The sequence below is a fragment of the Lampetra planeri genome, chromosome 10, assembly GCF_965212315.1.
Source record: "Lampetra planeri chromosome 10, kcLamPlan1.2.h2, whole genome shotgun sequence".
Classification (NCBI taxonomy): domain Eukaryota; kingdom Metazoa; phylum Chordata; class Hyperoartia; order Petromyzontiformes; family Petromyzontidae; genus Lampetra; species Lampetra planeri.
In genome coordinates, this window is record NC_136116.1 from 6,150,810 (window position 1) to 6,204,169 (window position 53,360).

At 45.1% G+C, this 53,360-nt stretch overlaps 2 protein-coding genes across 5 annotated transcripts; one reads left to right on the top strand and one right to left on the bottom strand.

Annotated features, from left to right (window-relative positions):
- Positions 1-915: 915 nt before the first annotated feature.
- KIF9 (kinesin family member 9) lies at positions 916-12,892 on the bottom strand. 3 transcript variants are annotated; one of them, XM_078598078.1, is made up of 21 exons: positions 12,734-12,892; positions 10,462-10,551; positions 9,586-9,751; positions 9,167-9,273; positions 8,753-8,974; positions 8,448-8,531; positions 8,106-8,198; positions 7,738-7,885; positions 7,533-7,597; positions 7,261-7,338; positions 7,067-7,135; positions 6,583-6,687; positions 6,103-6,158; positions 5,755-5,845; positions 5,157-5,311; positions 4,533-4,655; positions 4,161-4,369; positions 3,660-3,839; positions 2,536-2,654; positions 2,233-2,337; positions 916-1,977 (listed from the first exon to the last, which is right to left on the bottom strand). In XM_078598078.1, the coding sequence occupies exons 2-21, from the start codon at positions 10,543-10,545 to the stop codon at positions 1,864-1,866; spliced, it is 2,373 nt and encodes a 790-aa protein (XP_078454204.1). In that variant the 5' UTR covers positions 10,546-10,551; positions 12,734-12,892; the 3' UTR covers positions 916-1,863. The 3 variants fall into 3 exon arrangements, with proteins under 3 accessions (XP_078454204.1, XP_078454203.1, XP_078454202.1); XM_078598077.1 differs by lacking the exon at positions 12,734-12,892 and adding an exon at positions 10,937-11,064 and having other exon boundaries at positions 4,533-4,649; XM_078598076.1 differs by lacking the exon at positions 12,734-12,892 and adding an exon at positions 10,937-11,064.
- Positions 12,893-13,614: 722 nt separating this feature from the next.
- Positions 13,615-53,132, top strand: ALS2CL (ALS2 C-terminal like). 2 transcript variants are annotated; one of them, XM_078598080.1, is made up of 33 exons: positions 13,615-13,767; positions 20,637-20,734; positions 22,231-22,376; positions 24,426-25,856; positions 26,850-27,033; positions 28,112-28,208; positions 28,553-28,630; positions 28,984-29,163; positions 29,769-29,943; positions 31,022-31,316; positions 32,405-32,467; positions 32,651-32,822; positions 32,942-33,073; positions 33,386-33,514; positions 34,083-34,153; positions 34,586-34,652; positions 35,465-35,844; positions 36,744-36,809; positions 37,377-37,475; positions 38,754-38,915; positions 39,422-39,533; positions 39,950-40,027; positions 40,530-40,660; positions 41,871-42,047; positions 43,217-43,340; positions 43,656-43,813; positions 44,224-44,310; positions 44,833-45,009; positions 45,489-45,531; positions 45,639-45,697; positions 46,652-46,801; positions 48,281-48,377; positions 49,720-53,132. In XM_078598080.1, exons 2-33 carry the CDS (start codon positions 20,709-20,711, stop codon positions 49,756-49,758), a joined length of 5,385 nt encoding a protein of 1,794 aa, XP_078454206.1. In that variant the 5' UTR covers positions 13,615-13,767; positions 20,637-20,708; the 3' UTR covers positions 49,759-53,132. The 2 variants fall into 2 exon arrangements, with proteins under 2 accessions (XP_078454206.1, XP_078454207.1); XM_078598081.1 differs by lacking the exon at positions 13,615-13,767 and adding an exon at positions 13,777-14,198.
- The last annotated feature ends 228 nt before the right edge of the window (positions 53,133-53,360 follow it).

The window sequence follows — 53,360 nt, forward strand, 5'->3', positions numbered from 1 at the left end:
TTTTAAAAAGTATTTTTAAATATTACTTTTTGTATTGCATGGCACGGGGCTATGGTTTTTCTGGTGTTGTCTGTAACGTTTTTCCGTATAGGCCAATTGTGCTGCTGAGTTGAACCCTGAAGGTTGTTCTGGGTTGAGCTTATTACACTAAACCAGGGGTCGGCAACCAAAATAACAAGAAGAGCCATTTCTTTCCAATTCGGTACAAAATTCAGTATTTCAAGAGCCGCAATGCATCTATGTACATATACTGTACATCGTACATATCGTCAAGAAGCAGCCCGTAAAGAGCCGCATGCGGCTCCGGAGCCGTAGGTTGCCGACCCATGCACTAAACCATGTGCTTTAGTCTCTGTGTTGTGCCGAGTTATTTCCATTGGACACTAGGAAATTTGGAGAAAAGTATGGGATATAGATTTGGCCAGATCCTCACTTATCATTGCAACAATATATTATCCTGGTAGTCATCAAAATTGTATTTAATCACCAAATGGTGATTATTTGATTTGGTTTTATATTTTCTGTGGTATCCAAAGGTGGCTGCATTATTTTCATGTTTACCATCGTGTCATTTAATTAATCGACAGAAACCTTTCCCTTCATTGTAGAGAGTTTTTAACATGTTATTTGTTGTCAACCAACCAGGATGAACAAGACAGACGGCTGCACTCGATAGAATGATCGATATGAGACATTACTCGCTTCTCAGGAGCCTTACTGCACCGGCCAAGCTCAAGGAGATTTATGAACAACTTAGGCTGCGGTGATCGCATGGTTTCTGGCATCTTACGTGTGTGTGTGTAGTGTATATGTAGCTCGGTAGATTATCCTGCGAAGTTAAACCTTGCTGGTTTTTCTGGTCTCTGTTTGCTGCACTAAATAATGAGCTTATGTATCTTGAGTTTTTCTGAGTTATTTCTTTGTTATATTTGTGTAGTGACATCACGGGATGTCACTGTGCTGTGTCGGCCCTAGTGCGATGTAACGACATCACGGACACCACTATGATGTGGGTGTAGTACCGGCCCTAGAGGGGCTCAGGGAGTGCCGGTTGATAGCGCTGGGTGGCACCACGCTTGGCGTGCAGTGCCAGCCCTACAGGATAGGGTGTGGGTGTGCCGGGGTTACTAAAGGCCATGGCACTCTGGTTGACCCGAGAGGACACGTGATCGGTTTAGTCTACAAAGGGGCCCCAAGTGGGGGCTAGGGGTGGTCACGTAGTAGGGGTCCAGATCCTGCCCGAAGATTCTGGAAGGTGGTCGTAGCCAAGGGCGGAGCCAGCCACGCCGCAGAGAATATAAGCCGGGTCCCCCGGAGGGACCGGCGGTTTTTATCTTGAAGAAGCCTTCATCTATGTCCTACGTTCTACCGAGTCTCCAACACGTGGACCTGGAGCCGAGCTGTTGGTCGCGGTCCGGAGTAGCAGTTACGGTGTAATTAGTGTAGCTAGCCTGGTGGTCACCACCATAGGTTGTTATTCTGTTAAGGGGCAGTTATTGGTGTTAAATGTGTGGCCTCCAAGAGGAAGTCTGCGACTCAGTTGAACTCACTACATTTGCATTAATTCATTTAATAATAATACAGCCCTGGTAGCTTTTTGAAGGTTTTCAATTGGACATGGTAACATTGCATGGCATAAAACACATTTCCGAGAATTGTGGCCAGGGCAAACATCAAGATGCACAGACACTTTATAAAAAATAACTTTGATTATACTTTGCTTTTACAGATCAATTGTATAAAGATATGTTTGCAAACATTGTACAATGTCATACTATTTATTTTGTGAAATTACTCCAAAATATGGAAAAATCATTGTTTTAATGTAAAGTAGTGCTGGAGAAATGCCTTGCATGGATATGACTAATATGGCACCATCATCTGTTTGGGCAGTCTATTTCCAACTGCACATGCGGGTATGTTGTCTTCCTTCATATTTTTTGTTTGATTTTGGGCAGCGGCTTTGGTATAATTGTGCTAGAGACCAAAGACAATGGCAATTAGCACATATACTTCTTGAATACAGTATCTGTGAAAACATTCTTTAATTTTATTACACACCCTGAAACTTAGATGTTGGATGACTTCAAATAGTTGTCCAAATGTTATTTTTAAAAGGCATAAAATGTCATTTCATAAAATCACAGAAAATAATAATTGAGCCATAAATATAACATATGATCATACTATTCTAAATGGCAATTCTGTACTATATACATTAATAACGCTTACCTTTCTCTCTATGCGGGCCTTGGCTTCATAAAAGGCCATAGCATCAGGATTTGCAGTCATGAACTCCATATTCATTCTTTCAAGCTTTTCTTGCTCTCCTTCCACCTGTAGAGCATATTCAATCATGGGGGTTAGGGCCTATGAGAACCAAAGCTTTGCTACATATGGCCTATTATGTCAGTGGGCATTTTTTTCTTCCATATAAAAATCGACAAAAATAGAATGAACGTTTACAATTTAAAGACTCGAAAATACACTTTCAGTAAGCATTAGTACAATAACTCTGGCTAGCGGACTATTTACCAATGGCTGGGTTTTGCCAACAGCTGGGTGAGCGACCACAGGTGTGGCTGTAGTCATGGAATTAGCAGGCACATTTTCTGAAGGCACCTGGTATGCTTCAGCATACCACGTCTCAAATTCTGTAAAAACACAGATTATAGATCACATATATGACAATTGCATTCAACTCAATGTAACACAAGAAAAAAATCTACCACTGCAAATTCACTTTTCCATTGTGTCTAAACTGTATATCAATTACTCAAACCATTTCAATGAATGAACAGTATACATACGTACATTTTCATTAATATTACTCTGATTATGCTATCAGTGTCATTCCTGCAAAAGCAATTCAACCATTCATGTTACAGAACGGCCCACTGGAGGCAGAAACCAGAGCTAATTCTGAAATCCCTTCATATGGCCTTTAGATCCCAAAATAGAGGGCATCACGTTTCCACCAACTGCAAATAAGATTAATATTTGTCATATGGCAGTCAACCATATTTGTAAATAAAATTGAGTGCAGAACTAAATTTAACGTGGTTTGTGCAATCATGGTGGCATGGTTGAGACAATCAACTCTATACTTGAGAACCCAATTTAATCACACATGACTGCCTGGGTTTGAACTTAAAATCTCAACAATGTCAGCTCATGTCGCCCAGCCACCTCTACAACGAAGGACAATTTTTTTTGTTCTAGATTTGAAGCTTTCGTAACTGCAAGGATTCATACTCTTAGGTTTTTTCGGTAAAGTCACGTAGGTAAAAAATCAAATCAAAATTAATAAAAGTAATAATAGAAATAAAATAATAAATCACGTCACAGCTAGATTTACTGTATCAAGTGAGGCTCACTTGATACAGTAAATCTAGCTGTGACGGTCCCACCTGATGACGGAGACTTGTGTTGCCTCCGAAACGTCGTGATTTATTATTTTATTTATTATTATTTTTATTAATTTTTATTTAATTTTTTACCTACGTGACTTTACTGAAAAAACCTAAGAGTATATATTTTTTTGTTCTTATTTGCTGTTTCCTGTTGCTCATCTGTATTAAAATGGAGTCTTTCATATGGTGCCCCTGCCTTCATAATGGTGCGTGCAATGAAACATGTAACATGGCAGCAGGTCATACCAGAGACGAGTCTCTGGCGGCACAGGTTGACCTGATGCTGGCACCACTGCACCTCAGCCTTTATGTCACACAGCTCCTCGTAGTGCAAACGGTACTGGCTTTTGAGCTCGCGCATGCGCAGCAGAAAACAATATTCCTCCTCGTCAATCACCATCTGGCCCTCGCTGCTCATAAATTCACCTGGCATCAATGCCATACACAAGCACATCGACATTAGGCACAGTGTGTAAATGTAATTAGCAGAAGTGCCGCATGCAGGCATATGCACGTTAGGTGTCGAGTGTATATTTAACTGGATATTATATTTATTGCAGTTAACTTAAAAAGCTTGTGATTTTGTTGAAATAAAGTGTACAATATTTGAAAATTTTGTTGCATCTTATATGCAGCCTGATGGTGTTTAATGGTTTTAAATACATCAGCTTGTTTCATTATATGTGCTAGTACTTATCATTAAATTGTAAGTTGCTATAAACACAGCTGTTTCCATTACACTAATACCTTGTTCTTGTCTCTTTTTTGTCTTGGCTTCCAGTGCCTCTCTGGCAACGTCTATTTCTTGCTTCAAAGTATTTATGTGTTTTGCCAGTTCTATTGCTTTTGTTTGCTTCTCCTTATAAATCAATTTGTTTTCTTTGAAGATACGGTTAATCTCACTGCCTCGCTCTGCTTTAAATTCCTCAAATGCAACAACTGGCATTGGTGGAGTGCTGCCATAGATACAATAACAAAGATATATCAAGGTCAATGAACATTTCCATTACACGAACATTGCAGTATTTTATTGTCAACCCATAGGCCACATCTGATACCTGTGTGCTAAGGTGTTTTGACAGAGTAGGTGCTAAACAGGTTGATGTTTTCAACACTCACTTTGAACGGTTTAGCTGTTCAGAGACCTCAGAGGCTACGCTGGTCACGTCATGCTCTCTCTGGCCACCTTCTCCCACAAAGGGAGACTCTCGGAGCTGTGGGCTTCCTGGCCTCTCCCTTTTGCTTATGGAGTTGGCAGAACACACCAGTCAGCGATAAGCATAATCAACATGTTGCAATCTGAGACGCACTGCATTAATAAACATTTTATACATGTTTGCGAGTTTAATACAATATAAAAATGCTGCAGTAGACAAATATTTTCAACAGTCTTGAAGTTCACAAAAAACTGCAAAGGTTTAAATATATTTTAGTGTTAAATTCCATGCATCAGTCCTCAAGAGTTCAGTGAAATTAATATTTAAATCGAACAAACTTTTTATTCTATCGAAATATTAGCAGGAGGCAGTCTGCAAAATCCATTGTTTTACTGCCCAATTTTCCAACGTCTATGTCCAACCTTTCACCTACCCAAATCGACCAGCAAGGTGAAATATGGTGAAATAACCTCCTCGACTTGCATGGTGTGGAGAGGCACTCATCCAGCAGTGGATTCACAAAAGTGTCGTACATGTACAGGATAATGAATATTATTTCAATCATCAAAATAATGGATATGACTACCTGGCACTATCCTTAAGTGACTTCTTGTTCCTACTCTTCTTGGCAGTAACAACGGGCGAGAGGTAAAGCTTGGATGAGGTGGGCACCAACCCAAGTCCAAATCCATCGCGCTCCAACTCTCCAGCCAGAACCACTTCATTTTCTGTTGAGCCAGCCTGAGGTTGTTAGGAATTGGATGAAATATGATTACTTCATTAACATAAGTGCAACAAATTAAAACAGTATAAGTACAACACTATATACTTAAGCATTAGATTGTAAACCCTTGAAGTACAAGTTGAATATGTTTTTTTCTTGAATCTAATGAACTTTTATTTATTTGACCAAGGGGCTTAGCAATAAGCTGAGCCAGGTGTTTGTAAGAAAAGAACCAATTCTTACAACGATGATACAAACAGAACACTGCTATTTTCGGAGATTTTCCAGAGTTAAGATAATGTTTGTCATTAATAAATTAAACATATTATAGTGGTAAGTCCTTTAAAACCAGGCAAGAGCCCAATTGAAATGTCTTGTGACACTAAATGGTGATGTGCACGGGAGGGTTATATGCTACACTGTTTACGTGTTACATTGTGCATAGCTTGGGCAACTGTACCTTCTGAATTACATCTAGAGAAGGCTCCTTTCTCCTCTCTTGCAAGCTGAACTTTTGCCTTAGTTTTGCCTCCACCTCTTCCTCTTGCTGACTGAATAAAGTTAAAATAGTAAGCAGCCATCATGTACACTTCCCATTCATACCAGCATGCCATATTGTACCATAAGCTTGCAAATTCAACGTGCAGTAATAATGCCAATTATACAATTGCGGAGTTGTGATTTTTATAGTATGCATATTTGTGTCACCATCATGATAATCTGTGTAGTATTTCTCAATGTACTGCTATTTACCAGAAGGTTTAACAAATATATTGCCACAGTAATAATTCAAATACAGTATACTTACAGGAAAATCACCTTAAATTGTGCAAACACTTCTTGAATTTGTCTTACGTTGGCCAACTACAATAGAGACAAATAAAGCAGTTACCACAGTGACCACTCAATGTACACACATCTATACAAATCCACAATTGTACTGCGGGAAGGAATATGTTTGCACTAAAGGCTGCGTGTTGTTTATAAACCAATAAACATAAGAATACTGCACCTGGTATTCATTGTCCTGGGCCCTAATAAAAAAAATTGCAACAGAAACTGACACATTTTTTTGTTGGATTCAGTTTTCTAAGAGTATTGCCAGCCAGAGCAAAAATAACTTCATCTCATACTGAGGAATCAAAACTTAAGAAGATAAATCATTTTCTTGAAGACTAGGTTTGGGCAAGAGGCAGGTTTACACTGGCATGAAACAACTCAATGCTACGTTGAGAGTTCTGTTGAAAACTGTTGGCAATCACAGAAGAGAAGTCGACATTCAACTCACGGTGATCTCGTTGAGGGAGCCATCTAAGTAGCGGCGCACTTGAGATTGAATCTCAGCCACCTGATGTTCCAAAAGTGGCTCATAGCTCACTTTCTTACGGTTTGCCTGCACATGCAATTAAACATAAACCTTAGTAAATACACATGCATACAAATATTTACACTTAATTTGATCGGAATTTTGCTGAAGAAAAAGCGTAAAAAAGCACTGTTTTTTCGAATGTGTTACAACTGTAGTAACTTTTTCACGTATGTTAAGTAACCTTTATTGCCACTTCAAAGTCAATTTTATTTTCACAAACCTTGTTGCCATTAATTTTCTAACCTTGCCTTAAATAACGTTAGAATGTATAAAAAAAATACGTTCTCATGCCAGTGCAACTACATGTAATGCTCCCAGCTTTGACCCAAATGTGGAAGGTTGGCCGAACTGCTGTTACAAGTATCCAAATACTGTACAACAAAAATACAGAACTTTTCCATACCAAGATGTCATGCATTGCCAGTTCATTTTTCAGCAGCCTGATCTCTTTCTCTAGATCCTTCACTGTCCGCTGTGGAGAAAGGCTCAGCATTAGAAGCTTTCTTCGATCAACTTATAGCACAGCGCAATAAAACACGAGTGGTAGCCATCATTGAATATAACCTCTTGACTATGAGATTAAAATTAGGCAGGTACTTGTGGGTCATGAAGTTCAATGGGGACAGCGTTCACAGGAACGCAGGCCATCCGAGCAGCAAACTTCAATGTGGAGAGCTGTATGTGGCACAGATAACACATCACACAACATTTTTTCATAACTTGAACCAGTTCTGGTGAGCATTCACAAAATAATCATATATATATATTTTAAAAAATCTAATTTAGCAACAAACACTACAAACACAAGACAATTATACATATTTTAAAGTCAGATTATATGTCTAAGTGAATATGACATTTAACAATACCGTTTCTTCTATCTGTTCAGTCTCCCCGATGATGTTGGCAATGAGCACAGTATTGCAGTTTCCACCTGAATGGGTATAAATAAAAAAAATATATATAAATTCAGCATGTTGTGCAAAATAGGGTCAGATACTGAAATTGCAAATGCTGTATTCCATGTGTAGTGTTGTGGGTTGTGTACCGTTCAATCTGGCAAACGAGACTCACCGATGGCATCCTTAAGAACATGTGTGAGTTTGCTTTGACGGAAAGGGACATGCTCCCGTCTGCGATCTGCCAGTGCGATCACAGCTTGCTCCAGGAAGGACAGCGACTTGTTTATGTATGTTGCCTCTCTTTCCACTTGTCCTTCTGACTGTAACAGGTGAGCATTGCCCCATCATAATTAAACATTAACCAATTTCTATTCTGCTCACTCTCATTTTAAAAACAATTACGGTATTTCATTAATAATATGGTATTACAGACTGCGCGGGGATGTCAACTTTAGTCACAAGTGCAAAATAGATATGGCAATAAGCACAATTAATGGCGTAATAAAGAACATTTGTGAAAGTGTGTCTATTAAAACAAACCATAGTTTTGCCCAGACGCTCAGAGCCAGCTAAATCAACCAGGTTGAGTTTAGACATCGTGTATTTAGAATTTGTGATTGTTTTCGAGCGGGACTGGAACACACAAAATGACCAATATCAGACAAGTGCATACCAAAGCCAGATAAGCTTTATTTAGACAAATGTAAACATTGAAAAAATGCGACAAAAATGTAAAATATCCAATGCTTGTTGCATTATATGCAATTTGCATTCTAATTAAATGTGATGGCACAAATTTACTTTTAATAGCGAAATATTAAGGCAACTTTTAAACAAACTATTCATTTTAAAAACTTATCAAACAATTGTGTAGTTTCTTACCTCTATGTACAGAGTGAATATGCAGTGAGATCTTGAAGACTTCTTATTGAGCGTATGGCAAGCAACTGCTCTATTCATTTCACCCTAAAAGAGTAAAACATACGTCAACAGATTTGAACTAAAATACAAATACTGTAGTTTACTCATTAACTATTAAAGTGTAATAATATATCTTAGAATTTCGTATACTTAGTTATACTGATGAATAGCCATTCTAGACAGTAGTAACATTCGCATGTATTTTATCAGATAGAAAATTCGAAATTTATAACATTGCCCAAAAGTATGAAACTGCTGTTAAGCACCTCAAATAGCTTGTTGAGGGCCTCCTCTTGGCTGCTGACCAACTGACAAGTCAGACCTCTGACAGAAACCATACCACGCTCATCCATAATAGACAGTTGTTTATCGATGGCCTGGCACGCAGGCATGGCACACAGGTCACACAGACTTTCGTTGTAGATCTCCAAGTAGGAGACGCGAACAGTGATGTCTTGCTCCACACGCTCCTCAATATCGTGAAAGACCTAACAAATATAAAGTACATTCCTTGTTATGCCTGGAATACAACAACCAAAACACAGCAGTATTACGTGCACATATATTTTTTCCTGAAAGATACACAGTAACTACCATAAAAAAAACATGCATATTAGACTCAAACTAATTTCACTTAAGGTTGGTAGGGAGACGCTGGAAAAAATAGCATTTTATCTTACTTGCTCAAGGACCCGCGGGATGATGCCTCGCTCAGAGAAATTTTCCGTGCTTCCAGTCATTGTGTATGATTTCCCTGCGCCGGTCTGACCATAGCACATTATGGTTCCTGAGAATTCAGAGTGGTGTGGCAAATTTTATTTACAACACTAGTTAAAATCTGCATTTTTACAAAATGGCACAATACACTTTAGTAGTTTGTCATACATATTTTACATCACACAACATGAAATACATTGTCATGGGAATATAAAATTATACCTCTCAATAAAAACACTTATTACTTGTGTGCAATATATTCATATTCTAAAAAGCATTCTACACGAGTAGCAAAATTGTATTTTGGCATTGGCAATTATAAGATTTCTCATACAATAATTATGAGCTTATATATCTGCGGTACGTCAGTGGTGCCACACACCATTGTAACCATCCAGTGTCCGGGATACAACCTCTCGCGCCGTCTCTCTGTACACCATTTCCTGGTTGGTGTTGTGAAGACTTCCATCCAACTTGAAGCTCCATTCTGTGACTTGATTGTTCACAATCTCCTTTTGATTGTGCTCCTTCAAGCGGATGTTTACCGTCTTCACGCAGATAAGCATAAAACACGTTAAAATTTATATCACTTTTATATAGATGTCTGAGTATATTATTTTGCTGGGTAGCAATATTTTGAATGTTAAGAAAATGGAATTGGGCAGGACACGCTGCTCGAAGGGATAATGGCTAGTGGTTGAGACTAACGATGGAAGGAACGTGTTTAGGAGCTAGATGGATTGTTGCATTGTGAGAACCATGAGAGATGATGATGATGGCTTGAGGAGGCCTTCATCTAGCAGTGGATAGATAATGAAAGATAATGATGCCGAGTTATATGCTGCTCTCAATCTCATTTTATTTATCTGGGATAAGTAAAATCAATTGAACATTAATGTTTGATTGTCTATTATCTGTTTGGATGGATGTCATTTCTGGTCGAAAATGTACACGTTAGGAATATTACTAATTTGCCTATGGTCAAATCATCCGGAGTGTGCCCGATGTCGAAAGGCAAATATATGTACGAGCAACAACCATGCATGTAGAACGTGTGTTGTAGGCTTATGCTGGGATATATTGCCAGCAGAGGGCGGTGTTGTATTGTACAATGTTCTCCCGTGTATGCTCCCCACCTTCAACACGCACTGACCAGCATGGTTAAATATGGTAACATAACCCCCACGACCCCCACGGCATGCGGAGAGCCCTCATCGGGAAGTGGATTGGCTGCTGTATGAGTAATGTAATACTTTACCTTATCAGTTGGGTTTATGCCAATCTGGCTTTCGGCAAACCTTGGCGAGGGTTTAGTGCGTAAAACGACCCGCACACAGCCCATATTGCACTGCGAAGTGGAACAAAGCAGACATGGTGATACCTCCACTATTAATTATTCACAAAACAAATACAGCAGTCAATTGAGATACTTTACACTTCAGCATTTCACTTTTGACGAGCGATGAATAATAATAATCCCATGGCATATATCATCCTGGAAGCCTCACAGAGTCTCGATGCTTCTTGCGGGAGGATTTTTAATCAATTCCCTTTAAATTGGCGCTTCGAATGGAGGAAAGCGGAGAAAGCCTTTCGGCATTCCAGGAGATACGCTCAAATGTACGCACATACACGGGTTCACAAACCCAATTATCTTGTACTTAAAACAATTCACTGCACATGGCAATAGGAATTCAAAGGTCAATGTATTGATAATCTGCTATGATACTCACCTCCACTGCTGGTCCTGGAATCGGTGGTGAAAGCTTCCACGTTACAGACTTTTATTGCAGAAGTTTAATCAATGATAGCGGTGACAATTCACACAATTAGTTTACCAAACTTCAGAAACGTATACGTAAGTCGATGTAAAAAGCGCAATATATTTCGATATAACGCCTATGAGGTTTAGACTCCCACGAGTGCGTTATCAAACGTACAGAAAGTATATTCTTTGGGTCTTTCGGTAAATTCACGTAGACCTACGTGACTTTACCTAAAGACTCAAATAATATCAATCCCTGCAGTCACGAAAGCTTTAAGTCAAGATGTACAGAAAGTAATAACCTTTAAATCCGACACGTGAGCGGCGCAGTTTATTGACAAGTTACTCCTGCTCGGAGTTAAGGGGTGCTTTTCATCGTATGATTACTTAAAACCAAGAGCATGTGGAGAAAATAAAACAAAACAACAACTTTGCGTCGCTACCAAATCAAATACCGAGTTAGGAGCCGCCGCGTCGCCACGGCGACCACCACCGGCGTCGCGAGGTTTGCTGTAAAGCAGCAGAAACGTGCCCCGCCCCCCTCCCCTCAAGCGATCTGTCGTAAAATTGTCGTAAACCCCCCCCATCCCCTCGCCCCCACCTCTTGCCCCTCTCGTGACGTCATCAAACCCCCCCCCCCACCCCCGCCGAAGGGTGCAAGTCTAAACTTAAGAATCCGACATTAATAAAAACTATCAACACATATTCTTGGTTCTTTCGGTAAAGTCACGTAGAAGGGAAATAATAAAATAAAAACAAATATTAAACAATATTATTTCCCTTCTGCGTGACTTTACCGAAAGAACCAAGAATATGAATCCCTGCAGTCACGAAAGCTTTAAATCAAAACTATCAACACGTTCGTCGCCAATCACACACTCTGTGCGAGTCCTTAAAAGTGAAAAAAATATATATATGCAATAAGCGACGTTTCGGGCAATGGTCCTTTTATGTGCTCTCAATAAAGGCTCATCGTCCGAAACGTCGCTTATTATATATCTGCTCCTCTGAAGGCAACACGCGCCGAGCGTTATTGAGGGACACACACACTGACACACACGTGTTTTGATTTAAGGAGACCCAAGTGAAAGTCTCTCCGCCTCCCCATTGGCTGAGCGGTGATCGAGGGGGGGGGGGCAATGTGACCAGTCCCCCTGTGTGTTCGCGCCGTTTAAACAGGCGTTATGAATAACAACGCCACGGTCAATGCTAAATATCAATTTTAAACACATTCCTGCGGAGGGAGCTGGTAGGAACGTTGGGTTGCTCGGTCAATGGCCAGGGTCAACGGCGGCGTGGTGTATTCCGCAAACATGCCCGACTGTGAGGGTGGGCACAAGCCGGCGTGAGTAGGTTAAACGTTAAGTTTTATAAGGGCACCGCGGGGTGACCGGCCCCACCCCACCCAGCCCCACCCCTCCCACCCCCCACCCAGCCCCACCCTCCCCACCCAGACCCTACCACCCCCCACCCAGCCCCACCCTCCCCACCCAGCCCCACCCTCCCCACCCAGACCCTCCCCACCCCACCCAGCCCCTCCCCACCCAGCCCCACCCCTCCCACCCAGCCCCTCCCCACCCAGCCCCTCCCACCCAGCCCCTCCCCACCCTCCCCACCCAGCCCCTCCCCTCTCCACCCAGCCCCATCCTCCCCAGCCAGCCCCTCCCCACCCTCCCCTCCCCACCCAGCCCCTCCCTGCACGACGGACACAATAATCCCCTGTAGGCTGGTGTAACCAGGACGTCCCTACCAGGAAAATACCAACCTTCGGTGTCTCAACGCGGTGGGAGAGGTGGAGTCGTGGGAGGCAGTCGAGAGACAGTTCAGTACAATTGTCTTCTTTCGTATGGCTGATGCAGATGCAGACTAACAACTTCCAATTCACATTCAAACGGTCCCTGTACAAACAATAAGGTCCCACACACACACAAATCCTGAATCTATTATGGATTAACTACTTTGTTGAATCGATTGGGAATCGATTATTTGAGAATCGATACCCGCCCCTCACTGGGTACCGGCCTCCCGGGGTCCCTTCCCCCGTCACAGCCCCTCCCCCCGCTCCTCCCTTCGCCCCTCCCCCCGTTCCTCCCCTCGCCCCTCCCCTCGTCCACCTGTCCCCCGGTCCCTCCGTCTTCTCAGCCCCTCCCCCCGTACCCCCTCTCGCCCCTCCCCCCGCTCCTCCCCTCGCCCCTCCCCTCGCCCCTCCCCCCGTTCCTTCCCTCGCCCCTCCCCCCGCTCCTCCCCTCGCCCCTCCCCTCGTCCCCCTGTCCCCCGGTCCCTCCGTCTTCCCAGCCCCTCCCCCCGTTCCCCCTCTCGCCCCTCCCCCCGCTCCTCCCGTCGCCCCTCCCCTCGCCCCTCCCCCCGTTCCTTCCCAAGCCCCTCCCCCCGTTCCTCCCCTCGCCCCTCCCCTCGTCCCCCTGTCCCCCGGTCCCTCCGTCTTCCCAGCCCCTCCCCCCGTTCCCCCTCTCGCCCCTCCCCCCGCTCCTCCCCTCGCCCCTCCCCTCGCCCCTCCCCCCGTGTCTTCCCTCGCCCCTCACTCCACCCCCCGGTCCCCCCGCCCCCGTCCCCCGACCCCCCCTGCCCTTCCCACGCCCCCCACCGTCGTGGGGCAGGGTCCAGAGTCTCCTCCCCCCGGCGCGGAGTTCGCTCCGACTCGTGCGAGTCACGGTGCCACCGAGCGCGGCACCAAACAACAACAACAACCACAGCAGTAGCAGCGAGTGGAGCGTGACAACCACAGCAGCAGCAGTAGCAGCAGCATCTTTATATAGACGGGGTCCCTCGTTTGTTGTGTGTGTAAGTTATTGAGGCTTCTACACCACAGTGCTTGAGTGTTGTCGACGTCTGTGTGCGTGGTTGTAAGAGCAGAGTAAAATTGCTGGATTGGCAGTCATCACGGTCATCACCGGGCATGCGTAATTATGCGTTAATAACCAGGAGTGCAGGTGTGATATATGCTCTTTGTGTTGTATTTTTACGACTGCGAAGTGGTGACGTTGATGGCGTAGTGTTTACTTGGCCAGGTTTTATTCCCCAGGACCTACTTGCTGTGCTGCCGCCGTGTTAACCATTGGCTATTAACGTATTGCGCGATTGCATCTGATTGTTCATGCGCTCTAATCAACGTAAACCGGTAAATTTGAGTGGCTCAAAGTGGTCTGGATGAGTGTTGGGGGCTCAGCGTATCGGTCTCGTCCGCGAGAACGTCTATTCAAGTCACCTGCAAGGTAGGAGGCACACTTCTTTGTCTAAAGAATAATTTATAACGAAATGTCTTTTTATCTATGTCTTACGTGAAACCCAAGTTATTCTGGTAAAAGAGCGAATGTCCATGAACACGAAATAAGTTTTTAGTCCATCAGCATATCGGCCTTGCAGACTGATTTCAAAAATTAGCATTTATTTCAGCATGTAAACCTCGGACAGGTTAATGTTCCCATTTCTCTTGGGGACTTTTTCTCAAGTTGTGATCTCGTAAGGCTGGATACACATTACTCTTTAACGTTATTTGACGTGGAACCCTTAACATTGCAAGTGCTTGGTGTTATGAGACTTTTGAATCTAATTATTGTATACAATTCCGTATAATATATTTAAATCGTACAATGTGCGTTTGTTTGCAATAGTGTTTGCAGTAAAAAGTTGTATTTGAAAACGACGGACTGAACATTTCAAAGGTCGGCCAAAACGATTTTATGTACAGGGTGGTCCAGATGTCTTGTGACCGCCATTTAGGGGTAAATTAATTAAAGGACACGAGACATTTGGACCAACATGTATATTCCAAAAAGTACGTTTTGTAATTCCTAAATTATTCAAGTGGAACATTGGCGCGCTATGGAACGTGGGACTCTGAGTTAGATACCTGGTTCTGGGAGGTCCCCCCCCCCTTTCCGTGGTGAAGTATGGTCAAACACACTCCCATCATGACCACCACGGAGTGGAGACGCCGTCGTGCAGCAATGGATAATTGTTTTAGCACTGGCCAAATAATTATGATAGGATTGGTGTAATCCTTTTATACTAAACAGACTTTTGCCACCAATCCCGTTTTCAAAACGTATTCACCTGATTGTTGACGTCAGCTGGCACCACCACATGTTGCCATTCTACATGTACGCAACTTATACTTTGTTTAAACCGGATGGGGGACCCGCCAGACTTAAGTCTGTCGAAGGAGAGCTGTGGTTAGAATGTAAACAGTAGAGTATACATTTGTATTAACCTAATGCATACGGGGTCAATAATAATGATGTTTTTTTGTAGCTGGTCGTTGGGTTTGCTGGGTCATGCACACATCGCTAGCCATTGATGCCGGAGCCGGGAATCAAACTCACGTTGTCGGTGGCTTCATACATTGTACCACAGTAGTGTCGAAATAGAAATCAAATTTAATAAAACCCTGGGATACAAGACGTAAAACACCCCCACTAATCTCTGTAAAGTAAAAAAAAATACTAAAATTGTATTGATACATTTTAAATGCTGTAATATGTATGCTTCAAAAGCACTTGACTTTAACGAGATTCAATACTATATAGTTCCAAGCACGGGGAACGTGGTAGAGAGCACATTTACAGAATGTAAAGAATTGGTGTTTACTGTTGAGACAACGTGGGTGCTTTGAGTCACCATACATCTAAAGCGTTTAATTGGTATAGTTCATGAACCACGTCTTTCATACAAATGTAGACCTACACCACGACCTGTGCGCATCTCCAGCTATTACCATGAAGTTAGCCAGTTGATGGCAAGTAATGAATGAAAAGCATGATCTATTTCTGTAAAATTACCACAACTTCTTTTTCAATTCCTGTGCCAGGTTTTGCATACGTGCAAGCCAAACACTACCGAGGTATTCGTAGGTCGTGACATTTTCAAGAGCGTAGTCACGTAATGTGTTTAAGGATATTATTGTACAAGTGTTATTTTAAAAAAATCGTCACAAAGGATAATAATTTTGTCTTACATGTAGCAAACATTATTATTGAAATTCAGTTTTTCTCATGTTTGAACTTTAGTAAAAGGTGAGGCAGGGCTTATATGTGTCGGAATAAAATTAATTTTGGAACGAGTACATTTATAAACGGCTTTACGAGAACAAGAGTTTAACACATGGAATATTTTATTGATACATTAGGAACATTCCTAGAAACTGAGGCGACATCTGCTGTGTTCCCTCCAAATCTCGTACAGTTGTATCACTGATGTTTTCCCTCTTAGGAGTGGTGGCACATCGAGTTAGTGTATTTTGCTGTGAACTTGGTGACCTGCAGTCAATTCCCAGCCATGGTTAACATTAGTGGCAAGTGATTTGTGAACTCGCCCCCCCCCCCCCCATAATCTGCATGGTGATTACTCGAGAATGCATTAACCCAGAGTTTGCAGACCAAGGGTAAGAGCAACAATCACATGTTGAAACTCAGAGCAGAGTTTGTGAGTCGGCTGAGCAACAGCTGTCGGCTCCAGCAGAAGGGATTTATGGAGAGGTGTGGTAATGTCGACTGCATTGGTTGCGGTGACCTTGATTTTGATGACCAGGCCACACAACGTAGTAGATATCGCTCTGTGGATTACGCAAACATTTGATTGGATTAAGATCATCATTGTTATGGGGTGTGTACTTGTCTGCCACCACTCTAATTCCTCTGGCTAATCTCATTCCACGTGTAATGATATGCGTTTGTGACAATGTTCCAATGGGATGAGATGGGAGCCCCCCCATGAATGGTCTGCATACAGATTCTCAGCAGTGACGCGAACGCTGCTGAAAACAAAATTGCAATACGATCTGGCTGTTATTCCAACTTTGCACAAATTATATAAATAAATGCTCTCTCCAATGTATAACTTCTCTTATTTGTAAGAAAGAAAAAAAATATCTCAAGCAGAGCAACCCAGATTACTCCTTAAATAAATATTTTGTCAATGTAATATTTGCAATATTCATGTACTTCGCTACACATTACCTCATTGTGCTCAGCTTATTACCTCTTTTGAAATCAGAAATATTGCCTAACACCATGCAATGTACATAAATTCTACAAGTTTCGGTTAACTTTGCCAACAGTTATGATGTGCCAGTGACCCCCCCCCCCCACATCTGTTTGATTAGTTCATCTTTTTTAGTTTGTTGTCCTTCCCCCGCACCTCCGATTAGCACGGTCTGCTCCGTACATACACTTACATCTGTTGGCGACTGCGAAAATGATGCTGTCGTCAAGGGCATTTGTGTGACTTCCCTTTCTCCTCGCACTTGATAAAACGCAAAACTTCCCATGCGGATGTGTTTTTTTTCTCCCAAAGAGCACTTCTGTATTTGCAGCTGTCCTCGTCTGTACAGTAGTAGGACATTCATTATTCTGGCATAGCTGAGAATGGGGCGGTGTTGTATTAGCCGAAAGACAACCTGTGAAGCAAGTCTGGCAGTAAATGTGACGAGGTCTATTGTGATTCAGTGTTCGAGCTGTTCCCAAGCATCATTGTGGAATGCGGTGGAAAAGTGGCTAGCCTACTTTAATATGAACGTGGCAACCCGAGTTTGATTTCCAGCCACATCCATCATGAGTGGTGAATGCCTCTCAACCAGTCCAGTTTCTTTCCAAGTTGACTCAGACTTAATGAAATGAGTGTGCCTCGTGTGGCGTTTAAGCATCAGCAGAAGGGAGATGAACCCGGTCTGGGGAGTGGTGCTGACTCTTACACCGTACCGGCCTGAATAGGTGCTTGCCAACAGCACTTGACAGAAACAGTCGAAACAAGCTGCATGGAGGAGAGGATATTTGTCCTTTCCGTGTTCAGGTTATTCCTAAGCACCGTGACTGAGCCAAAACAGAGGTTACCAACAGACGTAATAGCATCCCATGCAGAACCGCACCCTTTGTAATACAGTGATCTTCAAAAAAAAACTCGCTCAAGCTTTGCCGAGTGTGACATTTTTCCCTCCGCCAATGTTGCCATCAACGTCCTTGTAAAAATGACCAATGGGCGCCTTGTTAGAGCAATACACACACACATGTCGTCAGTGTGCAAGAAAACTGGCGGCCTTGGGCCACTTGTCGTCTGTTGATCTACGGTTAATCATTCATCACAAAGGAGGGGTTACTATACAGTACATGGAACGGTCTTGGCAGTGAAAAGGTAAAGGTGCTATGCGTTGATAGCACTGGGAAGAGTAGGAGGGGGGGAGAGGTTGTGCATGTTTCAAGTTTCATTTTTTAGGTATAGCCCTGTGAGCCATTCGGCTCTTGCTTAGTGTTACCCATGAGCCAGTCGGCAGTCCTAATGCACAATCAGTTAATCACATAAACCCAGTGGTTCTTTACTCTTTGGTTCTTTCGGTAAAGTCACGTAGGTAGAAAATAAAATAGATCACGACGTTTCGGGCGCAACACAAGCGTCCGTCATCAGAGTGGGAAAGCGTGGTCTGCTGCTGAGGCCGACTGGCAACAGAGAGTCTGCATCAGCAGCAGATCATGCTTTCCCACCTGATGACGGACGCTTGTGTTGCGCCCGAAACGTCGTGATTTATTTGTTTTTTACCTACGTGACTTTACCGAAAGAACCAAAGAGTATGGATTCCTGCAGTCATGAAAGCTTCAAACCATGGGTTCTGAACCTGGGTGCTAGATTCCCTTTCTGAGAACCAAAGGGGGTGGGGGGGATGCAGGCTGCAGTAAAGGAACCACTGACCTAAACAAAGTGGTCCTCTGTTTACATTTCTCGTACTCTGTATTAATCTCCATCTGGCAACAGAGTAGATAATTTGTGTTGTTCTGTGCGTAATCGTCTTCATAATTTAATTGGCTCTACAGCGGTGCTTCTCAAAGTGGACCCCGACGGCCTTCTCTGTGGTCCGTGGGTTGTGATGCAAATGCAGGTTGACCCTTTTGTTTCGGACAACAATTAATATTTTACGATGATATTTAATTAAAAAAATCTAGGTAAACTACCCTAACACATAACCTGTCAATCCATGCGGATTAGTCATATTCTTGTACAGGGTTCATACGGCGTACAACCGTTTCAATGCGGGCAAAGGGCATTTTTGTCTATTTGTTTGTGTTTCTCCTTTGTGATCGGACTTTGTAGGATGAACGTTGAGATTTTTAAGGGCACGGGGTGACCAATACAGTCTGAATTGGTCTGTAATAAGAGGGTAGGCACTGATAAGGTATGCGAATCCCCACCCACCCCAGAAAAATAACTTTCTTTTTTATTCCGGTAATGAATAATTTTGTATTTGTGGGTATTTAGAAGTGAATGCGTTGTTATCACCAGGGGTGTGTGGTCCGTGGGAATGTTTGCTTTGGCTGAGTGGTCTACGGGGGCCAAACAAACTTTGAGAAAACACTCCTCAAGAGTGACGACACTGCTCTAGAATGACAATACTTGTAGTACTATACATCGGAAAAAAGTATTCACTCCAAACGCCATAGTGTATTGTTCAATGCATGAAAGAACACGTAGAACCACTGCCACGCGTCTCTTTATGACGGCGGTCTGCACATTGTGTTTAGACCTCGATTCTGCGCTCCCAGCAATCGGAAGCTGACTTCCCCCATGTGGGACATTATCATCATCATATAGAGCGCCTTATTGTGTACAAACGCGAACACCCTCCCCCATCCTCCCCAAATCTTGCCAACTGGAGACTTCTCCTTTTAACATATATATGAAAGGTTCAGATCATTTACAATTTGAACAAAGAACACGGAATTAATTTCATTATCTCACCTCTTTTGTGTGTGTGTTTTAATGCAAATACCGTGTGTATTTGTACAGCAGTGGGTGAGGCTTTCAAAGTGTGTGGATGGGAGTTGCCAGTGACTGTTGTGAAACCAGCATGAAGAGTGGAGGCCCAGAAGCGATTTTTTTGATGAAGGGCGCAACGTAATGCGTTATTAATTGTGGGGAGGCAGGAACGAACGTGCTTGTTGTGGCAAGTGTGTTCAGCTTCAGACGTGCTCTCTAATGGCCATAACACCATAACAGGTTTGGTGTCTGCCGTGGATAAGTGTGTTATTTGACAAACTTACATATTAAGCTGCATTGGCGTTTTTTGTATGAGTAGTGTAAATACACTGCATACCACTAACTGTACTCTATACCTAATGGATGATTGTGTGTTGAACTTCTTCTTTCACACCGTGCAGAGCCAACCGTGCTAATCGGAGGTTGCAAAATGATTGTGTGTGTCATGAACACGTGCTTGCTTATTTTGTCCTGTAAAAGTATCGAACATTCAAATGTGTGTTGGCGTTGTACCGCGCCTTGTCCTTCATGGTATCTTACGTTTTGCTGCATGTGTTGCGAGTGGGAGCTTCTTCCGTAACTGAATTTGGTTGAACCTCGAAACATCATGCCGAAAACATGCGGTACAACCTGAAAACACGTTGGAGAAATGTGCAGCCACAAATGTCAAAAACATACACAGGAGTTTACGACATCTTGATCGCTTTGATAAGTTGGTCGTGGAATTATTAAACAGGACTGTCTGTCCACTGTCATTTGATCATCAAGGAATGGTACATTCTTTATGCATGATTTTGTAATGATAATAATGATTTTAACATTTTTGGCTGACTGCATTACTTTCCTCTTTTACCGAAAGCAACTGAAGCTACATTTATACTGTATAATAACGTCGCTTGTCTTTGGTTTAGGCAATCATACAATACTCATGGGCTGCGATTAAGGCCGTTGGGAGCAAACATTTGGCCTGAACATCACGGAGGATGGAAGATTTTGCCAGCGCAGACGGGTAAGAACATGCTACCGGAGAATGTGGCCATTTACACAACAGTGATTTTTATGGGACAATATACATGCACAAGACTTGTGCTTCTGCTTTGTTTAGACCCAACAAAAGAAATCTGCTGATAAATTGGATTTTTCACATTCCTAACCGCAGGTGCCAATGGGAGGGAGTAGTTGATTATGGGATATTCATGCATGATGCTTGCTGTGGTGTGCTCACAACTGGCATGGGGAAAAACCTGTTTGTGGTTGTAAATGGGGACTATGGACCGCCCAATGGAAGATGCAGAGAATGTATATGCCCAAACACTCACCGCCTATTTGAACTCCCATACTGGACATGCCCCAGCATGCTGCCTTCACTATCCCAAGAGATTCCTTCATGTAATTTTCCCTCCAGGTGTGTTGCCAAGATTATGTTGTTTGAGCGGTAGCGCAGTGGCACAATGGCTAGTGCGCTGCACCGTGAACCCAGAAACCCGTTTTTATTCTTGGCCAAGGCTCACATCGGTGGTGAGAGATCTGAACTGGTCCTGGGCACCCCATTCACCAACCTGCACTGCCGCGCATGTATGCATTTTATGGTAAAATAACTCCATGACTGACGTGGCATGAGGGGGAGGTTTACATCAAGCAATTCATTGATAAAGAACTGTTCTAAAATAACATGAACATCTCCACTCTGGCCGGTAGTGTTTTTAGATTAAAATTTCAAGGAATGCATATCAACACCACACCTGAGGTTATATAAATACGATGCTTCTGCATGCAAAGGTGACCTTTAATAATAACAATAATAATACCAATTCTTTACCTAATGAGAGCCATGCTGAGTCTCAACACTTTTTAGGAGAGCGCTGCATTGGAATGTCTCGACAATTTTTTTTTAACAAGCACAGTTGATCATCGCTTATTATCTGGCGTCCAACATTATCCGGCGTTCCCAGGCCAATCCGGCAAAACCGCTTCAAGGGCTGTACCAGTCCGGCGATCGTCCATCACATGTTGTTGAAACAAGAGCACAGTATGTACATCACCCCATGCAGAGTCTTCGAGATTGGAGTGGTAAGTACGGTACAGTAAATACAGTCACTTTTTAAAGTAGAATATTTTTTCGTCTATCTGTATGTTTATTTCCTCTAACTTCAAACAGTAAACGCATTTTTAAAACACAAAATACATATACACAACACCTAAAAACATGTTATACAACAACGTGCAAAAATAAGCTATTTTAAATAACGAGGTGATTATCCGGCGTCTTTGATAATCTGGCGCCCGCTTCCCCCCCGAAGCAGCCGGATAATCGATTATCCAAGGTATTTAGCATGTGAGAGAAAACCACAGAGTACCTGGGAAGCCACCCAAAACCTCGCACAGAATCAATAATCTATTGATGTAGTCCCATCTTTCCCACTTTCCAATGGAAGACTCCAACACTTGCTGCTCCTCAGCTGCTTATGCTGTTGGCCCTACTCTGCTTTCTTTACCCCCTGCAAGTGAGCATGTGGAGGAGCAGCATGGATTGGCTGTGGTGTGGGAGGGACCAGGGCCCTTCATGGTGCCGAGGCTGCTGAAATCTCTGTCCGGCAAACCGGTGGTGCAGGCTGCACTGGGCTGGTCGCATACCCTGCTCCTCACTCGCGGTGAGTTACTCAGTGTGAGGCACGTACCGTGTTTGAGCCCCATATATCAGGGCTGTGTTCTGCTTGGGTAGGCAGAAAATGTTGACATCATTGTGCATTGATGCTTTTTTGTGATAAGTGCGTGGTGTCAAACATTTTGTTGGTTGTGGGTCGGTTATAGATGGGTTCAAAAATGCCTAACTCTTTGGAATCTTTACCTTGTTGATGTATAAACCGTGCAAGAGATCAATACAGAGACGAGTGACTTTACGTGCGCCGAAGATTAGCACGCACTGAGAAGGAAATGTCTATGATCAAACCACCATGAATGCACCTGATCTCATCAGATCTCGGAAGCTAAGCAAGGTTGAGCCTCGATTGTGTTTGGATGGCTGACAACCATGTGTAACAGGTGCAATAGGCTGCTGGTTTATGTCTTGGGCAACAAACTCCATTGTTGCACTGTACTGTGCTCCTGCATCTATGGTGCTAGCTTTCACCAACATGCACTTACCAGCATGGTGAAGTATGCTCAAACGACCCCTATGACCCATGCAGCATTGGGTGACCCTCATCCAGCAGTGAATCGATAATGAGCTGCACATGTGCACGTGTAGTGAGTCCAACTGAGTCGCAGACATTGTCTTGGGAGCAACACTTTATTTAGCAACTTCAACATAACATCACACAATCTACACTCGGGTATCGAATGCCCATCTAACCACGCTACCGCAGAACTAGACATTTCGCTATCCCGGCCCGGACCACGAGCTGAGTCCCGGCCTGCGTGGCTAGAGGCTTTTTCTCCCAGATGTGGATCTTCTTCACACCAGCACACGAAGAACCTCGAGCTCATCACGGGGCCCCCGTTATATCCCTCTGGGCTGGGGCTGGCTCCGCCCCGCCCACCTTCCAGATCTCTCGCTCTTTCTCGAAGGCTCCCGAGAGCTCTTTTAGACCACGTGACCGCCCAGTGGCCCCCCTCCAATATCCGGTCACGTGTCAGCAGGTCAACCAGAGTATCATGCCCCAACGTAACCCTGGCTGGCTGACGCTCCCTCTCGCTCCCTCACCGGGAGCCCGCACCGCACACTGCTCGCGATGCCTCCGCGCTGACCAGCGCTCACCCATGCCCCGCTCGGGCTGGTACGACACTCCGTAAGCGGGCTACACATAATGTCAACACATTATCCGCCGTGGCTTCGTAAGCCCGGCACAAACACAGTGACAATCTCAGTCACTACACATGTACACAGAACTGGCGGGGTGATGTGAGCACACGGAGTTTACTCGTCTAGTCAGTGTGACATATTTAGCTACATGCATTGTGCAGTAGTCGCATTTCAGGACATTTGCAACTGGTGGATATTATTTGGCGGCTCGGTAATATAACTGGTATGAGCTGCACTGACCAGCATGTTGAACTTGAGTCAAATAACCCCCATGATCCATGCGGCATTGGGTGGCCCTCATCCAACAGTGGATTGACAAATAGCTGTACATGTAAAACACGAGAAAATGTAACAAATTGATATGTACACATTAACTTGATGTCTCCTTTTTGTCCACAGCCTACAACACTTGACTAATTATGCGTATTTTTTACAGTGTCTGAGTTACACTCCAGTGGTATGAGTGACGTATGGTTTCTCTGAGCCAAAACACGATAGGCACAGATGATGATCATCATGTTCTATACAGTGTTACCATATATCCAAGAGCATGAACTGGAACAAATCAGATGCATGTTAGTTGCGTGTGTTTACAATATTCTTACTCGGCAGTTTTAGCTTGGGTGAAATTTTTTTTTTTAAATGGAGACAATGGACACCCGTAGAATTTATAAGACAGTTCTGCATTTCCTATCGCTTTCTGGGCTACATTCCAGTGTGCTAAGCAGATTATGATTTATCTGGGCCAAAACGCAATCGACGAGACAGATGACAGATCCTGGCAGACAGATGACGATAATGATCAATACAATTATCCTGCAATCAAATCCAAGAGCATGACCTGGAATAAATAACAGTTGTTCATTCACCGTAATCAGGCCATGCCTTTGTGTTGCAGATGGTGCCGTGTACAGCTTTGGCCAGCAGCCCTGGCAGGACCAAGCGTATGTCTTTGCGCAGGAGCCCCGTCGGGAGATGGGACTGGCGGGAGTGGAGGTGGTGTACATTGCCGCCGGAGCCCGTCACAGTGGGGCTGTCGGCAGCTTGGGCGACGTGTACATGTGGGGCAGCAATTTGCACGGCCAGTGTGCGGTGAGGGACACCGAGGAGGTGCAGGGACCTACCCTCGTGGCGTTCGAGCCCAACAGGGACCCCGACGCGTCTGGGGCAGCCGTGCAGCCGTCTGCATCGCCCCGGAATTGTGCCGGCTCCAGGGGACGCCTGCACGTCTCCCTGCTGGCATGCGGGCACACGCACACCTTGGCCTGGTCGCAGACGTCTGACGAGATGTGGGGCTGGGGGAACAGCTCGCAGCTATGCCACGCCGCCACCGCCGACCCGCCGGCCGCCTCCGCAAGCCGCATTCAGTACCAGCCGCGGAGAATTGAGCACTTTGTGGGGGTGAAGGTGAGGCAGCTCGTGTGTGGAGCCTTGCACAACCTGGCCCTGGTGGAGGTGCTCCATGAGAACCATGCACCAGGGCTTGCTCAGCCGCCTGCGGCGCAACCCGTGCTGTCAAGAAACGTGACGGCTGGTAGTGACAATTTTACTGCAAGCGGTGAGTGGATGAGTTTAACTGAGGATGCGCTGGAAGGGATTTCCATTCGCATTGAAGAAAGGGCCAAAGAGGATCACAAAAATTCTAATCGTAGCGATAGAGGAATGCGCCTTAAGACATTTGTGAGCGATGACCTGTCAAGTTCTTTCGAGGATAGTTTCAAAATGAATGATTTGAAAATTGACACTAATATCTGGTTATCTGATGACGATGATTTGAACATTGAGAAAAATATCCATGAGCCTCTTCATAATGTGAACCCGAAAAAAGTCAACGTGGCCGATGTTGATGAAGCTGACCAAGAGGTCTCAGAAGTTGGCAAAGTCGCGGTGATGAGGTGCGTCCGGCATCTTTCACAGAAGAAGAAAGTGAGTCCGGCTGTAGCACCGGCGAACTCTGTGTTTGCGTTCGATTCTGAAGCACTGGACTCATCCACTGAGCACTTTCTCTCGAGTGACAGCGTCTCCGAGAAGCAGATGTCTCCTGTGTACGAGCACATCAGGCGCTTTCGCCGCAGGAGCACCAGGAGGAAAGAGACAATGGGAAGGCAGCCAGAGGTGCCACGGAGTCAGAGCTTGAAGGACAGGGGAATGAATGTGCTGCAGGTCACCCCCGATAACCCCGCGGCTAGGCCAGCAATTCCGGCAGAATGCGCAGCGGCCTCGAGGACAGGTGCACAAGCAGAGGAGTGCAGAAATTCTACGAGCATCGACACGAACCAGCTCGGGCACAATCGCAACACCAAAGAATTTAAACCAGAGCTTGATCATGGTAAGTTTGATAACGTCGGTGGATCGTCAACAGTCATATTATTGTAACACAATTAATTTCAAATGTGCATGGCTTCAGTAATGATATCCCACACGTGTTTGTCCTCTGATGTATTTAATTAGCGATAATACTGCTAGTGCTCGCGCCAAGTGCACAAAAAGCAGTGTATCCGCGATGAGACACAGCGATTCAGGTAGTGGCTCTGCCGGGTAGGGAGCAGGCGACCTGATGATATACTTGGCGCTTTTTGTGGGCAAGTCCCTAATAGCACAAGGTTAATCTTCTTGGTTCTTTCGGTAAAGTCACGTAGAAGGGAAATAATAAAATAATACAATTTTAACATAATAAAATAATTCTCACGACGTTTCGGCCACAACGCAAGCAGCCGTCTTCAGGTGAAGAACAGGTCTGTCGGGAAGACAGCGTCTGAATGAAACACCACCAGGCTTGGAGCGTATATTTAAGCTGCACAAGGTTGCGTTTCCATATTGGATCATCTTTAATAGTGCTATGGTCTGTAGACCACAATGAGACTATGGGGCGCAGCTGCTTTGACGGGGAGGGCGTGTGCACCTCGGCTGGCAGCAGGCCTAGAATTCCGAAGCAGGTCCTTTTAGTGCTTGTTTTTTTTGTCCATCTTTGGGAAATGGTTTGATTAATTTGGCATTTTTTTTATGTCGGCTGAGTCCCTAAAAGAAACAGCACTTTATAATACGTATTTGTTATTTGGATATAACTATTTCAGAAACATTTCAACCTAGTTGGAAAGCATTGGCAAGCAATCAGTTTAAAAATACCAATTTAATTAAGATTTTATTTTTCCCAGTAACTTTTAAATGTTAGTGAAATGTTAGACCGATTGCTTTCATTAACTGAAGGATAACTGTTTCGTTCACTGCCTGACCACATTTGTGTAACTCGTAAAACGAACGACACGGCGCATTGTGTGAAGCGGTTTGTACGGTTTACACGATTTGCCAACGCTGTTGCCAGGCTTCGCGGCGGGCGGTGGTGCGGCGAGCGCCGGCGAGAGTCCGCCTAGCGCCACGAGCACTACTGTGAACTGGGAGGGAGGGTGGCAGACGACGAGCACCCAGCCCCGCCGGCAGCGCCTCGAGGTGTGGAGCTGGGGGGACGGCCAGGACGGGCAGCTGGGACTCGGAGACACCCTCTCCAGGTGGGATGCGGCTCAGGGGCGTGAGACACGCACTCGACGTGGACTGACGGGGGGGGGGGGGGGAGCACCTGTTGCTGGCAGACGATAGCATTTATGGTGTTCGAAAATAATGGTTGCTGCTTCGAGCTGTTTACACTTGAAATACAGGCCGATCCGTTTATAGCTGATTGAATGTCGTGAAAGCCATAGCTCCATGATTGAATAAGTGTGTTGCGATTGGTGGGAGATGTGTAGAAGCTTTGAAATAAAATTATTTATTTTCAGCTATGTCCAAGTTATTGTAGTAGGGGATGAATGGATAATCCTGTACAAAAGGCTTCAGAGTTGTTGACTTGCGTAATTACACGTGCACAAACTGTGGTGCTCGTAAAAATGTCACCATAGTTGTGAACGTGGTTATCCTGCACACATGAACATGCTTTTCTTGTTCCCGAGAGAAGCATGGTGTGTGCGCACGTGTAACTCTGGCATTTTGTTTATTCAGAGAGCATGGCGGGTGCCGTTTATAGCATACACCAGCGCACTGTAAAGCCAGACCGGGTGCACCTTCCATGTGGAATAAAGCCAGATTGGCAGACATTCTATACGCACGAACCATATTTGTCGTGCGTTTCCCAGGGAAGATTATTGAGCTGATTATACGGTGCACCGACTGATCTATACAGGCTTCACGGTAAAGTAGTTGAGGCATGTCCCCCCATGTGCCTGGCGTGTTCAGAATAAGCGCAGAGGACACCCCTCGCAGGAGCTCGAATAAAAATAAACAGACACCACAGGCGCAAGTGCTGTGTAGGGAGTTGGGTCACACAGAAAACGGCACAACTCTGCCCTATAAAAACGGATCCAAAGTTAATGAACAAGAGTAAACCAGGCAAGGATTAGCGGTTCATGTACTGTTTATAGACTGTAAGTATGGGACAGTTATTTGTGAAGTATCGGTTTACGGCCTGTGTTTTTGGATGTGTCGTAGCTGTTCAGAAACAGGCAAATGTTTTACACGATAGCTATCATCACACCGTGAATGACGATGCACTGTACGGGTTGTGTATGTGTTTGTATTGAAACTGTCATTGTGAAGGCTGATGCCTCAGTGTATTCAGAGTTTGGTTGGTGAAGAGATCATCAAATTGGCGGCAGGAGACTTCCACTCCCTCGCACTTACCAGCACCTCAAAGGTAACATCTCATTTACTCTGATTGTTACTTTTGAACTTTGTGAACTTGATTATCGAAAAAACTTTTATTATTTTACAAGTTGGTGAACATTTTGTTACATAGCTGCAAATCAAAAGCTTGTGTGAAATGTGAATTGTAGAGAGGATTTTTTTTACATTTCAGCTTTGACCGCAATCTTTAATTAAACTCTTTATCTCCATGATACATATTTTGACAAATTTAATTCATTATACTAATAGAAGATATACAAATTTAATTTGTCCTTAGATATTTGAACACTTTCGGCATTGGGCATTAGTGTACTTGTAAATTGTGCCCTATGGGCGGTGTGATGTTGGATGCAGGTGTACAGCTGGGGCAGGAACCGCAGTGGACAGCTGGGGCACGACAAGCTGCGCTGTCTGACGCCGCACCTACTGGAGGTACCCGTGGCACAAATAAAACAACTAAACTTCGCAGACACAAACACAGGTGTTTGTCAATCCACTTGTGAACGAGGAGGGCCTCTCCACACCGTCTCAGACAGGGGGGGTTATTCATAATTACTTTGCAAGGCCGGACAGCGTGGGTTGGTCAGGCGGTGGTGCTCAGAAGCTGGTTTGGATATCACTCGCCGCCGATGTCGGCCAATAGTTGGAAATAAAATTCAGATTGCAGGGTTCGTTGCTATTTTCCCATATTGGATTGCATCAATGCGTAATCAATGTATTTATAACAACACGACAACACGTTTCCCGTTGTGCTCCTCTACGTCGCTCCCCCCTGTGCGCGACAGACTCTGCCGGCTGGCGAGGTGCTGGACGTGGCAGCGGCGGAGGAGCACTCGCTGTTTGCGATCAACCGCGAGGATTCCTACGACAGCCGTGTGTACTACTGTAGCCGCCTGGCGGGGCACGGCTCCGGGGCGGACGAAATGCAGGGTCCTCCAATCGTCCATTTGCCCCTGCCTAATCAGGTAGGTGGTGGCGCTGGCGGCAACAGCAGCAGCAGCAGCAGCAAGAGGGGTAGATGTAGAAATACGATACTTAACATGACCTCATTTTTTATACTTTGCAACTGATGTTGAAATAATTAATGCGTTAGCTCCGTCTGTGCATAACGCTCGGGTGGGAGGGGTGTGTCCTCCTACAATTCTTGTAAAGATAATCGCATTCTGCCCAAATCTGTATTCGAAAGTTGTTGCTATTCGTGACTTTATTGAAAAGCAGCCAACCTGAACAAACTTGGAGACACAAACAAGGTCTACCTCGCTCTTGAAGAATTCTACCTCTCGGTTTCTATTCTACAATTTAATTATTTATGAAAGCAGCTGCATATGTGGGGAACAGTTATATAATCTAGCTTATTGCATGATTTTCCTGCCATATGTAAATCCTGCAACTGTTTTAACCAAGGACAGGATGTAATTTTCAGGCTGCATTGGCTCATCTCACTGCATCAACTGAACATCACCGTGGCTTGTAAGTTTTACAGTGCTATTGTCGTGGGAGGGAAGAGACCACGGAGCCGAGAGCAGTCATCCTCTTGACACGGAATGCCACTGATGTGACTCAATCACAGAAGCTGCAGGTGACCCAGGTGCAGGCGGGCGGTGAACAGAGCCTGGTGCTCGCCCTGCAGACTGCACCTCCGCCGTACTCGCAGCTGCTGCATGAATTCTTCAAGAGCGAGAGGGACTACGTGCAAGTTCTCGGCCGCATGAAGGATGTCGTCTTCCATCCTCTGCTGCAAGAAGGTGAATGTTGTCCGTGGTACCATCATTACGACAAATACGTGTTAACCGCTATCTATTGCAACTTTCGATGGTGCTGTTTGTTGCTGGCCACTTGACATGCTGCGCCTCTGGACCTATGCTCAGCAACTGTGTTTAAAATAATTAATTTGTGTACTGTCCATGCTGGACTTTGTACTTTGCTAATGCTCTGTCACATGCAGTTGTCCCCTGCCAACCCAAAGTGGTACCTGGCCACCGGCCTTTCTTCTCACGATGAATATGAAAGGGCCTCGAGGATATCACAGCAAAATGTTCCCTATTGGAATAAAAGTTACGTTTAAAATTGTTACACTGTTAACTATTGAAATGTTTATATTGGTAATGGGTTTTGTAGTTCTCTACATCATGGGACCTCCTTTGCCAGTAGCAAAATATGATAATTGTTTTTTCCCCTTTCTTCTGGCAACAAAACAGGTGTTAAGATGTTAAAACACCAAACTGAAACCTTTTACAAGGAATCACGTCTGCATTAACCACAATGCTTGTGGTCAGAATGCAAACAAAAAAACACTCTGATAATATATGCATTGTCCTTGAAACTGATTGGTCCACACCAGAAACAGTTTTCTTTTGGAGAGCAAATCCACAATATTTACTATCCAAAAAGTACTAAGATTGTAAATGTTGTAGATTTGCTCTCCAACACACCGGTGTTGCTGTACCAGTAACGAATTGGCATGTTCTGTTTACGTGACAAACCTTACTAATTGGCTGTGTCAGGTGGTGGCGGGTTTAACGACACATTTATATTTACGCGTTCTAACCCAAAAAAACTATTATGGATGACCATGAGTAATATGTATAAATGGCTTTACAGCTGAATAAACAAATCTTTCAGGTGTTCGAATCTCCATTCTCTGCAGAATGTAAATATTGTCACTGTTTTGAAACACATACATGTACCTGTATGTGGTAATGGGACATTTCATTCAGTGGTTATTTTTGTTCATTAAGATAATGTAAAATTCGGAACTACGATCAACCGTCATGAAAAGCGGTCGCGTTTCTGGTATGCTCGTGCTCGTGTCTATGCACGCAGGTGGGCTAGATCGCACGCTGCCACCTGCCATGGCCACGCCCGTCCAGCTACTGCTCAGCCGATTCAGCTCGCTCGTGTCCATGCTGGAGAACGCGCTCTCCGCCATGGCCTCCAGCCTCAAGGCCTCCGCCCGGCCCGGCACCTCGGAGGTGTCGTCCAGCTCTCCGCAGCCCATGACGTCGTCGCCATTAGGCCGATCGACCTCGGCCACGGAGGACCCCTTTGCGGGTCACGTGCACATCCGGAGCGTGCATTTGGTGACGGAGCAGACTGCCATTCAGGACGCCTATTCAGAGTAAGATGAGGGTAGCATTAGGGTTTGCATTGCACACCGGGGCACTTAAATGCCCGGCAACCCAAAAGCACCTTGCGTCGCATCTTCTGTCATTCGTTCAAACGTCCTGTTGTAGTCTTACTAAGGTGATCACCGGTGGTGGCTGTCCCTGTGCAGCATAAGCTGAACCTACCACTGGTCGGCCAGTGGCCATTAGTGTGACGGTACGAGCCGATGTTGCAATTGTTTTTTTTTTTAATTAAGTAATTTCAGGATATGGATATAACTATTTTTACTTAGAAGATTTTAACCACACACACACATTGCCATATAACTTGACCAGATCTTTCATGTCCACTGTCAAGGACTGCATTCTCTTTGGTTTATATTACCCACACTACTTACCAGGGCAGCTGCTGGGCTCAAACTATGAACTTCTGCAACTAGCGGCAAACGCACTACCACTCGGCCATGCCACCGTCATGTGTCGTTAACGATCGACGGGGACTCGTATTAATCTCATGGAGTTGATCAAAGGAGTGCTGGATTGTGGGAAGTACTCATTTGGGCAATTATATTACCTTGAGACTAGTGCCTGTCATAGGAATGTGGAATTTTCACCACTGACCCAGGGCCATTAGTGGAAATGGGTGAAAACCCACCCTTATTTAAGCAGGTATATAAGGAAATTTGTTAGCTGAAGTGATACAATGAATTACGTATGTACATACATGTAACATGCATATGTCATTGACGTTTCTATGAAGAAGAACCATTGCCAGAAACGTGCCTATTAATTTTTACTTTTAAGACCACAGTGTTATTGGCAGTTGTGCTCGTGCACGAGTGCACCACTGCCAACGCAGCAGCACCAAATAACATCTCAATATAAATCCAGTCTGACAAGATTATTCTTCTGAGAAGGATATCAACATCAAGCACAGACTCAACGTGTTGCTTTATTTTGAATACAGCATTGTGTGTCATGTATTATGCTAATCACATTCACAGGAATTTACAAGTCCGTAGCAGTGTGAAGTTGTATAATAATGTGACTGAAAATACTAATGTGTTATGCAATGAAACCTAATCACCTTTATTTTCTGCAGGTATTTTGCAGCATTGACTAACCTGTTGGTCATTAGGGGTTTAGAAAGCATCAACAGCAACAGGTATGCAATGTTCACTTCACTATTCTGTTGATTGGGACAGTTATCCTATAACCTTTCATTGTTATACTTACAGGTGCTATGCGCCATGGCGGCCTTCTTAGGTGCTCACAAACAGAACTTGCTCCAACAGTCTTAAGTCTGTACAGAAGGAATTTTACCTTTTGTTGCTTGTCGTCTCAACAGCAGCTACTATCGGCAGCAAGAGAAGAAAGTTTGGGAGCTGGCGGAGCTCATGGAGACCCTCGGCAGCAGCCAGGGCGTGGTGGAGACACTTTACTGCATACTCATGGCCCCGGCCTCCCACATGCAGAACTACTCCATGTTCGCCACCTGCCTGCTTACGTGCTTCCCCATGGTTCGTCGTCTTGACTCACGCGCTCCCTGCTCACGCTCGCTCTTACGGAATGCGTGGGTCCCCTTGGTTTTGGATGGCGAGAGTGACGTGGGTGATCGAACGGGACCGTGTTTGTGCAGGAGTCACCGCAGTATGAGTGGGCAAAGGCCGTGAGCCTGAAGTGGGACACCTTCTACAATGACGTCAAGAACCTTATCGAACAAGCGTACAGCACCAGGGAGTTCTGGCTTCATAAGACCAGCAAGAGCCTGGTATGGAAAATGTGTGTTCTGACTTTGTGCCACACAGGGACAATTTCCATCGGGGATGATCCCCCTGGCTAGACTTGCAGCAGGGAATTGAAATGATTGAGATGAGATGAGTTGCAATGCATTTAAGCACCCTATGAATGCAAATCATAATCCTAAATATTGATAAATGCAGTCTGCTGTTTTCAAATGATCGTTCAATGCTTACGACAAATAAATAATGTTCCCTGCACTTGTCCTTAACGACCAGTAATTTGAACACTGCGGGGTTGTTTAAGAAGGTGGCTGCATTAACGCAACATCGACTTTTTCCAGGAGAACCTGTGCGTGCCCACTCGTCGGGTCATCAAGGACAGCATCTCGCTTCCGCTATCGCCTGTCAAGACCTCTCGATTCGCCACCCATCGCTACATCCTCTTTAACGACATCTTCCTGCACACAAAGGTGGGAGGGAGGGTTGTCTGCTGTGTGCAGCACTGACCAAGGCCCGACAGCGTCGATGCTTTTGCCTGCTCATGAATGCCTAGCGATGGTAGTGTGTTTGATTGTATTTGGTGGATTTGAACAAGCACAGTGCCGCAGTTACTTTGCCTGTACAGTACTAGCAATTATAGAGAAGAGGTAATTAATTAATATATACATCCTTAAGAAGACCACTTGGTCAAATTGTCAAGATATTTGTTTCCACTCAGTATTTGTAAACAAAAAATCCCTGCTTTAATGAACTTCATATTTTATGTATAGGTTCACTGAAGCGGGACATGATACGTGATGATAATATAATTATATTTTTATTGCGCAATGCTCACATTGCTCAGGGTGAAGACAAAGTGATCGGTTTACTACCCAACAGTCAGGCATTATTCTCTGTGGGACGTTGCACAAGCATGCGTTTGCAGTTTCCCACAGGTGTTTCTCGTTAGACTAACACAGGCCAGCCTACGACTGATTTGAGACTGAGAATTCCGCGTCTGTTCCATCTCTCACATGCCATTTGATGTGCCGTGTGCAGGGCGCCACACAGACCGTCTACTGTGTTTCGACCATATGGGTGGAAACGCTCAACGACAACAACCAAAATGTGTACGTTCATTCAGTGTCCCGGTTTTCGCGCTGGTGCTGTAGTACAACTCACCGGTGTTCGCTGTACCGCGTGTTGTTCGGCATGATGTTCAACCTTTCGCACCATGTGTTTGGAGCTTCTTCAGGAACTGAATATGAAGAAGCTCTTGGTACTTGAAGTGAAACATCGGGGACAGTATGCCCATAAATACATCGGAGAGCTTGCGTCTCACAATGACCGTTCAATCGGATGCGTTTTCCACATGCAGGCATGCACTCGGATGAACTTAGAATGCTTATGGTTTTCTTGAGATTAAAGGGTTAAGCCATGCTTGTCCCAGGCAATAAAGCTCATGAATAGCGTGAATAACTAAATGGCATCTTAGCATTTTAATGACAGATTCCCTGCTATCACCCTCGTGCATTGCCTGTGGCTCTTTGTGTTTTTTTCAGGTATGGCCTAAGGGTCTACACTCCTGAAGAAGAGCTGCATCTGGCATCTTCAACAGCTTTGAACAGGGTACATTCCAGCATGGCTCGTAATTTATTTATCGTTATGCAGTGTGCCATGTGCCATTTACAAGAGCATCGTCCTACGACAAAGATATATTTTGTCTCAAGGGATTTTTATATAATATGAATTAATGGATGGATCGGCAGTGGTGGTAATGGGGCAGTGGTATGGTAGGAGCAGTGCACACTGCACTCTGCACCAGGTTACCTGAGTTTGATGCCAGGCCATGGCTAATACCAGTGATGAGTGCGAACCGAATCAGTCCTGAGGACTCTTATTTCATCAACCCCCACGGTGACCAACGTGATGAAATATGGTGATGCAGCCTCCATGACCCGATTGTGTGGGGAGTCCTTCAGCCAACAGTGGCTTAAGAAAGGACTGTAAATTAATTTGTTTTTGTTACGTGGCAGCAGTCTATAGCTTATTTTATTAGCAGGTCCTTTCATGAGTGCAGGAGCTTTTCAAACCTCAAAGCTTTTGCTGTGATAAATTTCACATTAAATAGGGATCTGACATAGATGGAGAGTGGTGGTGGCACAGTGGTTTTGTACTGGACTATAAGACAGGCAACCTCTAAGTTCGATTCCTGGCCACGGCTAATATCAGGTGGTGACGAGTGAAAACTGAATCATTATTGCCCCTGCCCCCATTCACTAACCTGCACTGACTAGCCTGCTGAAGTATGGTCAAACAACCCCCTGGGTCTGACTTGGCATGCGACGGCCTTCATCCAGTAGTTATTTTATAAAGGGCTGTAAAAAGTACATAGGCCTGGATGTTATCACGGACGTTGTGGATGGGTGATGGACGCACAGGACACTTGGAGAGATACCTTCGAAAGGGTCATCCGTGAGTCGATTGGGCAACCCAGCATCGGAGGGACCAGCAGCCTGCTCAGCCTGGCCTCCCGGAAGGGCAGCCTGCTCTGTGCGGGCCAAGGCAGCCCGGCTCTCTCCAGGAATGAAAGCCTGGGCAGTGTGGGTCAGCCGAGCCCAGCGAACTCACGGAGAGGCAGCCTGCTCAGCCTTGGGCACTCGAGCACAGCCTCGGGCTCATCGCCACAGGACAGCCCAGGTCACAGGGGTCGTGGGAGCCTCTCCCTGCGCACGGATTGTGGATACACGTTCCGCAAGCTCCCCCAACTCCGCGGTGCACACTACTACGGCCAGTGGTGCGATGGGAAACCCCACGGCTGGTAAGGCAGATCTGCTTTCATTGCTTTGTCTGAAATTGAGAATAGGTTTTCCCCTTTTTTTCTGGCAGAAGACCGCTTGTGTTGCAATCGAAACGTCGTGGGTTTTTTGCTTTTAATTTAGATTTTCTATCTACGTGACTTTACCGAAAGAACCAAGAATAACAAAACAGGTGTTAAGATATTTCAACACCAAACTGAAACCTTTTACAAGGAATCACGTCTGCATTCACCACAATACTTGTGGTCTTTATCCTTTACATAGATGAAGTCACACGTTCCAACACACTCTGCTTTAACTCTGTTACACAACAGTCAAACCGATAGTGTTAATGCTCAAGAGCTGAAATTTAGCCAAATTTAAGTGCAAACCCAAATTTGAGAAAAAAATGTTGATGTAGTTATCGATTGACGTGGCTGAACACATCAACATTTGCGTTTAGAGCATTTGGCTGCTGTAAAATTTCCACGCAATAAGCCACTTTGTTGAGCTATCATTTGTGGCCAGGTCGCTTCTGAAAGAAAGCTACATAGCTCAGTGGGCCTTACCTTGTAAAATAAAAAAAATAGTTTAGTTTATAGTTGTAACTGGCTACAATTGAGAGCCTGGTTTTATTATGGGATGGCTCCTGGATTGGAAGCCAGGATCTCAGAGGTGCTGGCTCAATATTGCTTACCTCTGAGCCTTCTGGTCACCTAAATTTCTTTGCAATTTTAAAGTTCTGTTTTTGTTAACAAAAGCTTTAATCTCATGTTGAACTGCCCATGACAATAGGAGTACTAATGTCTGATACATCAGAGATATTCGTTGATTTTCAGTTACAACTTTATGTCCAACGTTGTGTTATAGTTTTAGCACAGCACTTCCAGGGATGTACTAACAGTTGTGTTCTTCCTTTTAGGGGAAGGATGACATGGCCTGATGGGAGGACGTATATAGGAAATTTCAAGTTTGGATCTGAGCATGGGTGAGTCCTGTCGTTGCCGGCGCTGCTAATGATTAACATTTGAGTCTTGCTACATTCTCAGAGCAATGTAGTTCCAAGGCTTATGACCAAATCACCCAGAATGTGCAGTCTTTCAGATGTTGGAAGCTAAGCAGATTTGAGCCTGGGTAATGGTTTGATGGGCGAACTTGTGACCTTCCCCTGTACTTCCGATTGAGCACAGTTGGTTATGTATGGTGTGAAAGAAGTTCAACATGCATACATACATACATCGTCATAACTCGGGGCTTGTTGATCTACATTGTGGGCAGCAGAGGGCAGTGCAGCAGAGTCAATTGCAACTGCAATTCTGCCACGTTTATGCCCCCCAAATCTACCAACCCGCACTGTACCAGTGTGGTGAAGTATGGTCGGATAGCCTCCTCGACGGACATGCAGAAACCGTCCTCATCCAGCAGTGGATTACTAAAAGGGCTGTTCAAGTAAATGTTTTAGAGTTAGGGCAGTCGTTAATTTCGCCCACATGTTGCAGTTCTGCAAAAGCCAGTGCGAGCGAGGGTGTGAGTGAGCTGCTGCTTCTGTGTGCAGGTACGGGAAGTACACGGTGGTCAACGCAAGCACGGGGAAAAAGGAGAAGTACTGCGGGGATTGGAGAGAAGGCAAGATTAACGGATACGGCCTTTACAAGTACGGGGGTCTTGTCGTCCAGCGTATACCGCACGTGTCAATATGAACAGATCTTAGTAGTTTCGCATTTAAACAATGTTACTCAGTTCATGAAGTTCCGTCATTCTCGACTGAATTAATCATTTGAATGAATGTTGCTATTGTGACTTATTAAAAAATGAAATGTCAAGATTTGTGGTGGGTCACGCACTAGGCATTACCTACTATAATCATCCAGAAATGTCTGTCCATCCCGTGCGTGACGTCACACCACATGAGCTCCACCCCCCTCATTAATATTCATGAGTGGGTGGATTTTTACACTAACGCAGAGGAAGGTCGAGCTGAATTAAATAATTTATTACGCAAAGTCGCTTCAAATTTGACGTTTCTTTATAGAAAGTGACAGTAAAAAATAAATACGCTGCACAGTGCTACATCCGTGTGTGACGTCACTGCAAAAGAGGCCCCCCCCTTAATTAATATTCATGCCCGCGTGGAAATTTACACCATGAGGGGGTGACGTCACTCCACATGCCGCACCCCTCCCCAATAACAATTAGCGGGTGACGTCATTCCACATGGTGCACCCCCCTCATTAATAATCATGAGCGGAACAATTTTTCTTTTGGATGTTTCTGATTTACTGCAATATACATCCGTCCTTGGACGGGCAAAATAGCTAGTATTACATATTTACCCACCTGGTTGTTCGATGTATTATCTGATTCAAGGTTACTACTATTCAAGATATATTATATTCTTTTGGTCTTTTGGTAAAGCCACGTAGATAGAAAAAATAATAACAATATCACGACGTTTTCATCACAACACAAGCAATCGTCATCAGGTGACATTGTTATTATTTTTATTATTTTTACGTGGCTTTACTGAAAGACCCAAAGAATATGAATTCCTGCATTCACGAAAGCTTTAAGTTAAGATATATTATTTTTGTGTTATTTATATTGTTTATACTGTCCCGTTTGCATTGTCTTGGTCGTTCTATTAGGCTAAATGTACATGATAAACCGGAGTTCAATTCCCGGCCATAGTTAACATCAATGGCGAGTGACATCAGAACCAATCCTCGGCCGCCTCTAGGTCTGTTCAGCGTTAAAATAAGTATACATCAGCGTTAGGAAGACAAAGGCAGTGGTTTGTCATGCTAGCGACACCACTCCTCTGTACACCATGGTGGCTTTCATAGGTGCTCGCTAACAGCATTTTCCCCAACGGGGCGGGAGGGGTGGGGGGTGTCATTGGATATACAGTATGTGTGTATGTGTGGGCATGCAGACACGCGGATGGGGAGGTGTACGAGGGCTACCTCATGGGCGGTGTACGACACGGCCACGGAATGCTGCTGAGCAGCAAGGGGGAACACGCCGGCGGTGTCTACGTGGGGCATTGGGCCTCCGGCAAGAGGGCCGGCTACGGCGTCTACGAGAATGTGAGCAGGTCTGTCCATCACGAACCAACGGCGCATGCACATGCCTTGGGCATATCCGTGTAGGGGAGCGGCAATGTTGTGGTCGGCGCGCTGCGCTGCCAACCGGCGACCCGAGTTCGATTCCTGCAAACGGCTAGCGTCAGCTGTGATTATTTGATCTGGTCCTCGGCCTTCCTTAAGTCTACTTGCATTGATATGAGTACCTGGTGACGTGTGTAAACATCAACAATGGGGAGACAAAAGTGCCTGGGTGTGGTTCTGGCCACACCACCTCCTCATGCACCAACATATTTTTACGGTTATTCGGGGGATTTTTGTGTTTGTATGTGTGACTAACTGGTTTTGCATCTCAGTTAACCCATAACACCTGGGTCTGTCCCATGCCCCATACCACTGTAGCAAACCCAACTGGTTATACAAAATAAACTTGACCTGTGTTTGAGCACACGAGTGTGCACTAGGGGGCGACAGAGTCGAGCGAATGCGACTTTGCCCGTGTGGCTGGCACGTGCAGGGGCGAGAAGTACATGGGCACGTGGGAGGACGACACGCGGCACGGGAATGGGCTCTGTATCACGCAGCATGGCATCGTCTACCAGGGCACCTTCATCCGCAACAAGATGGTGGTACGCTTCGGGGTTGGGGGGGGGGGGTCTGGGGGGGGGGGCACAGGGGGGTGGGAGGCACGGGGGAGGGGGCTTATTAGAGTGTCTCATTGTGAAACCAGACCCCTGTGCCAAGGCGTTAAACCGATGCACTCGGGGTTCAAACATCACGCTGGTAACGCACTCGCCCCACCACCTGAAAGGTGGAGGTTTTGTTTTGATTCAAACGTCGTGACAGGAATGTACATTTTGCAATGAATGTTTCAAGTAGAAAAAATCCGAGATGGTCATGAAATTGTTATTGCAACTTATTTTAAAAGTATGCCAGATTCCTGTGAGCACAATTACGTTAGTAATAGTAATTCTTTTCTTATGTAATCAGCATCGCCGAATAATACATGTACTTAGTTGTTTACAACCTCGTATTGTGCGCGCAGGGATCGGGCATATTAATGACAGATGACGACACCTTCTTTGAAGGGGAGTTCTCTGATGAGCGCATTCTCAATGGGAAGGTAAGGGGTGATATGTGATTAAGAAAGGCAATGAGCTGCACGTGAGTAAATGGAAACTGAGGCCAAGCCAGAGGCTCCTATTTCTCTGCCAATCTCGGTTGACCTCAAACAATGACTCACTGACAGAAGCCTCCTACTGGACCCAATGGTGACTCTGGCTTCAGCTTCAGTTTCCAGATACTGTGCCGATGATTTGTTTTGGAAAATCTCTCGCTGGGTGCATGCTTTCTCCAAGGGTACATTATTCCTGAACAATGGTTGCGCTGCTCATTAACACACACCTTGATTTTTGCTTCCAGCCAAATGTTTGCTTGAGCAATACATTTCCATAAATTGCTGCCTTGATAACACCGCCGCCATGGTCAAAGCGTCCAAATAAGCAATCGGGAGCGCACGATTGGCGCGACGCGTTTGGCTGTAACCGCTCCAACGCTTTCGGTCGTCGTTTCTCGAGTCTCGCCGTTGCTGATCCGCGGCGTGACGTCCACCATTCGACCTGCAGGGCGTGCTCACCATGCCCAACGGGGACTACATTGAGGGCGTTTTCACCGGTGAGTGGGGCAGCGGCATCAAGATCAGCGGCACCTTCCAGACGGCGCCTCCGTCCGACTCAGTGGACTATGGCGTGCCACAGTGAGTGACCCCCCCCTTGGCACTGCTGCCTCCTGCTGGCGCGTTGAGGTCTCTCTCTCCCTCTGCCTTTGCGAGAAGGATTTGCGCATCTTCTTGGTTCTTTCGGTAAAGTCACGTAGAAGGGAAGTAATAAAATAATACAAATAAAACATAATAAAATAATTCTCACGACGTTTCGGCCACAACGCAAGCAGCCGTCCTCAGGTGGAGAACAGGTCCGTCAAGTAGACAGAGTCTGAATGGCACGCTCCAGGCTTGGAGCGACTATTTATGCTGGGATGGAGGAGCGAAGAGCGTCTTGACAAAATAATTTGCATATCAAGAGGAATTTAGCATATTTTAGCATATTTAAATTCCTCTTGATATGCAAATTATTTTGTCAAGACGCTCTTCGCTCCTCCATCCCAGCATAAATAGTCGCTCCAAGCCTGGAGCGTGCCATTCAGACTCTGTCTACTTGATGGACCTGTTCTCCACCTGAGGACGGCTGCTTGCGTTGTGGCTGAAACGTCGTGAGAATTATTTTATTATGTTTTATTTTTATTATTTTATTACTTCCCTTCTACGTGACTTTACCAAAAGAAACAAGAAGATGAATCCCTGCAGTCACGAAAGCTTTAAATCTAAATTTAAAGGATTGGTGCATTAATATTTTGGCAGTCTTCACAGTGTGCACCCTTTCAATATTTATTCGTCATAGGTTAGCGCCGAGAGGTCATCATTGACATATTATTAATGCAACCACACCTTAAGAATACTAAATATTTGCAAACGCATGATTTCTAGGCTGCGAAAGGTGTGATCTTAACCTTCCATCATGCGTTGTAACATTACCAGAATGCACGTATCCTTTTTTTGAACCACCTACTCAAGAGTCAAAATTCTAGATATATTTTAGACATTACATTTAGCCATTGCTTTTTTTTGCAAGAAAGAAAGGACCTTTATTTTAGAAATAGGTTGGATGCTCCCCAGAAGCAACAAGATGTAGGAAGACCTTCATCCAACAGTAGATTGACAAAGAACTGTAAATCGAGAGCTGATTGAAGCCTCAAGTCTAATTTTGACAGAGAGTGCGACTCTTTAACAAGCTCAGCAACACATGATGTCGCGGCGAGTGTGACCGCAGTGCTTGCGTGCGTATTTGTGAGCGCATGCATACCTCCTGAGCGCATGACCTCTGCTTGCCGCCCGTCTCTTCGTCCCCCAGGCCGCCCAACGGCAGGGTGTTGTCTCTCGCAGTGCCGGCGCGGGACAAGTGGAGCGGCATCTTCCAGGAGTGCTGGGCCCAGATGGGCTGCGCCACTCCTGGCAACAGGGACCTGCACCGTGCCTGGGAAAATATCGTCATGTCCTACACCATGGACAGAACTCACAACAGCTCGATGTACGTCCCAGCTGCTGTGTAGGCTGCTGTGTGCGAGCTGATGCGCTCGGTCTGCTTCGTCTTAGTTGCTGCATGTGGGCTGCTGCACATGGGCTGCTGCACATGGGCTGATGCACATGGGCTGATGCACATGGGCTGATGCACATGGGCTGATGCACATGGGCTGATGTACATGGGCTGATGCACATGGGCTGCTGTACATGGGCTGATGTACATGGGCTGATGTACATGGGCTGATGTACATGGGCTGATGTACATGGGCTGATGTACATGGGCTGATGTACATGGGCTGATGCACATGGGCTGATGTACATGGGCTGATGCACATGGGCTGATGTACATGGGCTGATGCACATGGGCTGATGCACATGGGCTGATGCACATGGGCTGATGCACATGGGCTGATGCACATGGGCTGATGCACATGGGCTGATGCACATGGGCTGATGCACATGGGCTGATGCACATGGGCTGATGCACATGGGCTGCTGCACATGGGCTGATGTACATGGGCTCATGCACATGGGTTGATGCACATGGGTTGATGCACATGGGCTGATGTACATGGGCTGATGTACATGGGCTGCTATACTTGGCACCCATTTTCCGACTCGTTTTATTCAATAAATATGTACACATGTCAGCCCTTTGCCCCCCCCCCCCACACACACTACTGGTAGACTACTCAACTGTGAAACATTGCGTTTTCATAGCAGCCTCAAACTAAGAGAAGGGCCCCTGCCCACACCATCAGGTTGGTGTAGGCTGCTGCGGAGCTATGTGATGAGCGGCAGATGGCAATCCAGCAAAATATATTGTTGTATTTTACTTCCATGCTTCCACATACTATATGCCCCTCGCCTTCAACCGTCAATGACGAGCGTGGTGAAGTATGGTCACATAACCCCCATGACACACATGGGTTGCGGAGAAGCCCACTTTGGCTGTAAGAGTCTTGAATGTACTATAAACCTGATTTTAGCATATTAATGCACACTACTATGCCATCACTGCAGCTACTATTGGGCCATCTGGATGTGTCTGAAGGGCTCTGCTTTTTTCCCCCTTCACGCAGCTTCCGGGCGTGGTGCTGCTCAGACATGCACAGCCACCCTGTTGTTGAGTGTAATGTTCTTGGCTGTTATCGTGATTTTTCCTTTGGGCGCCAGCATGACGGAGGAGCCACAGTCGGATGGAGAGGAGAACAGCATTCTGCAGACAGTGCCGCTCTACCAGCAAGGGAAGATGATGACTCTCCAGGACTACAAGGCCATGCAGGCATACCTCAAGATGGTAGGGGCTCCTGTGTGTGACCATCGCAGCCCAAATTCCACCTTGTGTTGTCTTACGATTATTTCGAAGCATTGTCTTGGGGTTATCAAAGTGCTGAATTGTCTTTTTAATTCAGATGCGATGTATTGTCTTTGGGTTATCTACTTGTTACATTGTCTTACGGAGATTTAAATATGGTGCCAGTGAGGTTTTGTTGTCAGTGCGAGGATCAGATTGGGAGCCGGCGGGGGCGGGGCGGGGGCTGACTTAGGTGATGTGGTTCTCAACTCTATCCCAACGTCCGACGGTGGCCTTCCCCACCCCCTTCCCTTCCAGGCATTCGGCAGCTTGCAGCACCCACTGGGCCGGTTGCTCGACATGCTCGTCACAGCCTTCCGAGCAACCTACGTCGGTATCGGCTCCGACCGGCGGCTTCTAAGCACTGCGTTGGCCGAGATTTCCTACTACGTGGAGCGCATATTCGCCATCATCCAGCAAGTGCCACACGCAATTTTCACTGTTGTGCCACGCTGTGGATTTTAAAAAAAAATGAATGTTTTATATTTTTTTGCACACATTATAATCTGCCACTATTTGGACACATCTGACACTATTTGGACACATGATGGATGGCCAACAACAGAACATTTTAAAGTGTGTTGTTCGGGAAAAATGGGAGGAATCAGAAAGAGAGGAAGACCTAACAGAGAATGGCTTGACGACGACGACGACATAAGAGATTAGTGTCAGAAAGATGTGGCACTACTTGAGCATATTGGACAAGATAGAGGAAAGTGGAAACTAACGACGAAATGTGCAGTGGACACTTACATGATGACTTTTTTAAGTTTTCACATGCTAAGACCCCCTTCATCAAAGTGTGCTTGTGTGTCGTTTTCTGAAGGTTCCTGTTTCCAGACTTGCCAGAGGAAGAAAGCAGGGTTGTAGAATTGAATTCCTCTGACCCTGACGGCAATGCTGATGAGGCCTGGTAAGGAAGGCACATCGGTACATGTCCCTGTGTTTTTACCTTCAAGATGAAGTGGGCGTAAGCCATTGCCTTGCTGATTTTTATTGTTTATTCCCACCCATTGTTGGTCCTGGAGCCATTCGCACGGTTAATGCCATACAAATCCAAATTGTATCGTGTTTATATTTTCAGCAAAAACCGGATGAAAATAAACGTTCACTAACGTGTGTTTACTTTCTACATTATAGCAGAAATGAATCTCATTGGGTAGAGCACCAAGGCTTGTATTAAGTTCATATGCCAGCCCAATGTTGATTTGGTCCACAATCCCTTCAGTTGGCAAAAAATGATCCCCACTATTTAAGACTACACTGCATAACGTATAGCCTTACACATTATGCAGTGTATAATATGTAAGGCTACAGCAGCTGGTCTTCTGTGATTACCTTGTCACTATGATAGTCTGGAAATGTATCACATGCAACACTTGTTTAACCAACGAGAACTCGCTGACTTTTCGGTGTGCGTGCGTGTCGTACCTAGGGAGGTGGTGACACGGAACGGGCTTATCCTGCCCCTGCTGCTGCCCGGCCTCTACCCTCAGCTGCTGGCGCTCTATCAGCTCCAGGACGAGGAGAGCGTGACCTGCTACTGGGCCAACCTCACATACCTCAACCGGCAGCCGGACCAAGCCCTGCTGCGCTACCTCGAGGCGAACCCGTACGTACGCTCAAACGCCGTGCCTCTGTGACCACACTCGGCACCCAAAGGGATTTATTTAGGAAAGGCAATATTGTGCAGTGGGGGACTCACAGGGTTTTCTTTCAGAATTAGGTGAAAGAATCACCTTGGGGAACAAAAACCTAAATTGTTGGCAGTGCCGCACAAAAAACATACTCAACACATTTGTCGTTAACACTTCCGTTAAAAAAATACGGACATTTCTGGCATTGGCACGTATCCGCCTGCTATGAAGAATGGCCAATTCCTTAAAAGTTACCTTTTAAAGAAGTTTTCCTCAGGGAAGTTTTAGTGATGAAATGTGAGTTGCTTTACATTAGCAAATCAATGTAAGGTGTGTTTGGTTAATTTTTTTAAAGTCCATGCGTCTGTGATCTCTTTTCTCATCCTTGCACAATCTCTCCGCTGCTGGTTTAATTGGGGCTACATTTGTTTCATTGATGTCTCCTGTTTTACAGGAAGCTGTGGCCACTCTCCGATGCTCAGCAGGCAGACAAACAGGTATAAGAAGCCTCATTTTCACTTTTGACTTTATTCTGAAAAACCTGGCTGTCAAATTCGTCAATGCAGAGAGCTGAGACTCGTTCCCTTTGTTGTGATGCGCGCAGATGCAGGAGCAGAAGAACCAGTGTTTTGGGAAGGCGGTGACTTGTTTGAAACTCATCAGGTGAGACGCTTGTATTTCTCATTCAAGTGTTTCTCACAATTGTTTATATTAGGCGTTTGTGATCTTAAGTCTTGCATGAGCAGGCTTTCCACAACAATCTGCCAGTCAATGACATTCCTAACGGACTGGAATTAAATGTTTTGCCGAAAAGGAAAAATCAAATAATCATGTCCCAGATTGGCAGAACGTTTTGCCTTCAATGCAGCACAGCAGGAAAATTCTTCATCTTGGTGCGTTTTTTAATAATAATATTCATGTCCTATATCCAGAAACGTTTTATTGGATCTTTATGTTTCTGGCCAATTTATGTTTCTGTGTTTAGTGCATGGGAGGCGATGACAGTGAAACGTTCACATCGGTGTATTTATGAACCAATTCCCTGTTCTCCCATCTTCTGGTCACCTCGCAGTGCAGTGCATCTGATTTTTACAAACCTATATGATCCACCAACACTGCAAAGTTGTGGATTACAGGCGTGTTCCACGCTGTACCGACATTTCCTGCACATAGTATTATTTTAAATGGATTGCCGCCAGATCTGGAACAAGGATTATGTGTGCAAGAGTATTTTCTTCATTGGAAATGTGGCACGGTTGTATGTTCACTTGACCCCCTTGCAGTCACTAGAGGTTGCTACATTCTTTATCAGGTTGAAATTGATTCTTGATTAAAAGCTGTGACCTCGACTCGTGATGACTCAGAATCGCTGGGGTGGGGTGAATTGCCACACTTCTATTACCATCGATGCATTGTGTCTGAAACACAGTTACACATTCATAGGCCACGCAGTAAAACTGAGATTAAAGCGAATTAGAGTCTTAATATTAAATTGTTACAGTTCATTACATCACAGGAGATCCAAATCGTTAAACACGCCGACTCTCCAGGGCCCGTCTGCCGATTCACCGTTTTACATTTCTGCTGCGTGCCGCATTCCCGCCACGCTCTCCCCAGTGCCAAGTTCACGCCGCGGGAGAAGTTGGCGGTGCTCGGGGACACGTTCCGTGCCATCACGGCGGCCGTGGAAGACGCGCGGAAGCAGCTCTGCAAGTGGGCGATGGACGACCTCATCCCCGTCTTCATGTTCGTTGTTCTGCGCGCAAGGTGGGGGCCACCACTACGAGCGCCGGTATCGGCCACGCTCGCCCTGCTTTCGTTCCGCTTTGCCCCCTGCGCGCGCAACATACGTGGGAACATACGTGGGCACATACGTGGGCACATACGTGGGCACATACGTGGGCACATACGTGGGCACATACGTGGGCACATACGTGGGCACATACGTGGGCACATACGTGGGCACATACGTGGGCACATACGTGGGCACATACGTGGGCACATACGTGGGCACATACGTGGGCACATACGTGGGCACATACGTGGGCATCGTTGTGAATGGCTTTTGTTGTTGTTGAGACGAAGCAAACACAGAAACATAAGGTTCCAATGGTGTAAATGCTTACCCGAGCTCTCATACTCTGATGGTGCATTGTCTTTGAGTTGTGCACCTTTTGGCGTCATCTGGTCCAACACCATTTGAGACTAGGCTCTAAGGAAAGCTGTCTCGGGTGTGGACCAATCAACTTCAAGGACAGTGCATACATTATCAGAGTTATGGTTTTTTTTGCATTATGACTGCAGGTATTGTGGTCTATGCAAACATGACTCCTTGTAAAAAAAGGTGTCAGTTTTGTTGCCAGATAAAAGGGTAAAAAAACAATTATCATTTCGGGAGTTGTTGCAATGCTCCGCACATTTCCTCATGGGCCTTCCTCATGGGCCCAAGTACGCGGTGGCTATTGTTTTGATTACTGAATATTTTCTAGGTCGCTGGTAAACTGGAGTATGTAGCACATGCTATGTGGCCACAGCCATAGCCAAAGAGGTGTGCTGGATGTGCTGTTCTGGGTGTGGACATATCTTCCTCAACGCCTACCTAGACAGATCTGGCTGAAATGTAGCCCTGGTTGCAGGACATAATAAACCTGTATAGCAAGAGGACATAGAAACACTTTTTACAAAACAGCTATGCTGGTAGCAGAAGGCAGTGCGGAAGAATCCACTGTTAAACTGTACTATGCTTTCATGTCTGCCCTGCCTTGACCAACTCAATCTGACCAGCGTGGTGACCCAAAATCAAATAATCCGCTTTGAATCGCATGTTGTGGGGAGGCCCTCATCCAGCAGTGGCTTGACAAAAGGGCTGTACATGCACATGTATTCATGTTAATGTTTAGCCGGTGACCTTGCCTCCACCCGTGTGTGTGTGTACGTGGGGAGCAGTGGTGCAGCGGTTAGCGCACTGTGTTACGAACCTGGCGACCCAAGTTTTATATCTGTTCAGAGCCAACAACAGTGACGATTATTTTGACCGTTTATGGGCCTTCCCTAAATCGACTCAATCTCAAATGAGTACCTGGTGCAATGTGTAAACATCACTGCTAGGGAGACAAAGGCGGTCAGGCGTGGTGCTGGCCATTCTACCCCCTCGTGTGTGGGGCCAACCTTCTAAGGTGTTCGCTAACAGGCTGTTAAGGCTATATGGGGGATCTTTGTCAAGTGTCTTTTTTTGTGCGCGCACAGGATCCGACACTTGGGGGCCGAGGTGCAGCTCATTGAGGATCTGATGGATGACCACCTGAGAGACGGGGAACAGGGCATCATGCTCATCACCCTTAAGGCATGTGGGGTGTGATGCCCTGACTGCCCTTGCTTGTTGTGTTCACATTAAACTAAAACTAAATCCTATGATCATATAACTCCTGCTCTGGCATATTTACATTGATTGCCCGTGATATATAGGTTTTATTTTAAGAGCCTGTTACTATCATACAAGGCCCTGAATGGTTTGGCTCCGTCGTACCTAAGATCTGTTCTCCTGCTATGCACCCACACTTGACCTTCGTTCATCAGACTCTGGACTCTTGCTTGTTCCTAAAATTAGACTTCGCTCCATGGGTGACAGAGCAGTTCTGTTCCTCTGCTCACATCAAGACTGGAATTTTTTGTCCAAGGCTGTTAGAATCTCTGCGTACCGTCAGTAATTTGAAATCTCAATCTTAAAACTAATGTTTTTTATTCAGACTTTTTAAAGTTATATTATTATTTTTTAGTTGCGTGTGTTTTTGGTTTGTTATTGTTTTTTGTTTCAGGTTGTACAGTGCTTTGGAACATTTGTTTTGTGAAAGGCACCATCCAAATAGATTTTTTTTATCATGTTAACATTAATAGTATGGTACCTAAATGCGACCACATTTCAAGAAGCTGTCCAAATAGGGGGAGATGCTTTGGGAGTTTTGGAGGTGAGTGCAGCAGAAGAGAGGAGAGCCACAGACGATATAGCCATGTGTTAAAGAATAAACTTCATGGAGGGAGATAGTGGCAACGAAGTAGGGGGAACATCTTGGGCCTGGATTTATTATTGTGTGACCGTCAACTGAATTGACAGTCACACATGAGATCCTTATACATGCAGATGTAATAGCGATGACTTGGGGAAAGTTGCATTGCATGTTTTGTGATGAAATGCTTAGTACCAAACAATCATTATACTTGAAAATAGCACGACTCACTGATATAACGTGATGGAAAATATTTTTTGTAGACCTGCCCTTTAGATTTTTGTTGATGTATCTTTTTTTGGATGTGCCAGTAGTTAGCTATCTTGGCTGTACATGCAAGTCCCAACAATTCGAAAATATGTGCCTGGAAGTAGCGATATTGGCAAAACTGAGCCTCGGCAAAGATATTATTTTGTTGAGTTTGTCACGTGGAGGATTTCCGTGGTCTAGAGGCTACTGAGTGCGTGCATCGATTCGTCAATTAAAATAAATGTTTACGCTCGAGGAACATGCATCGGATTGTGTGTGTGAGAATATATTATTCGTATGCCTTGTCTAACAGCTTCATGTGACCTTTGCTGTCACTTAGAGGCACTGAAATTGATCTCAACCCTGGATGGTAACAATGAAATTGCCATGTGTGGGTGGGCGGATGGTTACATGGCTGCTGTGTCCCTACAGGCTTGCTGCTACCAGATCCAGCGAGAGAACTCCCGCTAGGGCAGCAGAGGAATGGCTCCACTGGCTGGGAGGAGGGTGACGGTGAGAGCGCCTGCCTCCTCTTCCCTCCATGCTGCTGTCCTCGTGCCGAGTGTACTCGCTCCACCCGGGGGCCGAGATGCCCTTTTTACCCTCGCGCATCCGAGCCGCACCAGCGCGCAGGGTCCTCTCATCATGGGTTGTTTCTTTCACTGGCTATTGCCAACGCAAGCCAGAACTATGTCGTGATACGCTTGCCTCACAAGACATGAATCTGGCTCGGGGCCGAGCAGGGCCAAGGGTGGGGCTAATGAACGTGATCATCGCATCGGACATCAGTCGGTGCACTCAAAGAACACGGCGTGACCAAGTCGTCGTCTGCATGCGTCTCGACTCGTGCATTGCTTGTGACGTCGGTGGCACGGCCCGGCTTTATGCAGTGGAAAAACATGCCGGGCTGCCTCGACATGGCCGTAGCGCGGTTTGGATGTGCCAGTGGGAGAGAGGTTACAAGACACCATCCTCGCAAGGTTTCTTGAGGAGAACCCACATCACCAGCTTGAATTGTATTCTCAAAGTGTGCTGTTTCACGATTCGGTATAAAGTTGTTTCCGTGTGCAAGCAAAGCAAAACTGCGCAACCCAATAGTCATGCGTAAGATGGGTTGCGTGGGGAAAAATCTCATCATGTTTGACTTTTATAAAGTAAATCGAGTGTGACACTACTGGACTGCGTAATAATAAGAAATAATATCATTGTCGAAGAGTATTTGGCAACGTAAGCGTGGCCGTTCCGTGGGCACGCGCTTCAATCTTTGTGCTGTAATCGTTGTTTCCTCGTCGCTCGGTGATGTTTGTCTGATTGTTCCGATGTTTATTTGTCAAGTTCCCTTTTTACCCTTTGGTATGCAGTAGTTGGTCTCTTTGACCAAATCGTTTTTAGAAAAAAAACGATTCTTGGACCAAGCTTGAAACTCTGTAAAGCTGGAACATTGGACGGTCGACCGATCGTGCTTTTTGTAAATTATTCGAGCGGTAAAGATTGTCTTGTTGTTGCACTGTACTCGACCCCAACGTCTGTGCCCCCCTCACTTTCACCAACCCTCATTGACCAGGGTGGTGCTGTATGCTCAAATACCATGACCACACAGCAGTGGATAAAAAAAGAGCAATACTTGAAACAAATCGATAAAAATATCTTCTTAAGTTTGCATTATCCACATCGAAACGCATATATTAGATTTATGTTCTGCATTATTTTGCATGTAATGACTTCATGTGAACCCTACAGCCCACTAGAGGCCTCTACATTGTTCACAATGTTAAACGTATTGACCCTTGTCAACTCCAACCTGGAAACTCTAAATCATGACCGTTAATTGAGTCTCCGGTACGGTGTGACTCGCTCCACCTCCTTACTTGACAGTTGAATGTTGAGGCACAGGGTGTTAGGTGGGCGTGGATTTAACCAGGATGGGGTGCTAGGCTTTTTCTCTCTTCCATAATCACGGCCTCCGCTCAAGAGAACTGTTGGATAGCATACCTGGCTTTAACGAATCGCAGCATGTGCCGAGTGGCCAACCCTCGGATTGGAACTATGGATCGGTCCATGTAATTGAGCAATATGGACGCTTGATCTCACAAAATATTTTGATGTGTCATGTGTTTTTACGAATTTATTTTTGACTCCCGTGTGATCTCTAATAGGTTCACATCACTCCCACCCCCGGAAGCTCTAGAGCCTACAATTCACTGCAGTGTTAAATTGTGTCGGGTGTTTTTTTAATCGAATCACAATGCTGAAATATGACAATTATTTGACTCGCCATGTCTGGGATCCTCTTGCCAAGTTGCTCAGTGTCATTGTGCACCGTACCGAATGCACATTTTTTGTAACATTTGGACCCACACTGGAGAGATTCCTCTTGTCCTGCCTGGGGTTACGTGGGTTCCCCAGAGCTCTGAAAAAAGCTTAATTCATGTGCTCTACAACATCTAAAGAGATTTGTGAAAACAGATGATGATTGAATCTATGTTGGTTCCTCCTCCCTTTTCCCCAGCGCTGCTGGTCTGGAATTGTAACCAGTGCTATCGTCGTAAATGCGCCGAGAACTATACAATGCCGCTCGCTGTAATCGATGTTGTTACATTCTGATGGGTCTCTGGTTTCTTCCTAGTCCACAAGCAGGTTGGCATACACCAGATGTGATGCAACTCGACATTCAAATGGCTCGTGTAGATATGTGCCTGCGCTGTGCATCCTGTGCTATCTGACACTCATTTGAACCTTGGTGAATTGGAACATGAAACCTCTACATCCAAGTGTGTTTCATTCTCGCCCTCTTGTAACATCATTCTCCATCGACACACCTATTTGATTTACATCAGTGGGGCGATGCGAGTAGAGTATTCTTATTGCAGCACACTTGTTATTATGTATGTTGAACATCTTTCGCGTGGGAAGGACGACACTTGACCATAATGTTTAGGTACTTTTATTCCATTTACAACATATGAAACTCTACTTTGGACGGTGCTGAACACAGACCCTAGGCACATGTCTGTCAACAGGATAAATGGCACCTGGGTCACTGGGGTTGAATGGGATTCATGAAACTTGTTTTATTTGTTAATTCTCGGGCCATGTATGTGTTGCTTAACGTTCGCTAGTGGTGTAATACGTCGCTCATCCTAAGAACACTCACATACCTATTTATGTCTAGCTCGTGAATGTATCTCACATTTATGCAAGCTAGATGATTGTGTGCAATGTTTTCACGTATTGTAGTAATTGCAATCCTACTGATTTCTTTTCTTTTGTACTATTGCAGGGAAAAATCATGACTTTGTGTTCTCACAGCCAGGTTATTGTTTTTAACTTATAAACTTCGAACGGCATTATTCTTCTTGTTGTTCATTGATTTGTACTCTGTGTTTGATGTGTATGATCATTTTACGATGCTGGATTTAAGTGACTTTAAACTTAAGTAACTTTACTACTACGGTAAGAAATCTAGATGCCTGTGCTGCTATCTCGACATTATAAAGATTGGTATTGTAATTCCCTTTAAGGAATTGTAAAAAAAAAAAGTTATCTGTATGCTGCCTCGAATTTAAGTACAGTAGAAAATATTTTAAAAGAACTATATCAATACCTTCGTCTATAACCTATAAAGAAAAGGGATCATTGCAAGTCATTACGTGGAGGTTTACATTTGTTTCCACCACTGGTTTGGAATTCAGGGTTATAGTTGAAACTGCTTGAAGTTATGGTTGTCGATTTATCAATGGTTTGATTTGCTAAAACCATTTGAATGTAAAGTTTTTTTTCTTCTTCATGGTATCGTAACATTTCCCTAAAAACACTCGACTCAATAAATCATTGGGCATTCCTCATCGGCGTTTGACCTTTTCAAGTTTTTTGCGTTATTGTCCGTCTCCTCCGCCGTCCCTGCTCCATTGAGTCATACTTTAGAGTCTTTGGGGATTTACTGTAAAGACGCAGGATCTGGGAGAGGTGTAGGTGGCGCACCGCCTGTGTGAAGAGGTGATGCAGGTAGCACCTACTGCTGCTGCCACACTCTGCCCAGTCAATCTCACGAGAACCTTCAAATGTCTTGCAGA

What these genes read in the sequence shown, in the direction of transcription:
- KIF9 (XM_078598078.1), bottom strand. Translation starts at nt 10,545, where the DNA reads ATGGGCTGTGTGCGGGTCGTTTTACGCACTAAACCCTCGCCAAGGTTT. An exon ending in TGGCAATGCATGACATCTTG is followed by an intron (nt 6,688 to 7,066) that starts GTATGGAAAAGT and finishes TTGCATGTGCAG; the next exon opens with GCAAACCGTAAGAAAGTGAG. An exon ending in GCTCCCTCAACGAGATCACC is followed by an intron (nt 6,159 to 6,582) that starts GTGAGTTGAATG and finishes TCTCTATTGTAG; the next exon opens with TTGGCCAACGTAAGACAAAT.
- ALS2CL (XM_078598080.1), top strand. Translation starts at nt 20,709, where the DNA reads ATGGAAGATTTTGCCAGCGCAGACGG. An exon ending in GATTTTGCCAGCGCAGACGG is followed by an intron (nt 20,735 to 22,230) that starts GTAAGAACATGC and finishes ACCCCCTGCAAG; the next exon opens with TGAGCATGTGGAGGAGCAGC. An exon ending in GATGGGAAACCCCACGGCTG is followed by an intron (nt 35,845 to 36,743) that starts GTAAGGCAGATC and finishes TCTTCCTTTTAG; the next exon opens with GGGAAGGATGACATGGCCTG.